The sequence below is a fragment of the Oncorhynchus nerka genome, linkage group LG3, assembly GCF_034236695.1.
Source record: "Oncorhynchus nerka isolate Pitt River linkage group LG3, Oner_Uvic_2.0, whole genome shotgun sequence".
Lineage (NCBI taxonomy): Eukaryota > Metazoa > Chordata > Actinopteri > Salmoniformes > Salmonidae > Oncorhynchus > Oncorhynchus nerka.
In genome coordinates this window covers 59659014-59731102 of record NC_088398.1, presented here as the reverse complement: position 1 = coordinate 59731102, position 72089 = coordinate 59659014, and the positions used below count along the sequence as shown (strand labels likewise).

At 40.5% G+C, this 72089-nt stretch overlaps 1 protein-coding gene across 2 annotated transcripts; it reads left to right on the top strand.

The window, feature by feature from the left end:
* Positions 1-13535: 13535 nt before the first annotated feature.
* On the top strand, positions 13536-55977 carry LOC115126326 (fibrous sheath CABYR-binding protein-like). 2 transcript variants are annotated; one of them, XM_065013966.1, is made up of 10 exons: positions 13536-13815; positions 21062-21412; positions 24715-24747; positions 25585-25635; positions 25790-25876; positions 26466-26486; positions 26612-26629; positions 51941-52057; positions 53418-53471; positions 53568-55977. In XM_065013966.1, exons 1-10 carry the CDS (start codon positions 13755-13757, stop codon positions 53597-53599), a joined length of 825 nt encoding a protein of 274 aa, XP_064870038.1. In that variant the 5' UTR covers positions 13536-13754; the 3' UTR covers positions 53600-55977. The 2 variants fall into 2 exon arrangements, with proteins under 2 accessions (XP_064870038.1, XP_064870032.1); XM_065013960.1 differs by having other exon boundaries at positions 13537-13815; positions 25570-25635.
* Positions 55978-72089: the final 16112 nt, after the last annotated feature.

The following is a 72089-nucleotide window of genomic DNA, read 5'->3' as shown; positions in this document are numbered from 1 at the left end:
CTTTCTGAAAGAATACACTACGGAGGTTTTGTCTGTCTGAAAAGGTTTACTAAGGTCTCCTTGTGTCTCCTACCATTTAAAATAACTGATTTACAGACGTTTGAAACTTTTTCGCATTTGTAATGAAGATTTTGTTGAACACATCTCCCAATGTGCAGACTGGATGGATTACCATCCATTATGAGATACATATAGTCAATCCATGACATACCGCTTGATTAGAGTATTGGTCACGTTAGATACACTACATGGCCAAAAGTATGTGGACACCAGCACGCTAAACATCTCATTCCAAAATCATGGGCCTCAATATGGAGTTGCGAGGACTTGTTTCCATTTAGCCACAAGAGCATTAGTGAGGTCGGGCACTGATGTTGGGCGATTAGGCCTGTCTCGCAGTCGGCATTCCAATTCATCCCAAAGGTGTATAATGGGGTTGTGTTCAGGGCTATGTGCAGGCCAGTCAAGTTCTTCCACACCAATCTTGACAAACCATTTCTGTATGGACCTCGCTTTGTGCACAGAGGCATTGTCATGCTAAAACAGGAAAGGGCCTTCCCCAAAATGTTGCCACAATATTGGAAGCACAGAATCATCCAGAATATAATTGTATGCTGTAGCGTTAAGATTTCCCTTCACTGGAACTAAGGGGCCTAGCCCGAACCATGAAAAACAGTTCCGTACCATTATTCCTCCTCCACCAAACTTTACAGTTGCCACTATGCATTGGGGCAGGTAGAATTTTCCTGGCATCCGCCAAACCCAGATTTGTCTGTCGGACTGCCAGATGGGAAACGTGATTTATTACTCCAGAGAACACATTTCCACTGCTCCCGAGTCCAATGGCAGCGAGCTTTAAGCCACTCAAGCCGATGCTTGGCAATACACATGGTGATCTTAGGCTTGTGTGCAGCTGCTCGGCCATGGAAACCCATTTCATGAAAATCGCAACGAACAAGCTGATGTTACTTCCAGAGGCAGTTTGGAACTCTGTAGTGAGTTTTACAACCAAGGACATATGATTTTTACTCACTACACGCTTCAGCACTCGGCGGTCCCGTTCTGTGAGCTTGTGTGGCCTACCACTTCGTGGTAGCTTTGTTGCTCCTAGACGTTTCCACGTCACAATAACAGCACTTATAGTTGACCAGGGCAGCTCTACCCGGGCAGAAATCTGACAAACTGACTTGTTGGAAAGGTGGCATCCTATGACTTGGCCACATTCAATGTCACTGAGCTCTTCAGTAAGGCCATTCGTCAACCAGTGTTTGTCTATGGAGATTGCATGGTTGTGTACTCGATTTGATATACCTGTCAGCAATGGGTGTGGCTGAAATAGCCAAATCCACTCATTTAAAGGGGTGTCCACATACTTTTGTACATATAGTGTATACAGGCTTTAATAATTAAGCTGACATGAATGTCTAAGTAGCTTTCCTCTCTCTTCTCATGAGTACTGTGGAAAATATTCCCAGAGGAGGAAAGGAGGAGTTGCTCGGCAGGAAAAGGGGGAGGAAGACAGAGAACCTTTTAAAACTCCAGAACAGTAGAAGGATTCTTTTATGGGATGTGTTTGACACGTGTGTGACAGGGGAGTCATTTGGTCTTCAGGTCTGGGACAATTCTCCTGTCAGTCTGCTCTCCATCTGTTTCTCTCTCTCTCATTGTATGTGTGTGTGTGTGTGTGTGTGTGTGTGTGTGTGTGTGTGTGTGTGTGTGTGTGTGTGTGTGTGTGTGTGTGTGTGTATGTGTAAGATAGTGTGTTTCTAGGTTGAGGGGCGCAGTGAATCGACCCATCCTTGTGTGTGTGTAGATCATATGGACCGAGGTTAAGTATGTGTCACACAGGTATTTGACATTATGGAACGGATGTCTTTATATTACTAACACTTTAGGTTATGGTTCCCTTCCTTTATGCAGATGAGCTTCCACATAGACAGTGCTATGACTGGGCATCCACATAGACCAATTTGTTTTTCTCATTTTGTCTGTCATAGTTGAAGTGTACCTATGATGCAAATTACAGGCTTCTCTCATCTTTTTAAGTGGGAGAACTTGCACAATTGGTGGCTGACTAAATACTTTTTTGCCCCACTGTAGACCGTGTTCTGACTGGGCTTCCACATAGACAGTGTTCTGACTGGGCTTCCACATAGACAGTGCTCTGACTGGGCTTCCACATAGACAGTACTCTGTCCGGGCTTCCACATAGACAGTGTTCTGACTGGGCTTCCACATAGACAGTGCTCTGACTGGGCTTCCACATAGACCGTGTTCTGACTGGGCTTACACATAGACAGTGTTCTGACTGGGCTTCCACATAGACAGTGCTCTGACTGGGCTTCCACATAGACAGTGTTCTGACTGGGCTTCCACATAGACAGTGCTCTGACTGGGCTTCCACATAGACAGTGCTCTGTCTGGGCTTCCACATAGACAGTGTTCTGTCTGGGCTTCCACATAGACAGTGCTCTGACTGGGCTTCCACATAGACCGTGTTCTGACTGGGCTTCCACATAGACAGTGTTGTGACTGGGCTTCCACATAGACAGTGCTCTGACTGGGCTTCCACATAGACAGTGCTCTGTCCGGGCTTCCACATAGACAGTGTTCTGACTGGGCTTCCACATAGACAGTGCTCTGTCTGGGCTTCCACATAGACAGTGCTCTGTCCGGGCTTCCACATAGACAGTGTTCTGACTGGGCTTCCACATAGGCTGTGTTCTGACTGGGCTTCCACATAGACAGTGCTCTGACTGGGCTTCCACATAGACAGTACTCTGTCCGGGCTTCCACATAGACAGTGTTCTGACTGGGCTTCCACATAGACAGTGCTCTGACTGGGCTTCCACATAGACCGTGTTCTGACTGGGCTTACACATAGACAGTGTTCTGACTGGGCTTCCACATAGACAGTGCTCTGACTGGGCTTCCACATAGACAGTGTTCTGACTGGGCTTCCACATAGACAGTGCTCTGACTGGGCTTCCACATAGACAGTGCTCTGTCTGGGCTTCCACATAGACAGTGTTCTGTCTGGGCTTCCACATAGACAGTGTTCTGACTGGGCTTCCACATAGACAGTGTTGTGACTGGGCTTCCACATAGACAGTGCTCTGACTGGGCTTCCACATAGACAGTGCTCTGTCCGGGCTTCCACATAGACAGTGTTCTGACTGGGCTTCCACATAGACAGTGCTCTGTCTGGGCTTCCACATAGACAGTGCTCTGTCCGGGCTTCCACATAGACAGTGTTCTGACTGGGCTTCCACATAGGCTGTGTTCTGACTGGGATTCCACATAGACAGTGCTATGACTGGGCATCCACATAGACCAATTTGTTTTTCTCATTTTGTCTGTCATAGTTGAAGTGTACCTATGATGAAAATTACAGGCTTCTCTCATCTTTTTAAGTGGGAGAACTTGCACAATTGGTGGCTGACTAAATACTTTTTTGCCCCACTGTAGACCGTGTTCTGACTGGGCTTCCACATAGACAGTGTTCTGACTGGGCTTCCACATAGACAGTGCTCTGTCCGGGCTTCCACATAGACCGTGTTCTGACTGGGCTTCCACATAGACAGTGTTCTGACTGGGCTTCCACATAGACAGTGTTCTGACTGGGCTTCCACATAGACAGTGCTCTGACTGGGCTTCCACATAGACAGTGCTCTGACTAGGCTTATCCCTGATGTCCTTACACAACTCTCTGGTCTTGGCCATTGTGGAGAGGTTGGAGTCTGTTTGATTGAGTGCGTTGACAGGTGTCTTTTATACAGGTAACAATTTCAAACAGGTGCAGTTAATACAGGTAATGAGTGGAGAACAGGAGGGCTTCTTAAATAAAAACTAACAGGTCTGTGAGAGCCAGAATTCTTACTGGTTGGTAGGTGATCAAATACTTATGTCATGCAATAAAATGCAAATGAATTACTTAAAAATCATACAATGTGATTTTCTGGATTTTTGTTTTAGATTCCGTCTCTCACAGTTGAAGTGTACCTGTGATAAAAATTACAGACCTCTACAGGCTTTGTAAGTAGGAAAACCTGCCAAATCGGCAGTGTACAAATACTTGTTCTCCCCACTGTATATGATAGGCTACTGCATATTACACACGACAGAAAAACATAAATGCACCTAGATGCAGCTAGCTAAACTCAGCAAAAAAATAAACTTCCTCCCACTGTCAACTGCGTTTATTTTTAGCAAACTTAACATGTGTAAATATATGTATGAACATAGGATTCAACAACTGAGACATAAACGGAACAAGTTCCACAGACACGTGACTAACAGAAATTGAATAATGTTTCCCTGAACAAAGGGGGGTCTAAATAAAAAATAACAGTCAGTATCTGGTGTGGCCACCAGCTGCATTAAGTACTGCAGTGCATCTCCTCCTCGTGGACTGCACCAGATTTGCCAGTTCTTGCTGTGAAATGTTACCCCACTCTTCCACCAAGGCTCCTGCAAGTCCCCGGACATTTCTGGGGGGAATGGCCCCAGCCCTCACCCTCCGATCCAACAGGTCCCAAACGTGCTCAATGGGTTTGAGATCCGGGCTCTTCGCTGGCCATGGCAGAACACTGATATTCCTGTCTTGCAGGAAATCATGCACAGAACGAGCAGTATGGCTGGTGGCATTGTCATGCTGGAGGGTCATGTCAGGATGAGCCTGCAAGAAGGGTATCACATGAGGGAGGAGGAAGTCTTCCCTGTAACGCACAGCGTTGTGACACACCACCCAGACCATGATAGACCCTCCACCTCCAAATCGATCCCGCTCCAGAGTACAGGCCATGGTGTAGCGCTCATTCCTTCGACGATAAACACGAATTCGACCATCACCTCTGGTGAGACAAAACCATGACTCGTCAGTGAAGAGCATTTTTTGCCAGTCCTGTCTGTTCCAGCAACGGTGGGTTTGTGCCCATAGGCGACATTGTTGCCGGTGATGTCTGGTGAGGACCTGCCTTACAACAGGCCTACAAGCCTCCAGTCCAGCCTCTCTCTCAGCCTATTGCGAAGAGTCTGAGCACTGATGGAGGGATTGTGTGTTCCTGGTGTAACTTGGGCATTTGTTGTTGCCATCCTGTACCTGTCCCACAGGTGTGATGTTCAGATGTACCGATCCTGTGCAGGTGTTGTAACACGTGGTGTGTCACTGCGAGGACGATCAGCTGTCCATCCTGTCTCCCTGTAGCACTGTCTTAGGCATCTCACAGTACGGACCATTTTTTTGCCCTGGCCACATCTGCAGTCCTCATGCCTCCTTGCAGCATGCCTAAAGCACGTTCACACAGATGAGCAGGGACCCTGGGCATCTGTCACGGCAGATTTCCTCCTCTTCCTCTGAGGAGGTGAAACAAGGATCGGTCCAATATGCAGCGTGGTAGGAGTCCATGGTTTTTAATAAGAAAAACTGAACATGAACACATACAGATTGAGAACCAATCTAGGCAACTATAGACATACAATTTACCTAGACAGGGGCCAGCCCCATAAACATACAAATCCCTAGACAAGACAAAACACATACAACCCCCATGTCACACCCTGACCTAACCAAAATAATAAAGAAAACAAAGATAACTAAGGCCAAGGCGTGACAGTATCCCCCCCCCCAAAGGTGCGGACTCCCAGCCGCACACCTAAACCCATAGGGGAGGGTCTGGGTGGGCATCTGACATGGACCCCACTCCACCATAGTCTTAGTCCGCTTTTGTGGCATCCTAGGAACGGCGAACCTTCGCCGCCTACCTAGGATTGGCAACCCTACTAAATGGCCCCACTGGACTGAGGGGCAACTCCGGACTGAAGGGCAGCTCCGGGCTGACTGGCGGCTCTGGCAGATCCTGGCTGAATAGCGGCTCTGGCAGATCCTGGCTGACTGGCGGCTCTGGCGGATCCTGGCTGACTGGCGGCTCTGGCGGATCCTGGCTGAATGGCAGCTCTGGCGGATCCTGGCTGAATGGCGGCTCTGGGGGATCCTGGCTGAATGGCGGCTCTGGGGGATCCTGGCTGAATGGCGGCTCTGGCGGATCCTGGCTGACTGGCGGCTCTGGCGGATCCTTGTAGACTGGCGGCTCTGGTGGCTCCTTGCAGACTGGCGGCTCTGGCGGCTCCTTGCAGACTGCCGGCTCTGGCAGGTCCATGCAGACTGGCGGCTCTGGCGGCTCCTGGCTGACTGGCGGTTCTGGCGGCTCCATGCAGACTGGCGGCTCTGGCGGCTCCTTGCAGACTGGCGGCTCTGGCGGCTCTAGCAGCTCTGGACAGGCGGGAGACTCTAGCAGCTCTGGACAAGCAGGAGACTCTAGCAGCTCTGGACAGGCGGGAGACTCTAGCAGCTCTGGACAGGTTGGAGACTCTAGCAGCTCTGGACAGGCGGGAGACTCTAGCAGCTCTGGACAGGCGGGAGACTCTAGCAGCTCTGGACAGGCGGGAGACTCTAGCAGCTCTGGACAGGCGAGGCCCATTGTAGGCCTGGTGCTTGGTCCTGTTTTAGTGGGTGATTCTGTCACGGCAGATTTCCTCCTCTTCCTCTGAACAGGTGAAACAAGGCTCGGACCAATATGCAGCATGGTAGGTGTCCATGGTTTTTAATAAGAAAAACTGAACATGAACACATATACAAAACAATAAATGTGAACTAACCGAAACAGTCCCGTGTGGCACAAACACTGACACAGGAAACAATCACCCACAAAATACCCAAAGAATATGGCTGCCTAAATATGGTTCCCAATCAGAGACAACGATAGACAGCTGCCTCTAATTGAGAACCAATCTAGGCAACCATAGACATACAATTTACCTAGACATGAAACAGCCCCATAAACATACAAACCCCTAGACAAGACAAAACACATAAAACCCCCATGTCACACCCTCATACAACCAAAATAATAAAGAAAACAAAGATAACTAAGGCCAGGACGTGACAGCATCTTTCTTTTGGTGTTTTTCAGAGTCAGTAGAAAGGCCTCTTTAGTGTCCTAAGTTTTCATAACTGTGACCTTAATTGCCTACCGTCTGTAAGCTGTTAGCATCTTAACGACTGTTCCACAGGTGCATGTTCATTCATTGTTTATGGTTCATTGAACAAGCATGGGAAACAGTGTTTAAACCCTTTGAAGATCTGTGAAGTTATTTGGATTTTTACAAATGATCTTTGAAAGACAGGGTTCTGAAAAAGGGAGGTTTCTTTTTTTGCTGAGATTATATGCTCTCTTGGGTAAATAAATTAAACTAGCTCCAGTAGGCTTATATTTTTAAGTGTGAATTGTATTACTATATTGTAGTATACTGTATTATATGGACTGGAATTATACACATCATTCAATTCATGATAAAGCAGCAGACAACATGTGATTCTGGTGCAGCACATGCGTACTAGTTACAGTTACAAGTATAGGCTAGCGAATTTGATTACATTTTTTTTATAAAAGAGGGCCTATTTGTACAATGCGTATTTCCCCTAATGTTATTAGCCTACCTCTTCTTCCTCTATCTATTGTTTCTTCATTCCTTCCTCGCTTTCAACAGTTCAATGAAATAAGTGTCATTGTCCTTCTCTTCCTCATTCTAATGACATAATTGAATAATATAGGACTAGAATCAGATGCAGAAGGATTTAATTTCTCTTCACAGAAGATTGATTGAATGGTTATGAGTCTGAATAAATAACTGTTATAACGCACCCCCATCCTCGTTCGCTCTTCTTTCAAACTAACTGTGAGTTCTATTGGCTGCTGTATTTAACATTCAGCAAAAAATAGCTTGCATCCCTCTTTGAATAATCTATTGGTATAAGAAATGCAAAAACAACATAATAATTCAAGCCAGCTATTCTAGTCTAGTTTTTCCGGGAAGGGACTCCTAGAGCCAAGGAGCGCTTTTTACAGATAGGTCAGCAAAGAACAGGTGCTTGCATATTCCGCAAGAGACAGAGGCTATACATTAGAAGCTTATTAAGCATAAACCATCATTAATTAGCTAAATTGAAGGCTAATACTGCATTGAATATATTACCTGAAAGAGGTAGGCTAGAACATCTCTATATGGGGATATATATCAATCTAGAACGGGATTATCTATCTTGGATGCAATTTGAATGGAGTTGATGGAGAGAGAGAAAGACTGAGAGTGCTCCCGTGTGCACTGATTTAAAGCAACGATATTCGAGTGGTAGGCTGTTTCAAAACTCTGCAGCTGCGATTTTAAAAAATAGTATTTTTTACAATTAATTCAGAAATTGACCCCCGAAAGCCAGATGGAGATGGGTAAATTAGACATGCATTCTGTCTTTATATTACTGTAGCATAGGCTATGCTGCTGCAAATGTAGGCCATACCTGTCACAAGAAAAAAAAGTGACTATGCTGAGATGATAGGTCTACATGCATTGTGAACTGCGCTCCATACTGAGATGGGATGTCTGTCTGAGCGTTGATTCATCATGCGGAGGTCGTAGAGAAGCCACATTTAGACATCGCCAATAATTGAACAGTTCCGTTCCACGCCATGCTGTTCAAATAAATAATGTATTACAATTGACCGGTTTCTCGCAATTACTTATCGCCGGAAAAGGGAGTGGTTAAGGGTGGTAATTCCCAGTAAATCTCGGCAACCGGGCTCACGCCATTAACCCCCCGCCCCACAACACACAACACATAAACACACATGGTGTCCTTGATGTGTCCTTCAGCCCCTCATGTTGGATGGTTTATTTGTTTCCACCAGGCAGGAGAGAAGCTGTTATTCTGTCAGTCGGCTTCTACAGGTTCAGCTGGATCTGAACGATGTAGGATTGTTGATCTGTTGATCAGGTGATCCTTTATTTAAGTATAGGGACAAATACAATGGATTTTCTACAGTCACATTAATTTAACAACAGTTAGTTATATTGCACCATCACACTTTATCTTGCGGCTTATCCATTGTTTCCCCTGAACCACAACAGACAAGGTTCGGGTTTTCGACATGGTTACCATTAGGTCAACCGCAGTGGTAACGCAGAGGGATAATGTCATTCACTGAAACTCTCTCTCTCTCTCTCTCTCTCTCTCTCTCTCTCTCTCTCTCTCTCTCTCTCTCTCTCTCTCTCTCATTCTCTCTCCCTCTCTCATTCTCTCTCTCTCTTATTCTCTTTCTCTCTCTCTCGCATTCTCTTTCTCTCTCTCTTCTCTTTCTTTATCTGTCTCTCTCTCTCATACATGCACGCAAAGAGCGCCAAAAGTCAGCTGAAGTCAAGGACGCCTATGCGTAAAAAGCAACATTGACTCGGCATGGCTATGATGATTAGCGGAATAAAGGTCAGAATAAATGGCACACATCGTTATTCTTGGTACAAAGTCTTTGGGTGCAGGGTTGTAAAAGCATATATGACAGTAAATATAAAGCATATATGACATCTTTAGATGTTTTAATTGAGCAGCAGCAGAGGTCACAAACGGACGCGTATCGGCAAAAGAAATACAGTACCAGCGACAAAACGTCAACTGATTGCTGCATGGCACAAGAAGACATGGTATTCTATAGGGGGAAGAATAATCCTGTTTGTTTGATCGTGTTAAATGATAATGCCATTGCCAATGTCAGATCTTAGGCTACGAGATGAACTGAACATGAACTATGAAGCTCACATGCACACCCACACGCGCACGGGCGCACGCACGCACACACACACACACACACACACACACACACACACACACACTGTGATTATAGATCAGTATTGCTAATGCATGTCTTACATCCAAACGCCGGTTCCCGTGCAGCCAACCTCTCCACTCAGACTGGAGAAGATAACATAACATTCCTGTAGGTGATGACATTGTGTCACCTTTTCTGATGGTGATGACACTATGGTCACAGCGACACTACTGTTACTGTTATTGGGGGGAGATTGCATGAATAAGATCCCAAAAACTCTAAATGAAGACAAACGTATGCTCCTCGAATTGGATTGTGATTGGCCTAAAATGATTTTTCTTTCTTGCTCGGTCTCTCACAAAAAGAGGTTCTCAGCCTTAAGACATTTCTGGCAAATAAAGGTTAGGTAAAAACGACCTTTCATAACGGACTGGAGGTGCCATCGGGAACCAGGTTATGCACGGCACTGTTTCTGTTTTTCTCATGATACTGATGCTGTTAGAGGAAACACTTGTTTTGTCACTTGAGCCACACACACACACACACACACACACACACACACACACGCGCGCGCGTAGAGCAGAGGAGGCATGCTGACTTACCAGGGTGACCCTCTGTCAGACGCGTCTCCGTTTTTCGGTGGTGTTCCCGGTGTTAATCAGATCAGATGCCGTGGTCGCAGTCCACGTCTCTACAAATGTACCAGAGGATCACATAGAGGATGAGGAGGATGGCGAAGATGAACAGAGCTACTAGAATAGCCTTGTTCACTGGAGAGAGGAACGACTGCATGACAGCTCATCGGCAGACAGTGTGTGACAGCACACTGTGTGTGTGCGCGCGCGCCTGTGTGTGTGTGTGTGTGTGTGTGTGTGTGTGTGTGTGTGTGTGTGTGTGTGTGTGTGTGTGTGTGTGTGTGTCGGAGTCCGCGCTGAGCGACGCAGTGAAGGACCACGTCTCAATAACACACTTCTCTGATCTCTGTCAGCATCAACTGTTGAGGATGGACGTGTGGACACACTCACTCACACACTCACCTAAATACACACACTCACACATGCAAACAGCTCAGGGCTTCCCTCCAAATGGAACATCAATTCCTGAGGGCTATTAAACCAAACGGTATCACCACGTATGAAATCCACAGTCAACAATACTAATAAATCTTAATAAATAATGAACATAGTGAAGGAGAAAGTCTAAATAATACATCTAATAAAATCCATCAGAACCCAGTTGAATCGGGGGATCTCCAAGTTGCGCGCTGTAGCTGCTTGCTGCGAGTCTCGAGAGAAAAAAGTTGATTATTATTCCTCTCGGTGAGGCGTGTGGTCAACCGGTTAAAGGCGCTCGAGGGCGACCAGCAGGCAGCACATGCTGTGAGGGGCTTGGTAATAATGATAATAATAACACGTCCTGTCTCGACTCGAGGCTATACCACATCATTATCGTGGCTATACATTCTCTCTGTTAGTAGTAAATCTATATGTATTATATCATATTGTATTATAAGAAATCACAGTGAGGATACTTTTTTCATGCCAGCAATATGATTCGTTAATTTGAACATGATTGAGGTTTATTTCATAGAGCTATGTTATTCATTAGTATAGGTCTATATTTCTATATTTATTTGTATCATCATCATCATCTTGGTCATCAACATTAGTCTATTAATTTCATTGGAACAATTCGGATAAGATGGTACCCTAACGGTTAACATGCAACAATTTCAAAGATTGTAAAGAGTTACAGTTCATATAAGGAAATCCGTCAATTTAAATGAATTCATTAGGCCCAAATCTATGGATTTCACATGACTGGGAATCTGTTGGTCACAGATACCTTTAAAAAATGTAGGGCTGTTGATCAGAAAACTTGTCAGTATCTGGTGTGACCACAATTTGCCTCATGCAGTGGGACACATAGAGTTTGTTGATCGGGATGTTGTATTGTGGCCTGTGGAATGTTGCCCCACTCCTCTTCAATGGCTGTGTTAAGTTGCTGGATATTCGAGGGAACTGAAACACGCTATCCTACATCTTGATTCAGAGCATCCCAAACAGCCATTGAAAAGTCTGGTGAGTATGCAGGCTACAGAATAACTGGGACATTTTCAGCTTCCAGGAATTGTGTACAGATCCTTGCAACATGGGGCCGTGCATTATCATGCTGAAACATGAGGTGATGGTGGCGGACGAATGGCACGACAATGGATCTCAGAATCTCACCAGGTATCTCGGTGCTTTCTAATTGCCCTTGATAAAATGCAATTGTGTTCATTGTCCGTTGCTTATACCTGCCCATACCATAACCTCACCACCACCATGGGGCTCTCTGGTCACAACGTTGACAGCAGCAAACCGCTCGCCCACACAACGCGGTCTGCCATTTGCCCCATACAGTTGAAATCAGGATTAATCCACGAAGAGCACACATCTCCAGGGTGCCAGTGGTCGTCGAATGTGAACATTTGCCCACTGAATTCGGTTACGACGCCGAACTGCTGTCTGGTCAAGACCCTGGTGAGGACTGCAAGAACACAGGTGAGCTCCCCAGAAAGGTTTCTGACAGTTTGCGCATAAATGATTTGGTTGTGCAAACCCACAGTTTCATCAGCTGTCTGGGTGGCTGGTCACAGATGATCCTGCAGCTGAAGAATCCGGATGTGGAGGTCCCGGGCTGGCACATGGTCTGCGGTTGTGAGGCTGGTTGGATGTGCTGCCAAATTCTCAAAAACAGCGTTGGAGGCAGCTTATGGTAGAGAAATGAACATTCAGTTATCTGGCAACAGATCTTGTGGACATTCCTGCAGTCAGCATGCCAACTGCACGCTACATAAAAACTTGAGACATCTGTGGTATTGTGTTGTGTGCACATTTTACATGATTTAGATGCACTATTGTAAAGTGGCTGTTCCACTGGATGTCTTAAGGTGAACGCACCAATTTGTAAGTCGCTCTGGATAAGAGCGTCTGCTAAATGACTTAAATGTAAATTTTAGAGTGGCTTTTTATTGTCCCCTGCACAAGGTGCACCTGTGTAATGATAATGCTGTTTAATCAGCTTCTTGATATGCCACACCTGTCAGGTGGATGGATTATCTTGGAAAAGGAGAAATGCTCACTAACAGGGATGTAGACAAATTTGTGCACAACATTTGAGAGAAATAAGCATTTTGTGCATATGGAACATTTCGGTGATCTTTTATTTCAGCGAATGAAACATGAGACCAAAACTTTACATGTGTTTATATTTTTGTTCCATGTACATATGATTTTCTATTTTCTATACATAGAATATATAGAACATCCATATAAATAAAACGCAATGATCAGCATGGTGTCAGTTTGGGCTTCGTTAATGACCATATTATAAGAGCACGCACTAATTCAGCGTATTAATTTATCTCAGTACCATTATGAATTACTAGATGGCGACAATAGACCATCCATTTGCACTGGTCTCGCTCTCATATTGGTATCGTCACTACACAGGTAGGCTACGTAGAGTTGGGCCACTAAACTACAGGTTTGTCTGCGAGTATTTTTCCTGTGTCTATGATTCGGTGTCATATTGTCTGTACTTTTCTCAAAAGTCACTGTACAGTTACAGTTCGATAGTACTTTCTTCCACATGGGCCGAAATGTCATATCTCTACACACAAATAACATGACATCGTATAAAGATTTCAGTCCATACTATGGTTAGTGCAGGCTTATGAAAACAGATTTTCAATTAGTCAATCACCTTCCATTCCCATAGAAATGTACGCGACGCCTTCGCAGCCAGGCACGTGTTCGCAGCGCACGGTGTCTGATGGAACAATACAGTTTATGTCTAGGGTGTGGCTGGGAGAAAGACACGCCCGTTAAAGTTGGTTCCATGCAGTGAAAAAGAAGGTGTAAGAAGATTGCTGCAGCAGAGGAGGCAACATGAAACTATAATCACATCACACATAGCCATGAAACTATAATCAGATCACACACATACCCAGTCTACATTACCAGAAACATAATCATTACTACTTGTATTATTTTCACTATTCAACAGAGAAGTCTAAAACTCCAGCTTTGTAATTCAGCACACTGTGTTCCCATGATGTCATACCTGTGGATTCTACTGCTGGGCAGTTTGGTGATTGGAGCCAAGACACAGGGTAAGAACTTTTACATCCACTAATGTACTTTGGTAAGCACTTTTACAACTCATTTTATGGTGCTTTATGTTTCTGTTTCTACTTAGACAAGTTAGTCAAGTACTCACACCTTGTACACCCACTACTTCTATGACATACATCCTCAATCATTTTCTGTCTATCTCTACCTGAGGCTGATATGCAGAACAAAAATCATGTTGATTAACCTGCTCTGATGTATCATTATAAATCCACACTGTAGGCTGTGTGCCAGATAGCATCATTTTTTCAGCCTGATATGATGTTGGTGTGTAGATATGCTTTATATTGTATGTATATAAGGGAAAGGGGATACGTAGTCAGTTGTACAACTGAATGCATTCAACTGAAATGTGTCTTCCGCATTTAATCGACATCCACGTCCTCAGGAACTACCTTGCTCAGGGGCAGAACGACAGATTTTACCTTGTTAGCTCAGGGATTCAATCCAACAACCTTTTGGTTACTGGCCCAAAGCTTCATAGTCCTATAAGGTGTGGCCTACCGCATGTACAGTATAGTCGTACTGCATGTATCTATAATATGTGTACACTGGTAAACGTGTGTTTAATAAAGCATTTTGTGACAAATGCTGATGTAAAAAGGTATTTATAAAATTCATTTAATTGAGTGTCCTATAGGGTGTGTCCTACTGGACATGTAGTCATGTGGGTTGTGGACAATGTGATCGATCCCTTTACTGTCTCTGTCTGTGTCCATGTTCTGTTCCTTTCTTTCTTTCTTTCTTTCTTTCTTTCTTTCTTCCTTTCTTTCTTCCTTTCTTTCTTTATTCCTCTCTACTCCTGTAGGGTGATTCCATGCCAGCAGATCTGAATATATTTTTGGTATCTTAGATTGTTCTAGCAATTCTCACATGGAAACATTGGGAGGAAAGATATTTGAAATGCTTTTTACATTTGTATCACAAACCATTATTATTATTATTTTAATCATGATGAAAGTGGCCATTTTAGGCCCCTTTTAGACCTATACATACCTCCTGTAAGACCCTATGATCTGTGAACCGTACATGATACAGACAACATCTTGGTGCCATTCTACTACTTATAGTGTGCTCTAAAATATGGAGTGTCTTGATCCTGAAATACAATTTTTCACATTAATTTATTCAACATTAAACATATTAATATTAATATCTCAAAACGACCCTTTTTGATTTAGTTAATTTGAAGACATATTGTTTGGAACAATATACTCTACAAGTACATCACATTTCCAGTGGGCTCTCTGCTAATTCTGATACATGATACATGGTATGATACATTATATGAGCACCACCAACACAGTGAATGGGAAAATGGATTCAAAGGACACTCCCTCCCTGCCGCTGACTTGCTGAATGTGAAATCCTAAAGGAGTGCTGTGATTGGTTAATGACCTATAATCAGTGGCGCAAAGTATTTAAGTACAAATACTTTAAAGGTCTACTTAAGTAGTTTTTTGGGGTATCTGTACTTTACTATTTATATTTTTCACAACTTTATACTTTTACTTCACTACATTTCTAAAGAAAATACTGTGCTTTTTACTCTATGCACCCAAAATACTTGTTACATTTTGAATGCTTAGCAGGACAGAAAATGGCCCAATTTGCACACTTATCAAGGGAACATCCCTGGTCATCCCTACTGCCTCTGATCTGACGGACTCACTAAACACAAATGCTTTGTTTTTAAATGATGTCTGAATGTTTGAGTGTGACCCTGGCTATCCGTAAATAACAAAAAAAACTAGAAAATTGTGACGTCTGGTTTGTTTAATATAAGGAATTTTTAATTATTTTACTTTTGATACTTAAGTATATTTAAATCCAAATACTTTTAGACTTTTACTCAAGTTGTATTTTACTGGGTGACTTTCACTTTTACTTGAGTCATTTTCTATTATTAAGGTATCTTTACTTTAACTCAAGTATGAGAATGTATAACTTTTTCCACCACTGCCTATAATGTTAATTTCTCTGTATAAAATCGGTCATATCAATTAAAATAGCAGAGACCACTCTGGAAATGTGATGTTTTTGAAGAGTATATTGTTATAAGCAAAATCAAAATCATTAATACTCATATTTTTTATTTATGATTTATTTTTGTTAAATATAAGAATGTGAAAATGTATATTTCAGAATCTATACACTCCATATTTGAGAGATCACCATAAGGAGTATAATGACACCAAGATGTTGTCTGTACCATGTATAGTGCAAGGATCATAGGATCACAGGAGTCATGTATAGGTCTAAAAGGGCCTAAAATGGCCACTTCTATCATGGTTGTCTAGAAAATGGTTTGTGATACAAATGTAAAAAGCATGTCAAACATACTTCCTCCCAATTAAGTTTCTATGTGAGAATTGACAGAACAATCTGAGATACCAAACACGTGTCCATGTTCTGTCACCCTTCCTCTATTTCACACATTTTCTCTCTCTTCCCCCACTCTCTCTTTTCTCTCTCTGTCTGTCTCCCTCTACCCCTGTACCCATATATCCTGTACTATCTCTTACCAATAGGCCTGTGTGTTGTCCTTTGACCCATCTCTATTCCACAACTAGCAGGGCTACAGGCATCTGGCTTTAAGAATGATTGTGACCTGGTATTAATGTGATATAAGAGTTATTACAGTCTCATCTGGCCTAAGTCATGTTGGTTAATGTCGTGAAATAATAGTTTATGTTTTCCACAGAGTCTGAGTCCTGGCTGCCACACCTCCTTCCCCTCAGGAGACTCTGATCTGAAGCCAGTTCATTAATGAAAACTTCACATTATACTGTGATCTCATTGTGCCAACATATTGCTGGAACAGCTTTACTGTATATCACACATGAGATACTGTATATCACACATGAGATGAGTTCTGGTCTGTCACAGTGTCATGGTGCTCTAGGCTCTGTTTGGGTGTAGGTGGGTTTGTGTGTACATGATGAATGGGTTGTGTGCGTGTGTGTGTGTGTGTGTGTGTGTGTGTGTGTGTGTGTGTGTGTGTGTGTGTTTGTGCGTATGTATGTCAGTACTAAAGGGCTGGGCGCTGCCTCAGTAACCCAATCCAGCCCAGCTGCAGACTACACCCTACACTCAGAACCAGTCTCAGCCTCTCTCATTCCCCCAGGGTTATGTCTATGTGTGTGTGTGAGTGGGTGGGTGAGTGAGTGAGTGTGTAGGAGTGTGTGTGTATTATTGAGGGTGTGTATGGGTGTGTGTGTGTGAGAGATGATCCCCCACTGTATGTGTGTTTACACCTTTCAAATGCAAACACAGATTAAACAACACACACAAATGCACACACACACAGCTCAGAGCCAGACCAGATGACTTTGTGGCCTTGCCCGAAATCTGTCTTGCCTACTACTTACGAAAATGACATACAGCGTACTAATCGTCCTGCATACTATTTAGAACATACTGTTTAGTAAAAAACAAATTCAGTAAGAAAGGAATAACAGCACACTAGGCTCATCCTGCTGAGAATGTGACATCTAATGCACAGTTATGTTGTTTCCTGCCATTCGTTCATTTTGCTACATTCCGTCCCGTTCTTTGATTATCAGTTGTTGTCAAACACACATGGGTCTGAAAAGACGATTCTCTTCCTCAATAGTGTGCAGAGAATTCTACTAGATGAGAGGCTGAAATTATTGCATTTAAATCATATTCAATTTTTAAAAAATTACATCCTATATTCTATTTTCGCATTCCCAAAATGGCTAATATTTAGAGCGCAAGTACAGGTATTTGGAGATGGCCTTACACCCAGCTCAGAGCCAGACCAGGTCTACACGTAGAGACAGGAGCAGCAGTATATGTTCTAGATCAGTGGTTCCGTAGAATGTTCTAGATCAGTGGTTCTCTGCTGTGAGCCACCTGGATTCTACTGTGACCCTCCAGATACTCAAAACAACTGGTACATCTGAAATGGCAGCCTATTCCCCATAGTGACCTATACTTTTGTCCATTGGGTTCTGTGTGGCCAAAAGTAGTGCATTTATTCCACAGGGTCAGCTGAAACAGGGAAAACAACAACAGGGTCCCTCCACGTCACCACACAATAGAAATACCTGAGAACACAATGTTCTAACTAACTGGAACATATCACCTGTCAACCACCTCATACTGAGTACCTGCTGTTACCAGAGAGGGCAAGGTTACCCACGCATACAGGCATGCAGGCACACACACACACACACACACACACACACACACACACACACACACACACACACACACACACACACACACACACACACACACACACACACACACACACACACACACACACACACACACACACACACAAACACAAACACACACTTAACATGCGTCTCTCGGACTAGCTTCAATGCCATACAAACACTCCTTCCGTGGCCTCCAACTGCTCTTAAACGCTAGTAAAACCAAATGCATGCTTTTCAACCGATCGCTGCCTGCACCCGCTTGCCCGACTAGCATCACCACACTGGATGGTTCCGACCTTGAATATGTGGACACCTATAAGTACCTAGGTGTCTGGCTAGACTGCAAACTCTCCTTCCAGACCCATATCAAACATCTCCAATCGAAAATCAAATCAAGTCGGCTTTCTATTCCGCAACAAAGCCTCCTTCACTCACGCTGCCAAGCTTACCCTAGTAAAACTGACTATCCTACCGATCCTCGACTTCGGCGATGTCATCTACAAAATCGCTTCCAACACTCTTCTCAGCAAACTGGATGCAGTTTATCACAGTGCCATCCGTTTTGTCACTAAAGCACCTTATACTACCCACCACTGCGACTTGTATGCTCTAGTCGGCTGGCCCTCGCTACATATTCGTCGCCAGATCCACTGGCTCCAGGTCATCTACAAGGCCATGCTAGGCAAAGCTCCGCCTTATCTCAGCTCACTGGTCACGATGGCAACACCCATCCGTAGCACGCGCTCCAGCAGGTGTATCTCATTGATCATCCCTAAAGCCAACACCTCATTCGGCCGCCTTTCGTTCCAGTACTCTGCTGCCTGTGATTGGAACGAATTGCAAAAATCGCTGAAGTTGGAGACTTTTATCTCCCTCACCAACTTCAACCATCAGCTATCTGAGCAGCTAACCGATCGCTGCAGCTGTACATAATCTATTGGTAAATAGCCCACCCATCTTCACCTATCTCATCCCCACAGTTTTTATTTTTATTTATTTATATTTCTGCTCTTTTGCACACCAATATCTCTACCTGTACATGATCATCTGATCATTTATCACTCCAGTGTTAATTTGCAATATTGTAATTATTCGCCTACCTCCTCATGCCTTTTGCACACATTGTATATAGACTCCCCTTTTTTCTCTACTGTTATTGACTTGTTAATTGTTTACTCCATGTGTAACTCTGTGTTGTCTGTTCACACTGCTATGCTTTATCTTGGCCAGGTCGCAGTTGCAAATGAGAACCTGTTCTCAACTAGCCTACCTGGTTAAATAAAGGTGAAATAAAAAAATTAAAAATAAAACTCATTAACCATCACTCAAAGCGTAGTGTACTGTACAGTATAGATTCCCTGACATTATAGGTGTCCCAGTGTTTTAAAATGTTTCAGGTTTTTAGCATTATGCCCGGGCTGCGCTGCGTATGTGAAATGGTGCCCATGTTTTGTATTCTCTTTAGGTTCCTATGGGAATGATAAGAGTAATCATTCCTGTACAGTACATAACATAATATTACATTACATTACAGTATATGTTACAGTATGTTGCTGAATGTCAGAGTTGGAGCTGCCCATGTCGTGATTTTCTCTTTTCTGTAGTAAAACTTTCCTTGAGTTGCAGTTTGCCCAGTTTTTATTATAGCACTATGTGTAAGGGAGTTTTAGTGTGTGTTTGTGTGGGGTATACCTGCCTCATCTATCGTTCCAATTGATGAGGAGCAGCCCTCGCGCTGTAATGTTGCGGAACTCTCAAATATGAACATTATGTTCTCTCCCCTCCCTTCTGTTCCAAACTTCCTGTTAACACACACATGTAATACAGGGGAAGCTGTCTTTATTAAAGACACACGCGCACGCACACACACACACACACACACACACACACGCACACGCACACGCACACACACACACACACACGCACACACATAACATGCGTCTCTGGGACTAGGGGAAAGGCATTGGCACTGCGTCAGTCTCAGGATAGGGTCTCTCTCATGTACATTTTTTTTTCACCTTTATTTAACCAGGTAGGCAAGTTGAGAACAAGTTCTCATTTACAATTGCGACCTGGCCAAGATAAAGCAAAGCAGTTCGACAGATACAACGACACAGAGTTACACATGGAGTAAAACAAACATACAGTCAATAATACAGTATAAACAAGTCTATATACAATGTGAGCAAATGAGGTGAGAAGGGAGGTAAAGGCAAAAAAGGCCATGGTGGCAAAGTAAATACAATATAGCAAGTAAAACACTGGAATGGTAGTTTTGCAATGGAAAAATGTGCAAAGTAGAAATAAAAATAATGGGGTGCAAAGGAGCAAAATAAATAAATTAAATACAGTTGGGAAAGAGGTAGTTGTTTACATGAGTCATATAGCTTTAGAAAATGTCTAATATCACATGACAACAGCAACACGTATCATTTTTATGTGGTTCCCCCACACACACGTATGTACAGTATGTTTAAGGTACAGTAGTCTAAAGTCCCTGCCTTTCGTTTCCTGACGAAACTCTCACATACAGGACAGTACACACATAAGATGACAAGCCAGTCTGTCTGCCTTTGTCATTGTTGATGTTGGATTGTGTTTGACTATTGATTCTGTTCTCTAGAACAGGGAAGGGCAACTCCAGTCTCTGAGGGCTGCAGGGTGTTCAGGCTTTTGTTCCAACCCAGCTTGAACACCTTCAACTGATCAGCTATTCAGTGTAGACCAGTTGAATCAGGAGGTGGATCAGAAGCAGGGCTTGAACAAGTCTGCATACACTGTGTCCCTCCTGGACCAGCTGGCCATGCCTGGTTTAGAGAAGTAAGAGGGTTGACGTGAGAAGGTTGTCTGCTGTTTCGCTGTTACACTCTCTGGCACATTGCTGCACCTTACAGACAATAGGGGAATGTCACAGCCCCCTCTGACTGCAACACACACATGCTCATTAGAGTACACCTGTCATATTTATCTGTGATGTCATAAAATGTGATGAGGTACACTGCTGTTGGCTAAAGGAAAAGTCTGTTCCTCTCTCCAGAAGACCCTACTACTGAGCCAGAAGCGAAGGAACCAGAGGCAGAAGCAGCAGAGCCCGAGGCCCCTGCAGAAGAAGTAGCTGCCGAGGAGGCCCTGGTAGCTGAGGAGGCTCCGGCAGAAGAAGAAGCTCCGGCAGAAGAAGAGGAGGAGGCTACAGAGGAGGAGGAAGTTCCAGCCACAGAGGAAAAGGCTCCGACAGTCGAGGATGCTCTGGCAGAAGAAGACGCTCTTGCAGAAGAGGCTCCAGCCACAGAGGAAGAGGAGGCTCCGGCCACAGAGGAAGAGGACGCAGAAGTCATAGACGAACCAGCAGTAAAAGCAGAGGCAGCCCCTGAAGCTGAGGCTGAACCAGGTGAGCCAGACACACACACAAACACACACACACATGCACACACAGCAGGTCAAACACCCCATACACCTACAGTACATTCATGATCTTTGCATATAAGTGTATAGGACCAGTTTCAATTCATTGAGCTGTATAGCTTCGGGTTTGAGTTCTTGGATCCGTTTGTCCTTACTTGTTCGAAAACTGAATTGGAGGGGATGGAGTTACAGGTGAAGTGGGTGGGGAGGGTCAAGTACAATTTAGTTGGCCTTCTGAGGAATCTGATCGACACAGAGTCAACAGCCAGCCACAGTAAAATATTCTGACATTCTAGCCGATGAACTTCTCGTAGGACACTGTACAAGTTCTATTCTAGACAGACAGAAGACAGAATAATTTTAGAATGTGTGTTGGAAGGCCAGAGAAAGTGCTCTGAAAGCAGAGTCTTAAACTGTAAATCCAAACACTTTAACACTGTGATTCTGCCGGTGTGTAGACCTCAAGGCACTATTCTGTAACGCAGTGGTTCCCCAACTTTTTATAGTCCCATACCCCTTCAAACATTCAACCTACATCTGTGTACCCCCTCCAGCACCAGGGTCAGCACACTCTCAAATGTTGTTTTTTGCCATCATTGTAAGCCTGACACACACACACACGATACGATACATTTATTAAACATAAGAATGAGTGTGAGTTTTTGTCACAACCCGGCTTATGGGAAGTGACAAAGAGCTCTTATAGGACCAGGGCACAAATAGTAATATAATAATAATCAATAATTTTGCTCTTTATTTAGCCATTTGCTCTTTATTTAGAACCTTATGTGTTCATCAAAACGTGTGAATAACTCACCACAGGTTAATGGGAAGGGTGTGCTTGAAAGGAAGCACATAACTCTGCAATGTTGGGTTGTATTGGAGAGAGTCTCAGTTTAAATAATTTTCCACACGCAGTCTGTGCCTGTATTTACTTTTCAAGCTAGTGAGGGCCGAGAATCCACTCTCACATAGGTACGTGGTTGCAAAGGGCATCAGTGTCTTAACAGCGCTATTTGCCAAGGCAAGAAACTCTAAGCGCAGCCCAATCCAGAAATCTGGCAGTGGCTTCTGATTAAATTAAATTTTCATAGAACCACTTGTTGCAATTTCGATGAGGTTCTCTTGTTCAGATATCAGTAAGTGGACTGGAGGCAGGGCATGAAAGGGATAATGAATCCAGTTGTTTGTGTCTTCCGTTTCAGGATTGTACTTGCTTAATTGTGCACCTAGCTCACTCAGGTGGTTCGCTAGATCACATTTGACATTGTCCGTAAGCTTGAGTTCATTTGCACACAAAATATCATACGTTGATGGAAAGACCTGTGTGTTTTCCTTGTTAATGCAGACAGACAAGAGGTCCAACTTTTTAATCATAGCCTCAATTTTGTCTCGCACATTGACTATAGTTACGGAGAGTTCCTGTAATCCTAGAATCAGATCATTTAGGCGAGAAAAAACATCACCCAGATAGGCCAGTCGTGTAAGAAACTCGTCATCATGCAAGCGGTCAGACAAGTGAAAATTATGGTCAGTAAAGAAAACTTTAAGCTTGTGTCAATACTTTGCCCCTTGATAACTAGCGATAACTAGCGTATGTTGTAAAAGCCGTACATCGTCGCTGCCCAAATCATTGCATAATGTAGAAAATACACGAGAGTTCAGGGGCCTTGCTTGAACCATTTTCACTGTATTGTCCAAAATGTCTTTCAAGCTGTCAGGCATTCCCTTGGCAGCAAGAGCTTCTTGGTGGATGCTGCAGTGTACCCAAGCGGTGTCGAGAACAACTGCTTACATGCGCATTACCACACCACTATGTCTCCCTGTCATGGCTTTTGCGGCATCAGTACAGATATCAACACATCTTAAACACCAAAGTCCATTTGATGTCACAAAGCTGTCCAGTACTTTAAACATATCCTCTCCTGTTGTCCTGGTTTCCAGTGGTTTGCAAAAGAGGATGTCTTCCTTAATTGACCCCCCATAAACGTAACGGACAAATGCCAGCAGCTGTGCCAGGCCCGCCATGTCTGTTGACTCATCCAACTGTAACATAGAATTCACTGTCTTGTATGCGAAGCAGTAATTGTTTCAAAACATCTCCTGCCATGTCACTGATGCATTGTGAAACAGTGATGTTTGATGAAGGTGTTGTCTGTATAGTTTTTGTTGGCCTTTTCCCCCAGCATTGTCCCAGCCATATCCGTGGCAGCAGGAAGATATAAGTCCTTCACAGTAGCATGGGGCTCACCTGTCCTAGCCACTTGGTAGCTCACCATATAAGACGCTTCTAGCCCCTTGTTAATGGTATCTGTTGCATTTATACATGTCTTACTACTTTTATTTATTTATTTTTCTTTAAAAAAATCAGAATCACATTTTTATTTGGCGTACCCCCCGACGGCATTGCGTGTACCCCCGTACCCCAGTTTGGGAATACATGCACTGACGGATTAAATGTGTACCCCTAACAACATACACACCCACACACCCCTCCTTCTCTCTCCACCCTGGCCTCAGACTAGATGTAACATGGTAAAAGTAAATCTGTGAAGCTTAAATTAGTCTGATATGTTATGTTTGTTATGGTTACATAAGACAGAAGGTTACTTAAGCCAAAAAATCGAAAGGAGGGAGGTTGGTCAGGGAGGATGGGTGGGCGTTTAGCGTAAATGTCTTGCAACCCAAAGGTTGAGTGTTCGAATAACATCACAGACAACTTTAGCATTTTAGCTAATTTGCAACTATTTTAAAAATATTTTACTGCTTTGCCACTACTTAGCATGTTAGCTACCCTTCCCCTAACCCTAACCATAACCTTAACCCTAACCTTAACCCCAGTTCCTAACCTTAACCCCTAATCTTAACCAGACACCTAGCCACCTAGCTAACGTTAGCTACAACAAATTGTAATTTGTAACGTATCAGACGAAATGGATGATAATCTATAGCGGCTGTGTAGTAGTGAGTGATAGATGAAGGTAAAACACAACAACAACACATTAACACCCCTTATCCCTTAACCCTCACCTCTCACCTGACCATATTTACAGTTAGACATTGACATCTGGGCCCAAAAAAACACAAAACTTTTGAAATGGAAAAACTGAAATATAGCATTCTTTGACAAGTTCAGGTAGTACCTGCTCCTTTTTAAAGAGGTTTCCCCCATTTGCTCCAACTGAACAAACAACTCTGGCCTCTCAGACAGTCATAAATCAGCCTGAAGGTGCTGCTCATATTTCTTTGTGTTTATGTCTGTTTCTATGTGTCTGTTTTTTTTTGCAGATGAACTAGATCTGTCTGAAGCTGTTGAACCAGGTAAGAATGGACTGTCAGTACCAAACATTTCCGCTTTCCCCCCTACATTTACAAGACTGCAGTTTTCTGGTGAACCAGTAAAGTTAGTTTACTATAGAAGTAGAGACACAGTTTGACTGTGTTTCAGAAGCTCTGATGTCAGACTTTAGTGAGCTGGTTTTTATTCATTTCAGGTCTAGCTCACCTGCCACTGCTGCTCTTACAGCTAGGCCTACAACCCTGGAGTCACAGATACCACATGTCTATACAGTGTGCAATGCTACTTTAGTCCTGTAGTCCTTTATTCACCTCTCCTCCCGCTTCCCTGACAACACCTGTCTCACCTCCCCTCCCTCTTCCCTGACAACACCTGTCTCACCTCTCCTCCCTCTTCCCTGACAACACCTGTCTCACCTGCCCTCCCTCTTCCCTGACAACACCTGTCTCACCTCTCCTCCCTCTTCCCTGACAACACTTGTCTCACCTCCCCTCCCTCTTCCCTGACAACACCTGTCTCACCTCTCCTCCCTGTCTCTGATAACACCTGTCTCACCTCCCCTCCCTCTTCCCTGACAACACCTGTCTCACCTCTCCTCCCTCTTCCCTGACAACACCTGTCTCACCTCCCCTCCCTCTTCCCTGACAACACCTGTCTCACATCCCCTCCTTCTTCCCCGACAACACCTGTCTCCACTTCCCTCCCTCTTCCCTGACAACACCTGTCTCACCTCTCCTCCCTCTTCCCTGACAACATCTGTCTCACCTCTCCTCCCTTTCCCCTGACAACACCTGTCTCACCTCTCCTCCCTTTCCCCTGACAAAACCTGTCTCACCTCTCCTCAGTCCTTCCTTTTACAGAGGCGGAGCCTGAAACACCAGCAGAGAGCGAGCCCACGGAGGAGAAGACAGGTGAGAGTCTCAACGGCCTGTGTGACTAAGCACGTGTTTTTATGTGTGTGTGTGTGTTTCAGGGGGAAGGGCTAGTTTGGCTTTACACGCCACACTAAAGTTGACACCACATCGTTGATAAATGAAAAGTCATTGTTTTAATGAACTGAAACAGGGGGAGATTTGGATCTGGAGGACGCTGTAGCTGAGAATGAGGAAGACACACCCGCGGGAGGGAAGAGGCGCAGCGGGGGCTCAGTTGGTTAGTATCTTATACTGCTGCTGCTAGGGGCTACAACACATGTGGTATGGAACTGGGCAAGAACAGTTGGCTCCAGCACAGTATAGAACCAGACAAATGTCTGTTAACTGAAACTGACACTTGATATAATAATGGGAACATTTCTACATCATTACGCTTTGTCCGATTGATTACATTCTGATATACAGTTAGATATGGAGCCTCTATGGATGAGTCAGAAAACAGATTTGACAATATATTAACTGCTCAGGGCTCATTGTGGGCTATGACCAATAAAGTGACTAATATAGACTAATGAGTCACATGCAGGAGGTTTATCATGCTCCAACATGCATGGGAACCAGAGACAGAGAGGCCTTCAGGTGCTGCAGTTTACAGACATTTCCAGTCATGAATGACTCACATTCACTATAATCCATATGCAAATATACACTTGGTTAAGTACAGTACGTGTGTGTGTGAGTGTTTGCATGTAGATTTGTCCTTTCCAACCGGTTAGAGCAGAAACTCTATAGCAGTAAATACCTTCAGGGCATCAACTAGATTACCGACTGGATTTGAATAATGCCTCCCCCTTCTCTTTTTCCAGCCCATGCAGCAGAAGCAGAAGGTAAAGGCCTTGCTTCCCCTAATGATATATTATGTCAATAATCGGGGGGTGTACGTGTGTGTTTTATTTGTGTGTGTGTTATGTGAATAATTGTCTGTTTCTTTGATTTTATTTATTCTAATCAGGCACAGCTGAAACTCAAGGTGAGTCCTGCTCCCTCACTCTCTGTCTCTCTCTCCGATGTGTGTGTTCTGGATGTTTCCATACTGTGGAATAGTTTCTAGTTTCCATACTGTGGAATAGTTTCTAGTTTCCATACTGTGGAATAGTTTGGTTTCCATACTGTGGAATAGTTTCTAGTTTCCATACTGTGGAATAGTTTCTAGTTTCCAAACTGTGGAATACTTTCTAGTTTCCATACTGTGGAAAAGTTTCTAGTTTCCATACTGTGGAATAGTTTCTGGTTTCCATACTGTGGAATAGTTTGGTTTCCATACTGTATAATAGTTTCTAGTTTCCATACTGTAGAATAGTTTCTAGTTTCCATACTGTGGAATAGTTTCTAGTTTCCATATTGTAGAATAGGTCCTAGATTCCAAACTGTGGAATAGTTTCTAGTGTCCATACTGTGGAATAGTTTCTAGTTTCCATACTGTAGAGTACTTTCTCATTTGAATACTGTAGAATAGTTTCCAGTTTCTATACTGTGGAATAGTTTGGTTTCCATAATGTGGAATAATTTCTAGTTTCCATACTGTGGAATAGTTTCTAGTTTCCATACTGTGGAATAGTTTCTAGTTTCCATACTGTAGAATAGTTTCTAGTTTCCATACTGTATAATAGTTTCTAGTTTCCATACTGTAGACTAGTTCCTAGTTTCCATACTGTAGAATAGTTTCTAGTTTCCATACTGTAGACTAGTTTCTAGTTTCCATACTGTAGAATAGTTTCTAGTTTCCATACTGTAGAATAGTTTCTAGTTTCCATACTGTAGAATAGTTTCTAGTTTCCATACTGTAGAATAGTTTCTAGTTTCCATACTATGGAATAGTTTCTAGTTTCCATACTGTGGAATAGTTTCTAGTTTCCATACTGTGGAATAGTTTCTAGTTTCCATACTGTAGAGTAGTTTCTAGTTTCCATACTGTGGAATAGTTTCTAGTTTCCTTACTGTGGAATAGTTTCTAGTTTACATACTGTGGAATAGTTTCTAGTTTACATACTGTGGAATAGTTTCTAGTTTCCATACTGTGGAATAGTTTGGTTTCCATACTGTGGAATAGTTTGGTTTTCATACTGTGGAATAGTTTCTAGTTTCCATACAGTGGAATAGTTTCTAGTTTCCATACTGTAGACTAGTTTCTAGTTTCCATACTGTAGACTAGTGTCTAGTTTCCATACTGTAGAATAGTTTCTAGTTTCCATACTGTAGACTAGTTTCTAGTTTCCATACTGTAGAATAGTTTCTAGTTTCCATACTGTAGAATAGTTTCTAGTTTCCATACTGTAGAATAGTTTCTAGTTTCCATACTGTAGAATAGTTTCTAGTTTCCATACTGTGGAATAGTTTCTAGTTTCCATACTGTGGAATAGTTTCTAGTTTCCATACTGTGGAATAGTTTCTAGTTTCCATACTGTAGAGTAGTTTCTAGTTTCCATACTGTGGAATAGTTTCTAGTTTCCTTACTGTGGAATAGTTTCTAGTTTACATACTGTGGAATAGTTTCTAGTTTACATACTGTGGAATAGTTTCTAGTTTCCATACTGTGGAATAGTTTGGTTTCCATACTGTGGAATAGTTTGGTTTTCATACTGTGGAATAGTTTCTAGTTTCCATACAGTGGAATAGATTCTAGTTTCCATACTGTAGAATAGTTTGGTTTCCATACTGTGGAATAGTTTCTAGTTTCCATACTGTGGAATAGTTTCTAGTTTCCATACTGTGGAATAGTTTCTAGTTTCCATACTGTGGAATAGTTTCTAGTTTCCATACTGTGGAATAGTTTCTAGTTTCCATACAGTGGAATAGATTCTAGTTTCCATACTGTAGACTAGTTCCTAGTTTCCATACTGTAGACTAGTTTCTAGTTTCCATACTGTAGAATAGTTTCTAGTTTCCATACTGTAGACTAGTTTCTAGTTTCCATACTGTAGAATAGTTTCTAGTTTCCATACTGTAGAATAGTTTCTAGTTTCCATACTGTAGAATAGTTTCTAGTGTCCATACTGTGGAATAGTTTCTAGTTTCCATACTGTGGAATAGTTTCTAGTTTCCATACTGTGGAATAGTTTCTAGTTTCCATACTGTAGAGTAGTTTCTAGTTTCCATACTGTGGAATAGTTTCTAGTTTCCTTACTGTGGAATAGTTTCTAGTTTACATACTGTTGAATAGTTTCTAGTTTACATACTGTGGAATAGTTTCTAGTTTCCATACTGTGGAATAGTTTGGTTTCCATACTGTGGAATAGTTTGGTTTTCATACTGTGGAATAGTTTCTAGTTTCCATACAGTGGAATAGATTCTAGTTTCCATACTGTAGAATAGTTTGGTTTCCATACTGTGGAATAGTTTCTAGTTTCCATACTGTAGAATAGTTTCTAGTTTCCATACTGTAGACTAGTTTCTAGTTTCCATACTGTAGAATAGTTTCTAGTTTCCATACTGTAGAATAGTTTCTAGTTTCCATACTGTAGAATAGTTTCTAGTTTCCATACTGTAGAATAGTTTCTAGTTTCCATACTGTGGAATAGTTTCTAGTTTCCATACTGTGGAATAGTTTCTAGTTTACATACTGTGGAATAGTTTCTAGTTTACATACTGTGGAATAGTTTCTAGTTTCCATACTGTGGAATAGTTTGGTTTCCATACTGTGGAATAGTTTGGTTTTCATACTGTGGAATAGTTTCTAGTTTCCATACTGTGGAATAGTTTTAGTTTCCATACTGTGGAATAGTTTCTAGTTTCCATACTGTGGAATAGTTTCTAGTTTCCATACTGTAGAGTAGTTTCTAGTTTCCATACTGTGGAATAGTTTCTAGTTTCCTTACTGTGGAATAGTTTCTAGTTTACATACTGTGGAATAGTTTCTAGTTTCCTTACTGTGGAATAGTTTCTAGTTTACATACTGTGGAATAGTTTCTAGTTTACATACTGTGGAATAGTTTCTAGTTTCCATACTGTGGAATAGTTTGGTTTCCATACTGTGGAATAGTTTCTAGTTTCCATACAGTGGAATAGATTCTAGTTTCCATACTGTAGAATAGTTTGGTTTCCATACTGTGGAATAGTTTCTAGTTTCCATACTGTGGAATAGTTTCTAGTTTCCATACTGTGGAATAGTTTCTAGTTTCCATACTGTGGAATAGTTTCTAGTTTCCATACTGTGGAATAGTTTCTAGTTTCCATACAGTGGAATAGATTCTAGTTTCCATACTGTAGACTAGTTCCTAGTTTCCATACTGTAGACTAGTTTCTAGTTTCCATACTGTAGAATAGTTTCTAGTTTCCATACTGTAGACTAGTTTCTAGTTTCCATACTGTAGAATAGTTTCTAGTTTCCATACTGTAGAATAGTTTCTAGTTTCCATACTGTAGAATAGTTTCTAGTTTCCATACTGTGGAATAGTTTCTAGTTTCCATACTGTGGAATAGTTTCTAGTTTCCATACTGTGGAATAGTTTCTAGTTTCCATACTGTAGAGTAGTTTCTAGTTTCCATACTGTGGAATAGTTTCTAGTTTCCTTACTGTGGAATAGTTTCTAGTTTACATACTGTTGAATAGTTTCTAGTTTACATACTGTGGAATAGTTTCTAGTTTCCATACTGTGGAATAGTTTTGGTTTCCATACTGTGGAATAGTTTGGTTTCATACTGTGGAATAGTTTCTAGTTTCCATACAGTGGAATAGATTCTAGTTTCCATACTGTAGAATAGTTTGGTTTCCATACTGTGGAATAGTTTCTAGTTTCCATACTGTGGAATAGTTTCTAGTTTCCATACTGTGGAATAGTTTCTAGTTTCCATACTGTGGAATAGTTTCTAGTTTCCATACTGTGGAATAGTTTCTAGTTTCCATACAGTGGAATAGATTCTAGTTTCCATACTGTAGACTAGTTCCTAGTTTCCATACTGTAGACTAGTTTCTAGTTTCCATACTGTAGAATAGTTTCTAGTTTCCATACTGTAGAATAGTTTCTAGTTTCCATACTGTAGAATAGTTTCTAGTTTCCATACTGTAGAATAGTTTCTAGTTTCCATACTGTAGAATAGTTTCTTGTTTCCATACTGTGGAATAGTTTCTAGTTTCCATACTGTGGAATAGTTTCTAGTTTCCATACTGTGGAATAGTTTCTAGTTTCCATACTGTAGAGTAGTTTCTAGTTTCCATACTGTGGAATAGTTTCTAGTTTCCTTACTGTGGAATAGTTTCTAGTTTACATACTGTGGAATAGTTTCTAGTTTACATACTGTGGAATAGTTTCTAGTTTCCATACTGTGGAATAGTTTGGTTTCCATACTGTGGAATAGTTTGGTTTTCATACTGTGGAATAGTTTCTAGTTTCCATACAGTGGAATAGTTTCTAGTTTCCATACTGTAGACTAGTTTCTAGTTTCCATACTGTAGACTAGTTTCTAGTTTCCATACTGTAGAATAGTTTCTAGTTTCCATACTGTAGACTAGTTTCTAGTTTCCATACTGTAGAATAGTTTCTAGTTTCCATACTGTAGAATAGTTTCTAGTTTCCATACTGTGGAATAGTTTCTGGTTTCCATACTGTGGAATAGTTTGGTTTCCATACTGTATAATAGTTTCTAGTTTCCATACTGTAGAATAGTTTCTAGTTTCCATACTGTGGAATAGTTTCTAGTTTCCATATTGTAGAATAGGTCCTAGATTCCAAACTGTGGAATAGTTTCTAGTGTCCATACTGTGGAATAGTTTCTAGTTTCCATACTGTAGAGTACTTTCTCATTTGAATACTGTAGAATAGTTTCAGTTTCTATACTGTGGAATAGTTTGGTTTCCATAATGTGGAATAATTTTAGTTTCCATACTGTGGAATAGTTTCTAGTTTCCATACTGTGGAATAGTTTCTAGTTTCCATACTGTAGAATAGTTTCTAGTTTCCATACTGTATAATAGTTTCTAGTTTAGACTAGTTTCTAGTTTCCATACTGTAGAATAGTTTCTAGTTTCCATACTGTAGACTAGTTTCTAGTTTCCATACTGTAGAATAGTTTCTAGTTTCCATACTGTAGAATAGTTTCTAGTTTCCATACTGTAGAATAGTTTCTAGTTTCCATACTGTAGAATAGTTTCTAGTTTCCATACTATGGAATAGTTTCTAGTTTCCATACTGTGGAATAGTTTCTAGTTTCCATACTGTGGAATAGTTTCTAGTTTCCATACTGTAGAGTAGTTTCTAGTTTCCATACTGTGGAATAGTTTCTAGTTTCCTTACTGTGGAATAGTTTCTAGTTTACATACTGTGGAATAGTTTCTAGTTTACATACTGTGGAATAGTTTCTAGTTTCCATACTGTGGAATAGTTTGGTTTCCATACTGTGGAATAGTTTGGTTTTCATACTGTGGAATAGTTTCTAGTTTCCATACAGTGGAATAGTTTCTAGTTTCCATACTGTAGACTAGTTTCTAGTTTCCATACTGTAGACTAGTTTCTAGTTTCCATACTGTAGAATAGTTTCTAGTTTCCATACTGTAGACTAGTTTCTAGTTTCCATACTGTAGAATAGTTTCTAGTTTCCATACTGTAGAATAGTTTCTAGTTTCCATACTGTAGAATAGTTTCTGTTTCCATACTGTAGAATAGTTTCTAGTTTCCATACTGTGGAATAGTTTCTAGTTTCCATACTGTGGAATAGTTTCTAGTTTCCATACTGTGGAATAGTTTCTAGTTTCCATACTGTAGAGTAGTTTCTAGTTTCCATACTGTGGAATAGTTTCTAGTTTCCTTACTGTGGAATAGTTTCTAGTTTACATACTGTGGAATAGTTTCTAGTTTACATACTGTGGAATAGTTTCTAGTTTCCATACTGTGGAATAGTTTGGTTTCCATACTGTGGAATAGTTTGGTTTTCATACTGTGGAATAGTTTCTAGTTTCCATACAGTGGAATAGATTCTAGTTTCCATACTGTAGAATAGTTTGGTTTCCATACTGTGGAATAGTTTCTAGTTTCCATACTGTGGAATAGTTTCTAGTTTCCATACTGTGGAATAGTTTCTAGTTTCCATACTGTGGAATAGTTTCTAGTTTCCATACTGTGGAATAGTTTCTAGTTTCCATACAGTGGAATAGATTCTAGTTTCCATACTGTAGACTAGTTCCTAGTTTCCATACTGTAGACTAGTTTCTAGTTTCCATACTGTAGAATAGTTTCTAGTTTCCATACTGTAGACTAGTTTCTAGTTTCCATACTGTAGAATAGTTTCTAGTTTCCATACTGTAGAATAGTTTCTAGTTTCCATACTGTAGAATAGTTTCTAGTGTCCATACTGTGGAATAGTTTCTAGTTTCCATACTGTGGAATAGTTTCTAGTTTCCATACTGTGGAATAGTTTCTAGTTTCCATACTGTAGAGTAGTTTCTAGTTTCCATACTGTGGAATAGTTTCTAGTTTCCTTACTGTGGAATAGTTTCTAGTTTACATACTGTTGAATAGTTTCTAGTTTACATACTGTGGAATAGTTTCTAGTTTCCATACTGTGGAATAGTTTGGTTTCCATACTGTGGAATAGTTTGGTTTTCATACTGTGGAATAGTTTCTAGTTTCCATACAGTGGAATAGATTCTAGTTTCCATACTGTAGAATAGTTTGGTTTCCATACTGTGGAATAGTTTCTAGTTTCCATACTGTAGAATAGTTTCTAGTTTCCATACTGTAGACTAGTTTCTAGTTTCCATACTGTAGAATAGTTTCTAGTTTCCATACTGTAGAATAGTTTCTAGTTTCCATACTGTAGAATAGTTTCTAGTTTCCATACTGTAGAATAGTTTCTAGTTTCCATACTGTGGAATAGTTTCTAGTTTCCTTACTGTGGAATAGTTTCTAGTTTACATACTGTGGAATAGTTTCTAGTTTACATACTGTGGAATAGTTTCTAGTTTCCATACTGTGGAATAGTTTGGTTTCCATACTGTGGAATAGTTTGGTTTTCATACTGTGGAATAGTTTCTAGTTTCCATACTGTGGAATAGTTTCTAGTTTCCATACTGTGGAATAGTTTCTAGTTTCCATACTGTGGAATAGTTTCTAGTTTCCATACTGTAGAGTAGTTTCTAGTTTCCATACTGTGGAATAGTTTCTAGTTTCCTTACTGTGGAATAGTTTCTAGTTTACATACTGTGGAATAGTTTCTAGTTTCCTTACTGTGGAATAGTTTCTAGTTTACATACTGTGGAATAGTTTCTAGTTTACATACTGTGGAATAGTTTCTAGTTTCCATACTGTGGAATAGTTTGGTTTCCATACTGTGGAATAGTTTCTAGTTTCCATACAGTGGAATAGATTCTAGTTTCCATACTGTAGAATAGTTTGGTTTCCATACTGTGGAATAGTTTCTAGTTTCCATACTGTGGAATAGTTTCTAGTTTCCATACTGTGGAATAGTTTCTAGTTTCCATACTGTGGAATAGTTTCTAGTTTCCATACTGTGGAATAGTTTCTAGTTTCCATACAGTGGAATAGATTCTAGTTTCCATACTGTAGACTAGTTCCTAGTTTCCATACTGTAGACTAGTTTCTAGTTTCCATACTGTAGAATAGTTTCTAGTTTCCATACTGTAGACTAGTTTCTAGTTTCCATACTGTAGAATAGTTTCTAGTTTCCATACTGTAGAATAGTTTCTAGTTTCCATACTGTAGAATAGTTTCTAGTTTCCATACTGTGGAATAGTTTCTAGTTTCCATACTGTGGAATAGTTTCTAGTTTCCATACTGTGGAATAGTTTCTAGTTTCCATACTGTAGAGTAGTTTCTAGTTTCCATACTGTGGAATAGTTTCTAGTTTCCATACTGTGGAATAGTTTCTAGTTTACATACTGTTGAATAGTTTCTAGTTTACATACTGTGGAATAGTTTCTAGTTTCCATACTGTGGAATAGTTTGGTTTCCATACTGTGGAATAGTTTGGTTTTCATACTGTGGAATAGTTTCTAGTTTCCATACAGTGGAATAGATTCTAGTTTCCATACTGTAGAATAGTTTGGTTTCCATACTGTGGAATAGTTTCTAGTTTCCATACTGTGGAATAGTTTCTAGTTTCCATACTGTGGAATAGTTTCTAGTTTCCATACTGTGGAATAGTTTCTAGTTTCCATACTGTGGAATAGTTTCTAGTTTCCATACAGTGGAATAGATTCTAGTTTCCATACTGTAGACTAGTTCTAGTTTCCATACTGTAGACTAGTTTCTAGTTTCCATACTGTAGAATAGTTTCTAGTTTCCATACTGTAGAATAGTTTCTAGTTTCCATACTGTAGAATAGTTTCTAGTTTCCATACTGTAGAATAGTTTCTAGTTTCCATACTGTAGAATAGTTTCTTGTTTCCATACTGTGGAATAGTTTCTAGTTTCCATACTGTGGAATAGTTTCTAGTTTCCATACTGTGGAATAGTTTCTAGTTTCCATACTGTAGAGTAGTTTCTAGTTTCCATACTGTGGAATAGTTTCTAGTTTCCTTACTGTGGAATAGTTTCTAGTTTACATACTGTGGAATAGTTTCTAGTTTACATACTGTGGAATAGTTTCTAGTTTCCATACTGTGGAATAGTTTGGTTTCCATACTGTGGAATAGTTTGGTTTTCATACTGTGGAATAGTTTCTAGTTTCCATACAGTGGAATAGTTTCTAGTTTCCATACTGTAGACTAGTTTCTAGTTTCCATACTGTAGACTAGTTTCTAGTTTCCATACTGTAGAATAGTTTCTAGTTTCCATACTGTAGACTAGTTTCTAGTTTCCATACTGTAGAATAGTTTCTAGTTTCCATACTGTAGAATAGTTTCTAGTTTCCATACTGTAGAATAGTTTCTAGTTTCCATACTGTAGAATAGTTTCTAGTTTCCATACTGTGGAATAGTTTCTAGTTTCCATACTGTGGAATAGTTTCTAGTTTCCATACTGTGGAATAGTTTCTAGTTTCCATACTGTAGAGTAGTTTCTAGTTTCCATACTGTGGAATAGTTTCTAGTTTCCTTACTGTGGAATAGTTTGTAGTTTACATACTGTGGAATAGTTTCTAGTTTACATACTGTGGAATAGTTTCTAGTTTCCATACTGTGGAATAGTTTGGTTTCCATACTGTGGAATAGTTTGGTTTTCATACTGTGGAATAGTTTCTAGTTTCCATACAGTGGAATAGATTCTAGTTTCCATACTGTAGAATAGTTTCTAGTTTCCATACTGTAGAATAGTTTCTAGTTTCCATACTGTAGAATAGTTTCTAGTTTCCATACTGTGGAATAGTTTCTAGTTTCCATACTGTGGAATAGTTTCTAGTTTCCATACTGTGGAATAGTTTCTAGTTTCCATACTGTAGAGTAGTTTCTAGTTTCCATACTGTGGAATAGTTTCTAGTTTCCTTACTGTGGAATAGTTTCTAGTTTACATACTGTGGAATAGTTTCTAGTTTACATACTGTGGAATAGTTTCTAGTTTCCATACTGTGGAATAGTTTGGTTTCCATACTGTGGAATAGTTTCTAGTTTCCATACAGTGGAATAGTTTCTAGTTTCCATACTGTAGACTAGTTTCTAGTTTCCATACTGTAGACTAGTTTCTAGTTTCCATACTGTAGAATAGTTTCTAGTTTCCATACTGTAGACTAGTTTCTAGTTTCCATACTGTAGAATAGTTTCTAGCTTCCATACTGTAGAATAGTTTCTAGTTTCCATACTGTAGAATAGTTTCTAGTTTCCATACTGTGGAATAGTTTCTAGTTTCCATACTGTGGAATAGTTTCTAGTTTCCATACTGTGGAATAGTTTCTAGTTTCCATACTGTAGAGTAGTTTCTAGTTTCCATACTGTGGAATAGTTTCTAGTTTCCTTACTGTGGAATAGTTTCTAGTTTACATACTGTGGAATAGTTTCTAGTTTACATACTGTGGAATAGTTTCTAGTTTCCATACAGTGGAATAGTTTCTAGTTTCCATACTGTAGACTAGTTTCTAGTTTCCATACTGTAGAATAGTTTCTAGCTTCCATACTGTAGAATAGTTTCTAGTTTCTATACTGTAGAATAGTTTCTAGTTTCCATACTGTGGAATAGTTTCTAGTTTCCATACTGTGGAATAGTTTCTAGTTTCCATACTGTGGAATAGTTTCTAGTTTCCATACTGTAGAGTAGTTTCTAGTTTCCATACTGTGGAATAGTTTCTAGTTTCCTTACTGTGGAATAGTTTCTAGTTTACATACTGTGGAATAGTTTCTAGTTTACATACTGTGGAATAGTTTCTAGTTTCCATACTGTGGAATAGTTTGGTTTCCATACTGTGGAATAGTTTGGTTTTCATACTGTGGAATAGTTTCTAGTTTCCATACAGTGGAATAGATTCTAGTTTCCATACTGTGGAATAGTTTGGTTTTCATACTGTGGAATAGTTTCTAGTTTCCATACAGTGGAATAGATTCTAGTTTCCATACTGTAGAATAGTTTCTAGTTTCCATACTGTGGAATAGTTTCTAGTTTCCATACTGTGGAATAGTTTCTAGTTTCCATACTGTGGAATAGTTTCTAGTTTCCATACAGTGGAATAGATTCTAGTTTCCATACTGTAGAATAGTTTGGTTTCCATACTGTGGTATAGTTTCTAGTTTCCATACTGTGGAATAGTTTCTAGTTTCCTTACTGTGGAATAGTTTCTAGTTTACATACTGTGGAATAGTTTCTAGTTTCCATACAGTGGAATAGTTTCTAGTTTCCATACTGTAGACTAGTTTCTAGTTTCCATACAGTGGAATAGTTTCTAGTTTCCATACTGTAGACTAGTTTCTAGTTTCCATACTGTAGACTAGTTTCTAGTTTCCATACTGTAGAATAGTTTCTAGTTTCCATACTGTAGAATAGTTTCTAGTTTCCATACTGTAGAATAGTTTCTAGTTTCCATACTGTGGAATAGTTTCTAGTTTCCATACTGTGGAATAGTTTCTAGTTTCCATACTGTGGAATAGTTTCTAGTTTCCATACTGTAGAGTAGTTTCTAGTTTCCATACTGTGGAATAGTTTCTAGTTTCCTTACTGTGGAATAGTTTCAGGTTTACATACTGTGGAATAGTTTCTAGTTTACATACTGTGGAATAGTTTCTAGTTTCCATACTGTGGAATAGTTTGGTTTCCATACTGTGGAATAGTTTGGTTTTCATACTGTGGAATAGTTTCTAGTTTCCATACAGTGGAATAGATTCTAGTTTCCATACTGTAGAATAGTTTGGTTTCCATACTGTGGAATAGTTTCTAGTTTCCATACTGTGGAATAGTTTCTAGTTTCCAGACTGTGGAATAGTTTCTAGTTTCCATACTGTGGAATAGTTTCTAGTTTCCATACTGTGGAATAGTTTCTAGTTTCCATACAGTGGAATAGATTCTAGTTTCCATACTGTAGAATAGTTTGGTTTCCATACTGTGGAATAGTTTCTAGTTTCCATACTGTGGAATAGTTTCTACTTTCCATACTGTAGAGTAGTTTCTAGTTTCCATACTGTGGAATAGTTTCTAGTTTCCATACTGTGGAATAGTTTCTAGTTTCCATACTGTAGAGTAGTTTCTAGTTTCCATACTGTGGAATAGTTTCTAGTTTCCATACTGTGGAATAGTTTCTAGTTTCCATACTGTGGAATAGTTTCTAGTTTCCATACTGTAGAATAGTTTCTAGTTTCCATACTGTGGAATAGTTTCTAGTTTCCATACTGTAGAATAGTTTCTAGTTTCCATACTGTAGACTAGTTTCTAGTTTCCATACTGTATAATAGTTTCTAGTTTCCATACTGTAGAATAGTTTCTAGTTTCCATACTGTAGAATAGTTTCTAGTTTCCATACTGTAGAATAGTTTCTAGTTTCCATACCTTATTATAGTTTCTAGTTTCCATACTGTAGAATAGTTTCTCGTTTCCATACTGTAGACTAGTTTCTAGTTTCCATACTGTAGAATAGTTTCTAGTTTCCATACTGTAGACTAGTTTCTAGTTTCCATACTGTAGACTAGTTTCTAGTTTCCATACTGTAGACTAGTTCCTAGTTTCCATACTGTAGAATAGTTTCTAGTTTCCATACTGTAGACTAGTTTCTAGTTTCCATACTGTAGAATAGTTTCTAGTTTCCATACTGTAGAATAGTTTCTAGTTTCCATACTGTAGAATAGTTTCTAGTTTCCATACTGTAGAATAGTTTCTAGTTTCCATACTATGGAATAGTTTCTAGTTTCCATACTGTGGAATAGTTTCTAGTTTCCATACTGTGGAATAGTTTCTAGTTTCCATACTGTAGAGTAGTTTCTAGTTTCCATACTGTGGAATAGTTTCTAGTTTCCTTACTGTGGAATAGTTTCTAGTTTACATACTGTGGAATAGTTTCTAGTTTACATACTGTGGAATAGTTTCTAGTTTCCATACTGTGGAATAGTTTGGTTTCCATACTGTGGAATAGTTTGGTTTTCATACTGTGGAATAGTTTCTAGTTTCCAAACAGTGGAATAGTTTCTAGTTTCCATACTGTAGACTAGTTTCTAGTTTCCATACTGTAGACTAGTGTCTAGTTTCCATACTGTAGAATAGTTTCTAGTTTCCATACTGTAGAGTAGTTTCTAGTTTCCATACTGTGGAATAGTTTCTAGTTTCCATACTGTGGAATAGTTTCTAGTTTCCATACTGTAGAGTAGTTTCTAGTTTCCATACTGTGGAATAGTTTCTAGTTTCCTTACTGTGGAATAGTTTCTAGTTTACATACTGTGGAATAGTTTCTAGTTTACATACTGTGGAATAGTTTCTAGTTTCCATACTGTGGAATAGTTTGTTTTCCATACTGTGGAATAGTTTGGTTTTCATACTGTGGAATAGTTTCTAGTTTCCATACAGTGGAATAGTTTCTAGTTTCCATACTGTAGACTAGTTTCTAGTTTCCATACTGTAGACTAGTTTCTAGTTTCCATACTGTAGAATAGTTTATAGTTTCCATACTGTAGACTAGTTTCTAGTTTCCATACTGTAGAATAGTTTCTAGTTTCCATACTGTAGAATAGTTTCTAGTTTCCATACTGTAGAATAGTTTCTAGTTTCCATACTGTAGAATAGTTTCTAGTTTCCATACTGTGGAATAGTTTCTAGTTTCCATACTGTGGAATAGTTTCTAGTTTCCTTACTGTGGAATAGTTTCTAGTTTACATACTGTGGAATAGTTTCTAGTTTCCATACTGTGGAATAGTTTGGTTTCCATACTGTGGAATAATTTCTAGTTTCCATACTGTGGAATAGTTTCTAGTTTCCATACTGTGGAATAGTTTCTAGTTTCCATACTGTAGAGTAGTTTCTAGTTTCCATACTGTGGAATAGTTTCTAGTTTCCTTACTGTGGAATAGTTTCTAGTTTACATACTGTGGAATAGTTTCTAGTTTCCATACAGTGGAATAGTTTCTAGTTTCCATACTGTAGACTAGTTTCTAGTTTCCATACAGTGGAATAGTTTCTAGTTTCCATACTGTAGACTAGTTTCTAGTTTCCATACTGTAGACTAGTTTCTAGTTTCCATACTGTAGAATAGTTTCTAGTTTCCATACTGTAGAATAGTTTCTAGTTTCCATACTGTAGAATAGTTTCTAGTTTCCATACTGTAGAATAGTTTCTAGTTTCCATACTGTGGAATAGTTTCTAGTTTCCATACTGTGGAATAGTTTCTAGTTTCCATACTGTGGAATAGTTTCTAGTTTCCATACTGTAGAGTAGTTTCTAGTTTCCATACTGTGGAATAGTTTCTAGTTTACATACTGTGGAATAGTTTCTAGTTTCCATACTGTGGAATAGTTTGGTTTCCATACTGTGGAATAGTTTGGTTTTCATACTGTGGAATAGTTTCTAGTTTCCATACAGTGGAATATATTCTAGTTTCCATACTGTAGAATAGTTTGGTTACTGTAGACTAGTTTCTCCATACTGTGGAATAGTTTCTAGTTTCCATACTGTGGAATAGTTTCTAGTTTCCATACTGTGGAATAGTTTCTAGTTTCCATACTGTGGAATAGTTTCTAGTTTCCATACTGTGGAATAGTTTCTAGTTTCCATACAGTGGAATATATTCTAGTTTTCTAGTTTCCATAGTTTCTGTAGAATAGTTTCTAGTTTCCATACTGTAGAATAGTTTCTAGTTTCCATACTGTGGAATAGTTTCTAGTTTCCATACTGTGGAATAGTTTCTAGTTTCCATACTGTAGAGTAGTTTCTAGTTTCCATACTGTGGAATAGTTTCTAGTTTCCATACTGTGGAATAGTTTCTAGTTTCCATACTGTAGAGTAGTTTCTAGTTTCCATACTGTGGAATAGTTTCTAGTTTCCATACTGTGGAATAGTTTCTAGTTTCCATACTGTGGAATAGTTTCTAGTTTCCATACTGTGGAATAGTTTCTAGTTTCCATACTGTGGAATAGTTTCTAGTTTCCATACTGTAGAATAGTTTCTAGTTTCCATACTGTAGACTAGTTTCTAGTTTCCATACTGTATAATAGTTTCTAGTTTCCATACATAGTTTCTAGTTTCCATACTGTAGAATAGTTTCTAGTTTCCATACTGTAGAATAGTTTCTAGTTTCCATACATAGTTTCTAGTTTCCATACTGTAGAATAGTTTCTAGTTTCCATACTGTATTATAGTTTCTAGTTTCCATACTGTAGAATAGTTTCTAGTTTCCATACTGTAGACTAGTTTCTAGTTTCCATACTGTAGAATAGTTTCTAGTTTCCATACTGTAGACTAGTTTCTAGTTTCCATACTGTAGAATAGTTTCTAGTTTCCATACTGTAGACTAGTTTCTAGTTTCCATACTGTAGAATAGTTTCTAGTTTCCATACTGTAGAATAGTTTCTAGTTTCCATACTGTAGAATAGTTTCTAGTTTCCATACTGTAGAATAGTTTCTAGTTTCCATACTATGGAATAGTTTCTAGTTTCCATACTGTGGAATAGTTTCTAGTTTCCATACTGTGGAATAGTTTCTAGTTTCCATACTGTAGAGTAGTTTCTAGTTTCCATACTGTGGAATAGTTTCTAGTTTCCTTACTGTGGAATAGTTTCTAGTTTACATACTGTGGAATAGTTTCTAGTTTACATACTGTGGAATAGTTTCTAGTTTCCATACTGTGGAATAGTTTGGTTTCCATACTGTGGAATAGTTTGGTTTTCATACTGTGGAATAGTTTCTAGTTTCCATACAGTGGAATAGTTTCTAGTTTCCATACTGTAGACTAGTTTCTAGTTTCCATACTGTAGACTAGTGTCTAGTTTCCATACTGTAGAATAGTTTCTAGTTTCCATACTGTAGAGTAGTTTCTAGTTTCCATACTGTGGAATAGTTTCTAGTTTCCATACTGTGGAATAGTTTCTAGTTTCCATACTGTAGAGTAGTTTCTAGTTTCCATACTGTGGAATAGTTTCTAGTTTCCTTACTGTGGAATAGTTTCTAGTTTACATACTGTGGAATAGTTTCTAGTTTACATACTGTGGAATAGTTTCTAGTTTCCATACTGTGGAATAGTTTGGTTTCCATACTGTGGAATAGTTTGGTTTTCATACTGTGGAATAGTTTCTACTTTCCATACAGTGGAATAGTTTCTAGTTTCCATACTGTAGACTAGTTTCTAGTTTCCATACTGTAGACTAGTTTCTAGTTTCCATACTGTAGAATAGTTTATAGTTTCCATACTGTAGACTAGTTTCTAGTTTCCATACTGTAGAATAGTTTCTAGTTTCCATACTGTAGAATAGTTTCTAGTTTCCATACTGTAGAATAGTTTCTAGTTTCCATACTGTAGAATAGTTTCTAGTTTCCATACTGTGGAATAGTTTCTAGTTTCCTTACTGTGGAATAGTTTCTAGTTTCCTTACTGTGGAATAGTTTCTAGTTTACATACTGTGGAATAGTTTCTAGTTTACATACTGTGGAATAGTTTCTAGTTTCCATACTGTGGAATAGTTTGGTTTCCATACTGTGGAATAGTTTCTAGTTTCCATACTGTGGAATAGTTTCTAGTTTCCATACTGTGGAATAGTTTCTAGTTTCCATACTGTAGAGTAGTTTCTAGTTTCCATACTGTGGAATAGTTTCTAGTTTCCTTACTGTGGAATAGTTTCTAGTTTACATACTGTGGAATAGTTTCTAGTTTCCATACAGTGGAATAGTTTCTAGTTTCCATACTGTAGACTAGTTTCTAGTTTCCATACAGTGGAATAGTTTCTAGTTTCCATACTGTAGACTAGTTTCTAGTTTCCATACTGTAGACTAGTTTCTAGTTTCCATACTGTAGAATAGTTTCTAGTTTCCATACTGTAGAATAGTTTCTAGTTTCCATACTGTAGAATAGTTTCTAGTTTCCATACTGTAGAATAGTTTCTAGTTTCCATACTGTGGAATAGTTTCTAGTTTCCATACTGTGGAATAGTTTCTAGTTTCCATACTGTGGAATAGTTTCTAGTTTCCATACTGTAGAGTAGTTTCTAGTTTCCATACTGTGGAATAGTTTCTAGTTTCCATACTGTGGAATAGTTTGGTTTTCATACTGTGGAATAGTTTCTAGTTTCCATACAGTGGAATATATTCTAGTTTCCATACTGTAGAATAGTTTGGTTTCCATACTGTGGAATAGTTTCTAGTTTCCATACTGTGGAATAGTTTCTAGTTTCCATACTGTGGAATAGTTTCTAGTTTCCATACTGTGGAATAGTTTCTAGTTTCCATACTGTGGAATAGTTTCTAGTTTCCATACAGTGGAATAGATTCTAGTTTCCATACTGTAGAATAGTTTGGTTTCCATACTGTGGAATAGTTTCTAGTTTCCATACTGTGGAATAGTTTCTAGTTTCCATACTGTAGAGTAGTTTCTAGTTTCCATACTGTGGAATAGTTTCTAGTTTCCATACTGTGGAATAGTTTATAGTTTCCATACTGTAGAGTAGTTTCTAGTTTCCATACTGTGGAATAGTTTCTAGTTTCCATACTGTGGAATAGTTTCTAGTTTCCATACTGTGGAATAGTTTCTAGTTTCCATACTGTAGAATAGTTTCTAGTTTCCATACTGTGGAATAGTTTCTAGTTTCCATACTGTAGACTAGTTTCTAGTTTCCATACTGTAGACTAGTTTCTAGTTTCCATACTGTATAATAGTTTCTAGTTTCCATACTGTAGAATAGTTTCTAGTTTCCATACTGTATTATAGTTTCTAGTTTCCATACTGTAGAATAGTTTCTCGTTTCCATACTGTAGACTAGTTTCTAGTTTCCATACTGTAGAATAGTTTCTAGTTTCCATACTGTAGACTAGTTTCTAGTTTCCATACTGTAGACTAGTTTCTAGTTTCCATACTGTAGACTAGTTTCTAGTTGCCATACTGTAGACTAGTTTCTAGTTTCCATACTGTAGAATAGTTTCTAGTTTCCATACTGTAGACTAGTTTCTAGTTTCCATACTGTAGAATAGTTTCTTGTTTCCATACTGTAGAATAGTTTCTAGTTTCGATACTGTAGAATAGTTTGTTTTCCATACTGTGATATGCGGGGCTCAGTGTCTTAACAGTCCCTCTTGTCTCAGAGAGTTCTCTCCCCCACATTTCATTTCCATTGTGTATGTGTGAATGTGTGTGTCTGCGTGCATGTGTGTGTGTGTGTGTGTGTGTGTGTGTGTGTGTGTGTGTGTGTGCGTGTGTGATAGCCAAGGTTATTATAATTTTGTGGGGGGTTTTCTATCCGTTTTTTAAACATTATTTCAAATTCTGTTTAGTTTCAGTTATTTTTCAGATCTGATTGCTAGTTTTTATTTAGTTTTAGTTTTATACATGATTTAAATTTGTTTTTTTATATTATTTAGTTTTGGTTTTAGTGTTCGTGTTAGAGACAGAAACATGCTTGCACTTTTAGGAAAAAGATTATATCTAGAGCCTAAAAGGGTTCTTTACGGTCCCCATAGGAGAGCCCTTCCATGTAGAACCCTCAGAGGGTTCAACATGGAACCCAAAAGGGTTCTACCTGGCACCAAAAGAGGTTCTCCTATGGGGATAGACAAAGAATCGTTTTGGAACCTTTTTTCCACAAGTGTGGGAGTCTAGGAGCCATTCGTGTTGTATAGTTTTTGGGGGTTATGCCACTTCTTGCAACTGGGGGCAGTAATACATAAGTTAATGGGTCAGGCTATAGGTTAGGTTAAAAACAAAATAGCTTAAATACAAAAAATATATTTATACCAAACAAAAATATAAATGCCACATGTAAGGTTTTGGTCCCATGTTTCACGAGCTGAAATTAAAGATCCTAGACATTTTCCATGCACACAAAACGCTTATTTCTCTCAAATTTGTGCACTAATTTGTTTACATTCCTGTTCGTGAGCATTTCTCCTTTGCTGAGATAATCCACCCACCTGACAGGTGTGGCACATCAAGAAGCTGATTAAACAGCATGATCATTACACAGGTGCACCTATTGCTGGGGATAATAAAAGGCCACTCAAAAATATGCAGTTTTGTAGCACAACACAATGCAATTGGCATGCTGACTGCAGGAATGTCCACCAGAGCTGTTGCCAGAGAACTGAAAGTTAATTTCTACCATAAGCCGCCTCCAACGTCGTTTTAGAGAATTTGGCAGTACATCCAACCGGCCTCACAACCGCAGACCATGTGTATGGGCAAGGAGTTTGCTGATGTCAACGTTGTGAACAGTGTGCCCCATGGTGGAGGTGGGGTTATGGTATGGGCAAGCATAAGCTACAGACAACAAACAAAATGGCATTTTATCGATGGCAATTTGAATGCACAGAGCTATCGTGAGGAGATCCCGAGGCCCGTTGTCGTGCCATTCATCTGCCGCCATCACATCATGTTTCAGCATGATAATGCACAGCCCCATGTCGCAACGATCTGTCTCATTGTGCATATCTAGACTCTTGTTCCTGTAAATACAAATGTGAATCTGCAAGAAAATCATATTTAAATGTATATCAAACCATTTATTTTTTTGATGTCACGCATTATAGAAATACATATATACTGTTATAAATAAAACAAATAAATATCTATTAGAAAAGTGTAATAATGGTCAACGTTCAGAATCAAATTAATGTAATGAAAAAACAACAACATTAAAGTAATAATAATATTTAAAAAATATATATATATATAAGAGAAAAATGAAAAATATTGTTGGTATTTATATAGTCTATACACTATAATTATAATATATGGAGAAGATAGTACATTTGATATTTCCTCCCCTAACTTGTGGCAAGCTGTGACATATCGTGCTGCCAACTCTATCACCACATACCTTTGCACCAAAAGTAAAGAAAGTGTTTGATTGTTGTTTGATTGTTCTGTCCAATTTTTTGACATTTTCATTATGAATTTGGGGGAAAAGGACTCTCTAGGTAATCTATATTTGGGACAGAAGATTAGAAAGTGTTCTTCTATCTCTCCTGACCCACAGTTATGACATACTGTAGTCAGTATTCTCTGGCTAGCCATGTTTTTGGATGGCATCCTGTTTCAATTGCCAGGCTATCATCACTAATTCTGTATTTGGTTTATGTTTTTCTTTGTTTGGGGTCTTTTACACGTGTTAAGTATTCTGCTTAAGTGAAGTCTTTCTCTGAACTTCAACCTCACTTTGCCAATAGTCGATGTATGCATTGTTATTATTCACTTCCAGCTGTTTAAGTTTTGCCCTTGGGGACAGATGATTTGTGTTCATGTCGATCTTGTGTATTTGGGCCAGTTTTGTTAACGTGCCCCTCTTTGGGCAAAGACTGTTGACTATAAATGCTCTGTACTTGCATGAACCTTCCAAGTTCTGCTCTGCACTCATGGTTTGTGGAATCTCTTTGTACATTTCGGATGTTTTAGCAACATTCTTTCTGTGGATTTTCTGTGGGTGTTTTGTCCCATGATGTATCTCTCTCTCTCTCTCTCTCTTTATATCTCCCTCCCCCTCTCTCTCAAATTTAATTCAATTTAAGGGCTTTATTGGAATGGGAAACATGTTTACAAAGCAAGTGAAATAGATAATAAACAAAAGTGAAATAACACTTCTTTTTTTTACAGTCAACATTACACTCACAAAAGTTCCAAAATAATAAAGACATTTCAAATGTTATATTATGAGCAAATAGTTCAAATACAAAAGGGAAAATAAATAAACATAAATATAGGTTCTATTTACAATGGTGTTTGTTCTTCACTGGTTGCCCTTTTTTGTGGCAACAGGTCACACATCTTGCTGCTGTGATGGCACACTGTTGTATTTTACCCAATAGATATGGGAGTTGATCAAAATTGGGTTTGTGGGTCTGTTTGTGTTTGTGAACAGAGCCCCAGGACCATTTTGCTGGGCCCAGGTCTGACAGGGCCCAGGTCTGACAGAATCTGTGCAAAAGATCTAGGTGCTGCTGTAGGCCCTCCTTGGTTAGTGACAGAAGCACCCGATCATCAGCAAACAGTAAACATTTGACATTTGATTCTAACAGCGTGAGGCCGGGTGCTGCACTGTTCTAGTGCCCTCGCCAATTAGTTGATATATATGTTGAAGAGGCTGGAGCTTAAGCTGCATCCCTGTCTAATGTCGTATGTTTTTCCCCCAACACCACTTTCCATCAATTTGTATAGCAGACCCTCATGCCCAATTGAGTCAAAAGCTTTTTTGAAATCAACAAAGCATGAGAAGACTTTGTCTTTGCTTTGTTTTGTTTCTTTGTCAATTAGGGTGTGCAGGGCGAATACATGGTCTGTTGTACGTTAGTTTGGTAAAAAGCCAATTTGGCATTTGCTCAGTACATTGTTTTCACAGAGGAAATGTCTGAGTCTGCTGTTAATGATAATGCTGAGGATTTTCCCAAGGTTGCTGTTGATGCCTAGGTAGTTATTGGGGTCAAATTTGTCTCCACTTTTGTGGATTGGGGTCATCAGTTCTTGATTCCAAGTATTGGGGAAGATGCCAGAGCTGAGGATGATGTTACATAGTTTAAGTATAGACAATTGGAATTTGTGGCCTGTATATTTTATCATTTCATTTAGGATACCATCAATACCACATGTATTTTTCGGTTGGAGGGTTTATATTTTGTCAAGTTCAACAAGCTTATTAAAACAAGCGAACACTGAAACAAAACAATAAGCGACACGTGAAATAACCAACCGAAACAGTTCCGTGTTGAACACACAGACACAGAAAATAAACACCCACAAAACACAAGTGGGAAAAGGCTACCTAAGTATGATTCTCAATCAGAGACAACTAACGACACCTGCCTCGGATTGAGAACCATACCAGACCAAACGCAAGAACACAACATAGAAAACAGAACATAGACAAACCCACCCAACTCACGCCCTGACCATACTAAAACAAAGACATAACAAAGGAACTAAGGTCAGAACATGACAGTCTGTGTTTATATGGGGCGGCATGGTAGGGGAGTTATGGTAGCCTAGTGGTTAGAGCGTTGGACTAGTAACGGGAAGGTTGCAAGTTCAAACCCCCGAGCTGACAAGGTACAAATCTGTCATTTTGCCCCTGAACAGACAGTTAACCCACTGTTCCTAGGCTGTCATTGAAAATAAGAATTTGTTCTTAACTGACTTGCCTAGTTAAATAAAGTTAAAATAAAATTGTTTTAGTGATTCACCGTAGCGAAGGAGTAGACTCAGGTTTTCTGGGTCTCTATGTTTTTGGTTGGATAGGTTTCTCAATTTCTTTCTTAGGTTTCTGCATTCTTTATCAAACCATTTGTCATTGTTGTTCATTTTCTTACTTGACATGTTTTTATTTGATAGGGAAGCTGAGAGGTCAAATATACTGTTTAGATGAAGTTTACACTTTCACTATTACAGTGAAATGTTTTATCCAGGAAGTTGTCTAAAAGGGATTGAATTTGTTGTTGCCTAATTGTTTTTTGGTAGGTTTCCACACTGCTTTCCTTCCCTTTATAGCATTTCTTAATATTATTCCGTTCCTTTGGCTTTGATGCCTCATGATTGAGTATTGCTCTGTTCAAGTCTGTGATTTTGCTGTGATCTGACAGGAGTGTCAGTGGGCTGACTGTGAATGCTCTGAGAGACTCTGGGTTGAGGTTAGTGATAAAGTAGTCTGCAGTACAGTCGTGGCCAAAAGTTTTGAGAATGACACAAATATACATTTTCACAAAATGTGCTGCTTCAGTGTCTTTAGATATTTTTGCCAGATGTTACTATGTAATACTGAAGTATAATACAAGCATTTCATAAGTGTCAAAGGCTTTTATTGACAATTACATGAAGTTGATGCAAAGAGTCAATATTTGCAGTGTTGACCCTTCTTTTTCAAGACCTCTGCATTTACCCTGGCATGCTGTCAATAATCTTCTGGGCCACATCCTGACTGATGGCAGCCCATTCCTGCATAATCAATGCTTGGAGTTTGTCCGAATTTGTGGGTTTTTGTTTGTCCACCCGCCTATCGAGGATTGACCACAAATTCTCAATGGGATTAAGGTCTGGGGAGTTTCCTGGCCATGGACCCAAAATATTGATGTTTTGTTCCTGAGCCACATAGTTATCACTTTTGCCTTATGTCATGCTGTTCCTGAATGGTTGGGAGAAGTTGCTCTCGGAGGATGTGTTGGTACCATTCTTTATTCATGGCTGTGTTCTTAGGCAAAATTGTGAGTGAGCCCACTCCCTTGGCTGAGAAGCAACCCCACACATGACTGGTCTCAGGATGCTTTACTGTTGGCATGACACAGGACTGATGGTAGCACTCACCTTGTCTTCTCCGGACAAGCTTTTTTCCGGATGCCCCAAACAATCAGAAAAGGATTCATCAGAGAAAATGACTTTACCCCACTCCAGCTGAATCAACTTTAGGAGACGGTCCTGGCGCTTGCTGGACTTTCTTGGGCGCCCTGAAGCCTTCTTCACAACAATTGAACCGCTCTCCTTGAAGTTCTTGATGATCCAATAAATGGTTGATTTAGATGCAATCTTACTGCCGGCAATATCCTTGCCTGTGAAGCCCTTTTTGTGCAAAGCAATGATGACAACATGTGTTTCCTTGCAGGTAACCATGTTTGACAGAGGAAGAACAATGATTCCAAGCACCATCCTCCTTTTGAAGCTTCCAGTCTGTTATTCAAACTCAATCAGCATGACAGAGTGATCTCCAGCCCTGTCCTCGTCAACACTCACACCTGTGTTAACAAGATAATCACTGACATGATGTCAGCTGGTCCTTTTGTGGCAGGGCTGAAATGCAGTGGAAATGTTTTTGGGGATTCAGTTCATTTTCATTATTTGCAATTCATCTGATCACTCTTCATAACATTCTGGAGTATATGCAAATTGCCATCATACAAACTGAGGCAGCAAACTTTGTGACAATTAATATTTGTGTCATTCTGAAAACTTTTGGCCATGACTGTACTACTGTTAAGAGATGAGTTATAGGTGTACCTACTGTAGGAGTCCCCTCGAAGCCTACCATTGACTATGTACATACCCAGCGTCCGACAGAGCTGCAAGAGTTGGGACCCTTTGTTGTTGGTTATGTTGTCGTAGTTGTGCCTAGGGGGGCATATGGGTGAGGGAATGCTGTCACCTCCAGGTAGGTGTTTGTCCCTTGTGTGTTGGGGGTGTCAGGTTCTTGTCCGGTTCTTGTCCAGTTCTGGCATTTAGGTCACCACAGACTAGTACATGTCCCTGGGCCTGGAAATTATTGACTTCCCCCTCCAGGATGGAGAAGCTGTCTTCATTAAAGTATGAGGATTCTAGTTGGGGGATATAGGTAGCACACAGGAAGACATTTTTCTCTGTTGAGATCATTTCCTTTTGAATTTGTAAAATGTTCCTGTTTTGATTCATTTAATAGAGTGAGTTAGTTCTGCTCCATACCAAATTAACATACCCCCTGAGTCCCTTCCCTGTTTTACACCTGGTAGTTTGGTGGCTGGGACTACCAGCTCTTTTAACCTAGAGGGCAACCAGTGGATCCATCTCCTCTATACCATATTTATTGTAGGATGACAATGTCTGTATTTCTATACAATGTCTGTATTTCTATATATATTTCTTTATTCCAGGATGAGATAATGAAGGCTTTGTGTTCCATAAAGTGTCCAATGTTGTTAGTCGTGTGGTTTGGCCTCAGACCATTGGTTTGGTCTAGTGCTCTCTTTCTCTCTCTCTCTGTCTGTATTACAGGGTGGTGACTGATACAGCTCCAGGCTCTATATGAACCCTAGTATTAAAAGTCCAATAGAAAAGAGAGGCAGTTTTCCCACTTAATGATTAAGCTATGTTCATCCATACACAGATACAAGCCATGTAGGTCTACACACAACACATTAAACCTGAAAGTACACTACAGTGCAGTTTTTGTTGCTGTCCCTGCACATCAAACATAATATGAAAATTCATAAATTACTCTTATAAATAAATACATTGGATAAATAAACATGTTTTTACGTGTGTACAAAAAGGGTTCCAACAGGGTCCTTCGGCTGTCATCATAAGATAACCCTTTTTGGTTCCAGTTAGAACTCTTCTGGGGTCTATGTAGAACCCTCTGGGAAACGTGTGGTATCTCTACTGTGTGGTTGGTTGGTATTTACTTGACAGTGGTATTCATTCAGTCATCTACAGGTTGATTTGCAGGTGCATTGGGAGATTCAAAAGAAAATAAACTTCCTCACAGCTTACTCTCAAAGAATCCCTTGTTTATTGCACTAATGTATTGGGGAAAGTGGAAAAGTGATACTTAGCAAGTGAAGTGTGAGGGGGGGGGGGGGGGGGGTTCTATTCATTTGTACTATGGTTGTTATTTCTTGTATGTAGTGACTCGGTTGTGATAGTAAACTGTCGTGTTACATTGTCTTATGTAGAAGAAGTCAGATTGACGTGGTGACAGAGTTAACAGCTGTTGACATAGTGAGTTAATAGCTGTATCTGCTGACAGTTGTGTGGAAGGTAACGTATTGTAATTATTGGATATATGTTTCAGAATAATCTCTGCTGTAGCTGGTGTTACAGACACACACCTCACACACACTCGTCACACACACTCAGCACATGTCATAGGGAACGCCACTGCTCTGGACACAAGCAGAGCCCAACAGTGTATATACATATGGTTATGGATGCAACAGCATCACGCTGCATCTTTGTTGCGAAATACAGTATTGCATATCTACTGTGAAAATACTGTATATAACCACCTAACAGAACCTTTCAACAAGCTGCATTATAAGAAGTGTTATAACCACTTTTGTCTCTATAGGGTCTAGCTCTGGCTCGGTGGTGGGCATTCTGTGTGCTATCGGCGTGGCGATCGTTGGAGCTGCCACCGGATACTTCACCTATCACAAGAAGAAGCTCTGTTTCAAGAACAGTGGAGGTGAGATATACCATCAACTACATACTGTCTGCTGCTGTAGCTGGCCTGTTCCACGGAAAGAGTACCTTTGATATTTTAAGTAAAATTGTGCAGCAATATTTATTCAATGAAGTGCCCTTTGATATAGACCACATGGAAAATTCAATAAATCTGATTTTCTATATAAATAAAGACTTGCTTAAGTGCCAAAATTCATAATTTTAACATATCCCTCTGTGACTTCTAGAAAGATTTTAATCCACTGAATCCAAACATTTCTCAATGTTTTCACCAGTATTGTAAAGCCCTAGTCATTTTTTTGCTTTGACAGAGTCATTTCTGAAGATGATTATTTATGTCATGTGATTAGTGATTAATTTAATAGTCAGATTATTCTATCCCTCATTTTAAGGTCTACCCTGTTACATGAACTGAACTCTCTTTTTAATATGGTGAAACTATTCATAATTATTATGTGTTTTTTACATCTAATAGTCAAATCCTAGTGTAAAAGCAGGTGAGCTGGTTCTACTCTTTTTGGCCATGTGGTAGAAAACTGAACGGGTCGAGCATAACACTTCAACTCTGTTACCCATAGATAGACAGGCTAGAAATGTTTTAACAATTCAGACCTGGACTCACTAAGAATCAGAGTGTAAAAGCGATAGCCAACATAACGATAACCACATAGTTGATGTTTTGTTGGTGGTGGAACTGCATTGGAGCTGTCAAATTGGTGAGCAGCTACTTTTGTGATCATAGTCTCGAAGACACACGCACCCAATGGCATTAGAAGTTCAGAACGAGAAAGTGTAGGCTATATAGAAATAAATTCAAAATCATTAAACAAAATAAGATAAGAGCGTCTGCTAAATGACTTAAATGTAAATGTAATTAGGATTTCTTTCGGCCTTCCAGTGTTCAAACTTGTAAACAAGGCTGCATGGGATTTCTCTTAATGCGACTTCGTGCAGCCAATAGCAGTGTCTGCTTTAGGTATAATGCCGGGATCCGCTTGTGGATTTGACAGTGCTCACGCAGTTCCACCTCCAACACCGTCAAAATATCAGCTATGAGAATTTCGGCTAAAGCAGATCTGATCAAATCGGGCCCTAAAAATGTTGGTGAGCTTGAATTCAATTGCCTCTCCCTGTTGCACACAACCAGCTTCCTTTCCCCCTGTCATAAAAAGGGATTATGGCTGATTTAAGATGAAATTGTCAACCCTGTTATTTTAATTGTCACTTTATAGGCACTTACTATCTTCTTTTTTAAATTTAACCTCTTGAAATGGGAAAACATTTTTTCTCACCAAGATACACTACCTAATGACACAGCTACATTGAGAGAAATAGTAATGAATTCCCTGTCTCTCCATCAGGGGATGTAGAGAGTGCCCGTAAGGAGGAGGCTGAGACCCAGTCGAATCCCCAGGGTACGTAGTATCTTAATAAGTCAAACACATCAACCACCTGTCTGCCGGTGTTGTGATTGTCCGTTGTTAACCCAGCGTGTCCTTTTCTGGTTGCAGTTCTCAGCAACTTGCTGACTAAATCCTCCTAGATCATCTGAGATTCCAATGGAGAAGAACCAGAAACAGCAGTTTACCATAACACACACGCACACACTCATACACAGATCCATACCAATCTTTAGGCCTTAAACTGATTATAGTTGTAAAACTGTGAGATAGTGGTTTGGAGGTTATTAACTTTCAGCACCACGTTAGAGTGAGACCAATCAGTAGTATCTCAGTGTCTTCTAAAGATCACATTTGTAATCTGTTAAAAAAGGGGTGATATTTTCCATCCACTTAACAGCACCGAGACAATGTAGGCCTATTTCTCTGTATACAAGTACTGGGAAGTTCACCTGGGTTCCTGTCATTTTAGCTAACATTCCACTCCTTGCCACTCCTGTCATTTGCCAAAGAGACTGGGTTATCGACGTTCCTAAAGTTCAAAATGCAAACCGGATTTACAATTACATTGTGATTGGAGGATAATTGTGACGGTTATCGAATCAGGATCAAATCCTCTGATCTTCTCAAGCTCATAATGATAGAATGTTCATATTTGAAGATTGGCGAAAGACAATGAATACAAGGAGTGGCATGTAATTGGCTGAACAGCAACCAGGCTACAGTTCCCAGATTATTTAGGATAAAATGGACCCTCCATTATTTGAAATGTTACCGTTGTTTGGTTCTTTACAATGATTGAGGGTTTGATTTAATCCGTATTGCTGAAGATCCATGATATAATGCTGATCTTCAGTGCTACAGATTGAATCAAGCCCTTACTGTGTGTGCTGTAGCCAACTCTTCTAGCCTGGTTTCATACTGTAGCCAACTCTTCTAGCCTGGTTTCATACTGTAGCCAACTCTTCTAACCTGGTTTCATACTGTAGCCAACTCTTCTAGCCTGGTTTCATACTGTAGCCAACTCTTCTAGCCTGGTTTCATACTGTAGCCAACTCTTACATTTTAGTCAGTTATCAGATGCTCTTACCTAGGGTAATTTACAGGAGCAATTAGGGTTATGTGCCTTGCTCAAAGACACATTGAGAGACTTTTCACCTAGTCAGCTCACCTAGTCAGGGATTTGAACCAGAGACCAATCAGTTAGTGGCCCAATGCTCCTAACCGCTAGGCTACCTGCCACCTCTGGCTACTATTCTTCTAGTCTGGTTTCATACTGTATGTGCTGTAGTCAACTCTTCTAGCCTTCTCCCATAATTAATGTAGCCAACTTCTCTATCATTGTCAAGCCATACATGTTTTGTGTGACAATGAAGGACCTCTGAGAGGAGTTGGCAAAAGCACCAAAAGACTGGAACACCAGGCTAGTAGTGTTGTTCTGTGAGAGCTGGTTAGAGGAAGCTATGTGAGAGCTGGTTAGAGGAAGCTATGTGAGAGCTGGTTAGAGGAAGCTATGTGAGAGCTGGTTAGAGGAAGCTATGTGAAAGCTGGTTAGAGGAAGCTATGTGAGAGCTGGTACGAGGACCGAAGATATCACCCCTGTTGTGTGTTTGCTGGGTATTTGAGGGGCTTGGGGACCTTGTCTAAAATACAACAACGTATGAGAACATTTAGCTCTATTGAAATGTTCAAATAGTATGTGTTACAATATAATGCTGTACTGCTCTGTAAGTGCCTTACATTAGATGTTTCACCTGGGAAGCCTTTTTACGATTCTATCTCACTACTAAGGCCAGTCTGAAATGGCTCCCTACTCTCTCTATAGTGGAATACTTTTGAAGCCCTGCTATAAAGGAATTAGGGAACCATTTCAGACACAGCTCTAGACTCAGGCACGGGTCTCCAACTGCCCACCCAGCAGCCTTCCAGGACCAGAGTTGGAGAACCCAGTGCCTGCTTAACGCCACAGGGTTCACCCAAACAGTACAGTGCTGGCCAGCATATTTTCTTTTCACATTATTCTTTCCAACATGGGTCCAGCAACTATGGGAGATGTGTAACTGGGCAAGCCCAGTACAGCTTGGTTTGGCGTAGTAGTATGAAAAGGGTATACGACTGTATGCAGTATAACCCTGGGCAGGAGTCAGCCTGGGAGGAGCTCACCACTGAACACACAGTAAGAATGTTCCAGTTCACAGTAAAAGACTGTGAGACTCTTGGAGAAGCAATTTCTGATTAGCCTGGTCTCATGATCTGTGTGTGCTTTAGCCAACTAACTCCTCTGAATATCATTGTCTTGACAATACTTCTTTTGGAGAATAACTTTCCTCTCCAAAAGAGTTTTATGGTAAGTGTAATGATGATACGGTGGTACACAGAGTACTCCACTCTTATATTTAATGAATCTGTCTTTGTTGTCGTGTGTTTGAGAATTGTGTGATTTTAATCCTTTAGCACATATTTCTTTTTGAATTGTGTAAATAATGCTGGAGATAGAAATAAAGAAGCTGTCCAGGGGGAACTATGTGTCATGTGTCTGTTGTGTGTGATGGGTGTGACAAACAGTGTCTTGTGGCATGCAGGTGACCAGGATTGAAACCCAGTCAGTAACATATGGATCAGTGCTGCTAGAGACACAGCTGCCTGTATGAATCAGACATGAAGACATGACCAGAACAGCTTGATATGCCAGGTATTCATCATCATAGGGCGGCCACACACACACACACACACACACACACACACACACACACACACACACACACACACACACACACAGAGAGAGAGAGAGAGAGAGAGAGAGCAGTGTGTAGACTTGGTAGTGATCGATAGTGACAGGCCCATAAAGCAAGGCCTGGGGCGTCAGGTTCATTACTGCAGGTATATGTGGGAACCTGCTGGGAAATTCTTCTCAACACACATATCATCATGGCATCCATAAACCATCACTAGCTAATTAGATCAGCAAGTAAGGGCTTGGTTTTGTTGAATATTTGATTGGAAGTTAAAAGGATTGCTTCACAAGAGACTATTAAACTTCAGTAGTTCAAAGCAAGACAAGTGATAGTAATGAATATTGAAAAGTCTAGTACCTAGGCTATTGTATTGAAGTGAGCCAAGACATAAATGTATTAAAGCTGAATGTCAGAATGCGCTGTTGGCTTGACTCACATGCATTTAAATACATATTATGTGTGTTGAACATGGATATTTATATTCAGCTTTCCTATCCTAACTTATCCTCAACTCTAATCCATCTGTTGCACCTGGCATTGACCTCGGTGCTGGAGGAAGGTCTTCTCTAGAACTGATAAGATTCCCTATTCTACATGACATGTGTGTCTGTGAAGGAGTGCCAAACTACATATTCTGTGAAGGATGCCCAACACTTCCCTGGTTTTGATGCTAATGATTCCCTTGGTTTGATCAATCAAGGGGGGCCTCTAGTGGCACAGATTTGGTATTGCATACACTTTGATATTTCTATAGGTAGTCGAGCAACTGCCCCTGTAGTTTTATAAGCAATTGAGCACCCACAGCTGCGCATTTAATACCAACATATTAGCTCATATGCCTGTAACTACGGTAAAAGGGGGAAGTAGAGTTGTAAAGTAGTGTTTAGATTTTGGAACATGAATCAACGCGTTATTGTGGTTCAGAATTAAGTAAGAAATGGTGATGTGGCAGACAGTATGACTCTCAATGATCCCAATAGCACTGGCTGTTATTTTACTGTATGGTTTGACCTTCTCAACCAGTGGTCACCAACCATTCCTAGTCGATCACCAAACATTTCTGTAAAAAACCTGGATCCAGCAGCACTAGCTATGGGAAGGCAACGTTTTCCGATTTTGAACCATTTCTTGTGTCTGAATTAGTGATGGGTCGTTCGGGAACGTGTCGGCTCTAAGAGCTGGCTCTTGTTGGTGAACGTTGGGAGCCGACTCGCATATCAGAAGAGCCGAATCTATTTATACAAATATAAACAAATTAACAAATGCATAATCAAAATATTTAAATGAATAGAATTAACTAATTCAAAGAATGAAAAAATAAATAAAATAATGCTCATGTGCACACACATTCGTTCTGACTGTCTGCTCAGACTAACAGCCTCACCTGTTGTTCCTGTCAATCAGACACGCAGTGTCAACCAATGAACCAAAGATGCGTGAGGGAGGGCCGAGCCAACTCACTCACAGTCACACACTTAGCAGCCGAGGAGATAGAGGAAGGACAGCTGTGAAAACAACAGCTTGAAAATGAGGGAAAGCAGAGTAGCATTTGGATGCATTTTAATAATGTAGACAATGTTAGAGCACAGTGTAGAATTTGTCAAAACAAAATCTCATATAAAGCCGGTTCTACGCACAACCTACACCGGCATATGCGAACTGTGCACCCAACTGTGAAGCTAGCTGTAGCGGAGCTTCGAGAATCTAGCGGGTCTGCTAGTGATAGTGGTGGAGCCAGGTAACCATTCAGTCAAGTAGGCCTACTCCGCGACCCACAGCAATGCAGTCTTCTATGGACCAGTCTATGTCTGTAGCAAAATAAGGCCAAATTGATATTGCATTGGATAAAATGATTGCCACCGATTTCCAGCCATTTTCGATCGCGGAGGACAGAGGTTTTAGAAATTATAGCAATAGTCTAAATCCAACGTACACTATTCCAAGCAGGAAAACCCTTTCAAAATTACTTATTCCACAACTGTATGAGAGCACACAGGCTTTAGTGCGGGAAAGAGTTCAAAAAGCTACTGCAGTTTGCCTTACCACTGACTGCTGGACATCAAGGGTAACCACTTACATGTCACTTAATTGAAGATTTTCCGATGTCTAGCTGTCTTCTGGACTGCTTTGAGTTCAGCGACAGACACACCTCAGATAACTTAGCAGAGGAACTGTTGAGAGTGGTCAGAGAATGGCAAGTAGATTAAAAAGTTGTCTGTTGTGTTAGCGATAATGCAGCTAACATAACCAAAGCCAGGAACATTTTAAAATGGACCCTACATCCATGTCTTGCCCACACACTCACAACCTGATTGTATGAGATGCTCTGAAGGCGATGAAGCCCGCTGTGGACAAAGTGAAAGCAGCTGTGGAATACTTCCACAGGAGCACAGTAGGTGCTGAAAAACTAAAGTCTACACAACACCAGATGGGGATGCCTGAGCTGAGGCCTAAACAAGACTGAACTACAAGGTGGAATTCAACATTTTATATGTTGAAGCGGTTTCTTGAGTCAGGATGCCATCATCTCCTCTACCCTGGTCATTGTCAATGCACCTGTTGATGCTCTGACCCAAGAGGAATGGGAGGTGATGGAGGAGGTGTGCAGAGTCCTGGAACCCTTTGAGCAGATCACTGTGGAGAGAGGTACAGTAAGCAGTTATTACTACATCATTATTTCATCCAGTATTATATATGTATATGTTTGGATGCTGTTTGACGAGAGAGCAACTGGGGATGCAGCACGAAGGAATCCCTCAGCAGATGTCATAATGGAGGTCCGATCCTATTTGGAGGAGCCCCTCTGGTCTGCAGATCCTCTGAGCTGGTGGAAGAACAAGACCTCTGTCTACCCACGGCTTACTAAAGTCATGACAGGGAGACTCTACATAGTGGCCACATCCGTTCCCTCTGGGAGGGTCTTCTCGAAGACGAGACAAATAATTACTGAGAGAAGAAACCGCATCAGCCCCTCGAAAGTGAGGCAGCTCGCAATTCTGAATGCAAATCTCTCATAAAAGCAAAATATGGTCAGCATTTCTGTGTGCTGCTGGTTATAACATGGCAATAAAGAAGAGAGAGAAAAGAGGGACCAGTTTAATGTTTTAAGTGGGATGCTGCAGTTTTGCACAGTGTTATTTATTTTTCTTTGATATGGTGCAATATTCTGTTATTATGTTGCTCAGATTGTATTAGTTTTGAATTGTTACATTCATGTTCACTTTGTTTATATACATTAAAAAAGTTACACTTTAAATGCACATGTGTAATAGCATCCTTCTTTTTTACGTTTATTTTAATTTCTGGGATGCTGCAGTTTTGCAAATTGTTATTTATTTTTCTTTGATATGGTGCAATATTCTATTATGCTGTTCAGATTGTATTAGTTTTGAATGGTTAGATTTATATGCACTTTGTACATTAAAAAGTTATACTATAAATGCAAATGTTTAACAGCATTTTTTTTTCATAACAAACCAATGCATGTTTAAGTACATTGTGGTTAAGGTAGAGTATTATTTCATGTAATAATTTAATTAGAATTGTTTTAACACCCATCATAGTCAAACTATCGCAAACTGTTTGACTTGAAAAAATACAAAACATATTTTTTTTACAGAGCCGTTTGGGAGCCAAAAAAAGACGTCTCTTGAGTGAGTCGGCTCACTGAAAAGAGCCGGAATGCCCATCACTAGTCTGAATGTAAAATTCTACCTACACGGCAGGCCCGGGGTGCAAATCAAGTGCAAATCAAGTATTGTCTACCGCTGGCTAATCAGGTAGCTCAGACCACCGTGTCTGCACAGTTTCCTCACACCACAGACTTTAAAAAGAAGCTTCCAACGCACAGCAAAGTTGATAAAGTGAGAATTCAAAACTATTAAAAATGTGACGAGAGAGACTCAACGAATACAGCATAGAGCTGCTGTTTTTATTGGTAACTTACCATGGTTAAGTTGTTGTTCCACACTGTCAACACTTTGTTCAACACTTTGTTCAACACTTTTATAAGCAATAAAATGTGCATGTTTCAATAAACTTGCTTTGTTATTATTTGCGGCTCGTCTTTTTTAATATTGAGGAATATTTCACTTTCTCTCGTCATAGGAGTAACAGCATGAATTGGTGCATGAGACGGAAATAATTAATTGTGAGTCAGTGGCGACCTAGTCATTCAGGGCAGGTGGTTCAGCATGCATGTTTTGCATGTTATTTTGGCATTCATTCGTGTCAGGTATCCGTTTGCAAACAATGTAAAAACAAATTTATTGAGTGAATAAAGCTGCATACAAACATGGTCTCTGTCTTGCTTTCTTGAGTAAAGCAGCTCCAACATGCAGGTGTTTCAGCCTGCTTTCTGTGGTGGAGGGGCAGCTAGTGGAAAATACAGAGCGTAGGCGTTGGTAATCTTCTCCCGTGATTGGCTCAGTGTTCTGTCACTCATGGGGACCCTACATCACTGCAGAATCTACAGGGAGAGCTAGGCAGTTCAAACCCCCTTGGGTCCTGTCCTAGATATACATTATAAGTGCCCATCCAAGAAGGCTCAAGGTCATTGGCCACAGATAAAATCACATCAAATCATGTTATATCTACAGTAGCTTTGATTGGACTGATCATGTCAACATCATACTTTCAAAATCTTAGCTAGCAAGTTAGACAAGCAGTCACCGTCATTAATCATATCGACAATCTACTGGTACTCTTCATATGAAGAGAAATTATAGATAAAAACGTATCGGTGCTCATTGGCCATTGGACATAAACATTACACAACAAGTCGGAAATCACAAATTCAACAATGAGTGGTTTGGAAAGAATCAGTGGCTAACTGAAAGCGTTGCAAATCATTCATTATTTTGATTCCCTACCTGCTATTCAGTGGAGAGGGTGTGTGGTCCATGTCTGGATTTAAGGATTTAAAACGTCTGTCTGAAAGGGACAGATAAGGATAAACATTCAAACGCAACACCATGGGCTAGAAAAGGTTGAACACATTGGCCATGCTGTCCATCCAGCATGACTTCTGCTGCGTTCAAAACAACTGGAAACTCAGACCTCAGTGAGTTCAAGACAACTGGGAACTCGTAAAAAATGAGCTCAGACTGGGAGAATATGTTTTGAACAGTCATCCAACTTGGAATTCCAAGTTGGGAACTCTGGCCTCTTTCTAGAGTACCGACCAAAAGATCAGTGAAGTCACTATTCAACCTTGTTTTTTCAGAGTTCCTAGTTGTCTTGAAAGCACCATAAATCCTGAGAATGACAGACTTTGATGACAATATTTGCCCACAAGAAGGACTGTCGTGCCACCTTCCTATTCAAGTGAACACAGCACAACAATGGTGAGTCCAACAATGTCTTGTATGCTGCTGCATAAATGATGTAATATGCCAGGTAGATATGTATTGCTTACTGTAGCTAAGAAAGTAATGCTAAGTGTATGTTGTGTAGTAAGCTGTTAGTAGCCCATGTGTCACACCCTAACAATTTGGTCCCTTTCCCCCTCAGAACATAGCTTACTGTTCTGACTTGATGGTGCACATGTAGCCTATAGCCTGTTTTAAAGAAATGTCATCATCAAATATTGTAAGAGCTTTCTTTGTGTGCTTATATGCCCCCTTTATTTATCCTACGGTTCTGACTTGGTGTACAGGGAGAATACTGTAAGAACGGCCCATGTTCTGAATTCTGTCACTGTACATTTCAAAAGTGCTGAACAAATAGTTATGTTGACTACGTCCATCTTAGCTCGCTCATTAATGTCTTAACAAGCGCATTTGCAAAAAAGCACTGTCGTTGCACCAATGTACCTAACCATAAACATCAATGCCTTTCTTTAAAATCAATACACAAGTATATATCTTTAAACCTGCATATTTAGTGCATATTGCCTGCTAACATGAATTTCTTATAATTAGGGAAATTGTGTCATTTCATGCTTACCGGGGGGCTAGTGACGCCTCTGATTGGAGCTTTCTCCGGTTATCACTCTTTCTTTCACCCCTCTATCCTGTTCATTTTTCTCATATGGATTTTACCCTATTACAAACAGTGTCGGTATACAACAAGTTATTGCACACTTATACCATTTAATAATATACCATTGGAAAGCTTAGATGCACAGCTATCAATCAGACACATTTTCTGAATGTCCATGTCAGCAGAACTTTGACTTTTGATATCTAGGGTACATATCAGAATTACCTGTATAAATTGCTTTAAAAAGGAAACCCTGATACATTTCAACTTTGTTTGACATTAAAATGTTGGACACTTAGCCATAGAATTCCATGTAGTGGCACAACTATGTTTTTAGATTGCAACAGCTAATACAGTTTAAAAAAATAAATATTTGTAGATACATGGCTATCACAGGATTCACACATTAACCACACAGAAGCCTTTTTTCAATATGCCCTCAAAACAACTCAATGTGGTCTTATGCCAAGCGTCAGCTGGAAGGGGACGCCATTGGACTCCAGAGCAGTGGAAACCCGTTCTCTGGAGTGATGAATCACGCTTCACCATCTGGTAGTCCGACAGACAAATCTGGTTTTGGCCGATTCCAGAAGAACACTACCTGCACCAATGCGTAGTGCCAACTGTAAAGTTTGGTGGATGAGGAATAATGGTCTGGGGCTGTTTTTCATAGTTCGGGCTAGGCCCCTTAGTTGCAGTGAAGGGGAATCTTAACTCCACAGCATACAATGACATTCTAGACAATTCTGTGCGTCCAACTTTGTGGCAAAGGTTTGGGGAAGGCCCTTTCCTGTTTCAGCATGACAATGCCCTGGTGCACAAAGTGAGGTCCATACAGAAATGGTTTGTTAAGATTGGTGTAGAAGAACTTGACTGACCTGCACAGAGCCCTGACCTCAACCCCATCAAACACCTTTGGAATGAACTGGAACGCCAACTGTGAGCCAGGCCTAATCGCCCTAACCACCCAAGGCTGAAAAACAGCCAAAAAACGTGCTGGAACACTAGCGCACGGCCATATCAAATATCATATTGAAACGAACCATCGCAGAGCCTTTTCTGACTGGAGTGATCCTTATTATTCCATTTTCCCTAAATATTTTACCACTAAAATCTGTTCTTAGACGAAACTGAAAAATAAAAACTTGTGTAGAAAGTAAACGTCGCCAACTTGATGATGCCAATTGTACTTATGTCTGTGTAATGAGAAAGTAGGAAACAAATGGCAACTTCTGACTATTTCTGGTATAGCAATAGATGGCAGCAGAGTACACTGCCCAAACTGATATCGTTAGAAAGAGATGATCCTGATTAAAATGGTGTCCGACTTCAAAAAATCGAAATATATACATTGTGAGATATTTGGCGAAATAGAGCAACTTGCCTCCACATAGGAAAACAATGGGGGGCGCTCAGAGTTCCAAGGGCAAAAGGTATTTCTGGACTAGCGATAGATGACAACAGAGTGCGCTGCCCAGCCTTGCATGATTAGAAAGAGGAGATTCTCACGATTAAAATGATGTCCGACTTGAAAAAAAATATATATACAAATTGTGAGATATTTGACAGAAATAATAGATAGACAGAAATGTCTGTGTATACTTTTTCCATAGGGAAACAACAGGACACTGTTATTTCTGACGTTTTAAATGCTATATTTTGATAACAACTGCGTACGCTGCCCAGCCTTACATTACAAAGAGGAGATTCTCCTGATTAAAGTGGAGTCTGACTTGAAAGAAAAAAATAAAATAAATTTTGAGACATAAACAGACATACCACTATTTCCCCTATAGGAAACAATGGGACGACCTCAGAGTTAAAACATTTTCTTTTGCCGTTTTAACTACCAGCAATTGGTCACATCCTTGTACGCTGGCCAAACTTACACCATTAGAATGAATCGGTTATCCCAATTAAAATGATGTAGAACTTCAAATCATCAAAATGATCACGTTTCAGGGAAGACCCAGATGCAGACAGTGTCGAAGTAACAAAAGGTTATTACTAGAACAGGGGGCAGGCAAAAGACCGGTAAAGGGCAGGCTGTCTCATATCGGAGTCCAAAAGGTACAAAACGGCAGGCAGGGTCAAGTTAGGCAGAGGTCAATAATCCAGTGTGAAGTGACAAGGTACAAACGGCAGGCAGGCTCAGGGTCAGGGCAGGCAGAATGGTCAAAACCGGGAAAACTAGAGAACAGGAACTAGAAACAGACAGGAGCAAGGGGAAAACCCCTGGTAGGCTTGACCAACTAAACAAACTGGCAACAGACAAACAGAGAACACAGGTATAAATACACTGAGGATAATGGGGAAGATGGGCAACACCTGGAGGGGGGTGGAGACAAGCACGTTTCAGATCAGGGTGTGACAAAAATACATATATTGAAATATTTGGCAAAATAGACAAAATGCTCAGCAAAGCAAAGGCACTTTTGAGAGTTACCAGATTTATTTAAAAGCTAATTTTCAGTGTCTGTGTAACGGCTGTCTTCTGGCGAGGAGGAGTAGTAAGGATCTGAGAACCAATGCGCAGCGTGGTACGTATTCATGCTCTTTATTAAAACAAGCGAACACTGAAACAAAACAATAAACGACACGTGAAATAACCAACCGAAACAGTTCCGTGTTGAACACACAGACACAGAAAATAAACACCCACAAAACACAAGTGGGAAAAGGCTACCTAAGTGCGATTCTCAATCAGAGACAACTAACGACACCTGCCTCGGATTGAGAACCATACCAGGCCAAACGCAAAACACTAAGGAACTAAGGTCAGAACATGACAGTCTGTGTTTATATGGGGCGGCATGGTAGGGGAGGCATGGTAGCCTAGTGGTTAGAGCGTTGGACTAGTAACCAGAAGGTTGCAAGTTCAAACCCCCGAGCTGACAAGGTAAATATCTGTCGTTCTTCCCCTGAACAGGCAGTTAACCCACTGTTCCTAGGCCATCATTGAAAATAAGAATTTGTTCTTAACTGACTTGTTTAGTTAAACATTTTTAAAAAAGGAATATGTTAAGGGGCTGTTACATCTAAAGAAATAAACATTTTAAAATAATTAACGAAATGTATGGTTTATGTCAGTTTCATTATGATACAAATTAACTAGTAATTATTACTTTAGTAAGGATATACACTTAGTAAGTGTAACATATACACTAGGAGTCATGAAGCAGGTGCAGAGTTTAATAATGAGAACAAGCAGATAAACAAAACAGGAGATGTGTACTGAACGTGAACAAAATGCCTGAAAACTGCCTGAAGACTGAGGCTACTGAGGGCTAAATAAAGGGGAAGTAATCAAGGTACTGATAAAGTCCAGGTGTGCATAACGATGGGGAACAGGTGTGTGTAATGATGGTTGCCAGGTGTGCGTCATGTGGGTTGCCAGGACCGGTGACGTCAAGCACAGAAGAGAGGGAACGGGAGTAGGCATGACAGTACCCCCCCCCCAAACGCCGGCCAGGAGGATGGCCACGAGGGCGAGGTGCGGGCCGGTCCTGGATGTCATCTGCCGGAACCCAACAGCGTTCCTCTGGGCCGTATCCCTCCCAGTCCCCAGGTACTGATGTCGACCCCCATAACTTTGGGAGTCCAGTAGGGACCTGACGGCATAGGCAGTGGACCCATCGATGTCCAGGGGAGGGGTGTTGCGGGGGACGGCATCAGCAAGGGGACCCGGAAACACCGGCCTGAGGAGGGAAACATGAAAAGAGGGTGAGATCCGGTAGTTGGTGGGGTTGTAAACTTTAAGTTACCTCATTAACCCTCCAGAGGACCTTGAAGGGCTCACAAACCGGGGACTCAGCTTCCGGCAGGGCAGGCGGAGTGGGAGGTTCCTTGTAGAGAGCCAGACGCAATCACCAGGATGGAACATGGGAGCCTCACTGTGGTGGCAGTCCTCCTGATCGTTCTGATGGCGGAAAGTGCGCTGGAGCCTCATGTGGGTGTCATTCCACACCTCCTCTGTGTATTGGAACCCCTCGTCCACTGCAGGGACCTCGGTCTGGCTCGGAATCCAAGGAGCCAGGGCCGGCTGATATCCCAGGACACACAGCAAGGGAGTCAGCCCGGTGGAGGAGTGACGAAGTAAGTTCAGGGCGTATTCCTCCCAGGGAAGGAACCGGGCCCACTCCTCCTTCCGGTCCTAGCAGTGACTCTTTAGGAACCTCACCAGCTTCTGGTTGGTCCTCGCCACCTGCACATTAGACTGAAGCCGGTACCTGGATGTGAGGCTGACTGTGGCCCCTAGCTTCTCCATAATGACTTTCCAGACCGTGACGTGAATTGGGGACCATGGTCGGAAACAATGTCCTCCGGAAGGTCATAGTGCCGGAAGACCTGCTGGAATAGTGCCTCAGCCATCTGGAGAGCAGTAGGTAGACCAGAGAGAGGGATAAAATGGCAGGATTTAGAGAATCTGTCAACAACCAAAATGGTGATAAAACCTTAAGAAAGGGGAGATCTGTTACAAAGTCTATGGACAGATGTGACCAAGGCCGCTGAGGCTTGGGAAGTAGTTTCACTGCTGGAGGGTGCCAGAGGAGTTTGGATTGGATACATATGGTGCATGAGTTGACATAGTGGGCGACGTCCTGCACCAAGGTCAGCCACCAGTATTTATCGGAAAGGGATTGGATAGTGCGAGTGATACCTGGGTGTCCAGCGGCGAGGGGTGTGTATGCCCAGGTCAACAGCTGATCCCTCACCCCCTTGGGGATATAGGTGCGCTCTGGAGGGCAGGTAGCAGGAGCGGGTTCCTTCTCCAGAGCCTGTTGAATGTCCACATCCTAGTCCCAACACACGGGGCCAACAATTTGTGAGGGCAGATTGATAGACTGGAGGGAACTCACAGGACCCTCCACCAATGTGGAACCACAGGGTGCTGGAAAGCAGGTCCTTCGGCATTCTAGAGAGATAACACTAGAGGGACAGCCAGCCAGTGAAATGGGAACCAGAAAGGGTTTGGTGGAAAACGGTGATAATGGAATATTCACACCTATCCTGGGAGACGGAAGGTCACGGGCCGCCCCTCTGCTCTAGTAGACCTCGTGTTGGGACCAGACACCAGACACCGCTGAAGCTGGTGCCCCTCCTGGCCGCAATAGGGACAGAGCCCCAGCTGTCTCCGGCGACGGAGTGGAGAGGTGTGTGGCCTCTAACCTCCATGGGTTCAGACTCTGCTTCAGGACAGTCAAAGGAGGGAGGTGAGTGGTGAGGTGGACACCGGCACTCCCAAAGAAGGTTATCCAGACGGATGGCCATCGCGATGAAAGTGTCCAAGGATATGTTGTCATCCCGACTCTGTCTGGACCTCCTGGCGCAGTCCACTGCGGAATAGAGTGTGGAGCGCCGGGGAATTAATCAAGGGGAAGTAATCAAGGGGAAGTCCAGGTGTGCATAACGATGGGAAATAGATGTGCGTAATGATGGTTGTCAGGTGTGCGTAACATGAGATGCCAGGACTGGTGGTTAGTAGACGGGTGACGTTGAGTGCAGGAGAGAGGGAACAGTAGGCAGGAGAGAGGGAACAGGAGTAGGCGTGACAGGAAGGATATGCACTTTATTCAGTACTGCTGTAATTGCTAAATCATTCCAATAGATGGCAGCACAAGGTCACATGACGTTTTTGAAGATTCGTTTTCACCCTGGCTACACCATTTCCTCACAGGAAAACTCCCGCATGTGCTTTTCTTCTGTCCCATAACACACTTCTAACACAAGAGGAGGACTGAAAAAGCATTTAAAAGATTACTATGAATTAATATAATGTTTATTATGAACTGTTGTTTTCATGTTTTGAAATGATGCTTGATTACTATTTCAACATTAATTCACTGTGTTTTCCTAGTACATTCATTGTCAATTCATCAACCAGCATGACTTCTCCGCAAGTAGCCAACTCAACAAGCCCTCCCACAAACTGGTGCTGTCAGCAGCAGCGAGCACTCTGAGGGCATGTTGAGGTCATTTGCTAACCCCAGGGTTGCATGATTTCTTGGCGGGCACTGTCATATATTAACATATTTCATTATGCATGCATACTAACTAAGGTTGAGGTTAGCGCATCTGACGAGTACTTATTTAAAAAAAAAATATGGCTCTCCCAAAAGCAACGCAGGACTCATTTAAATGGAGTTGATGGAGAGAGAGAAAGACTGCGAGAGTGCTCGCACGTGCACTGATTTATGTTTGTATTTAACCTTTATTTTATCAGGGCATCATACTGAGACCAAGGTCTCTTTTACAGATGAGCACTGAAAATGTGAAAGCAACGACATTTCAGTGAGGCTGTTTTAAAACTCTGCAACTGCAAATAAATGTTAAAAAATACAATTAGAAAACAAGGTGACTCCCGAAAGCCAGATGGAGATGGGTCAATTAGACGTGCATTCTGTCTTTATATTACTGTAGCATAGGCTATGCTGCAGCAAATGTAGGCCTACCTGTCACAAGAGAAAAAGTGACCATGATGAGATGACAGGTCTACATGCATTGTGAACTGCGCTCCATACTGAGATGGGATGTCTGTCCCCACCCTGAGCGTTAATTCATCATGCAGAGGTCGTAGAGAAGCCACATTTAGACACATAATTAAACAGTTCCATTTCACGCCATGCTGTTCATATAAATAGGGGTAAAGGGAGTGGTTAGTTGTGGTAAAGGGAGTGGTTAGTTGTGGTAAAGGGAGTGGCTAGTTGTGGTAAAGGGAGTGGCTAGTTGTGGTAAAGGGAGTGGTTAGTTGTGGTAAAGGGAGTGGCTAGTTGTGGTAAAGGGAGTGGTTAGTTGTGGTAAAGGGAGTGGCTAGTTGTGGTAAAGGGAGTGGTTAGTTGTGGTAAAGGGAGTGGCTAGTTGTGGTAAAGGGAGTGGCTAGTTGTGGTAAATCTTGGTACAATCTCGGATACACCATTGGACAAGTAGGAAAGACTCACACACACTAACAAACTTCTGAGTACATGTAATGTAGGTAAATGGCACCTGCATGTGAACTGTGAGCATCGAGGGGACCACCTACATCTAAACTGGTCTAACACACTCTTCCATGGCAGAGAAATGTGAAGAGAAATATTAAGAAAAGAGAAATGTGAAGGGAAATATGAAGATATGTGAATGGATCAACTGCCTTTAAAATTATAATATTTTTCAGACTATCATTTTGCAATTATGTCTGGACAGTTGTACATGTCTATATAAAATATGATAAAAATGAGCTGAAAGATAATGTATCTGTTTTGATATCTGAACCAATCCTGTCAGTTACTGCTCTTCACCACAGGCTGGAAAACACATTCCTTTCTGCTGCAGTATATGTATGCTGTCTCCTGTTCTATCTAGTTCAACTGCATCAATGTTGACGCTGTGCTGGATTAGCTCCCAGCGGTCTGGGACACTCAATTGAATCACAGTTACTTTGCTAGTACAGGCCAGGATTACTGACTCGTTTGTGGTAAATTTGAGCAGAGAGCTGTTCTGAGTGTGGTAGGCGGCTCATAGTACCACCAGGTGGCACTGCAGCCATAAGTATAAGAGACAGACAGCCCCATAGACGTAAGTACAATGTGCAGGCTGTACAATACACCCAGGGTCAGTAGGATTAATATTTCATCTGTGGTACTGTGGACCCACTGAATTCAAACCGATCAAGGTTCTGTGTTGCTTATAAAAGTGATGGATGCAGGCCAAATTATTTGTTCTGTACTGTCAATTACCCAGAAGAGAACTGATGGGCACTGGACTGGAGGGCTGGAATGTGTGGAAGCAGTAAAAATACTCCACTAAACTGAAACTCAATTCTGTCTGGATTCATTTTCATGACCTGGGAACATGAGCTGAACATGGATAAAACAGTAATGAACTTTAATGAACTTTACATTTAAAAAAATTAAAATGCCAACTGTCACTGACCCAAACCCAGTCACTGTCGTATTCTGCTCCAATAACTCAATAACTGGCCTACCTGGTCAGATATAGATATTTTTTCATTTCACCTTCATTTAACCAGGTAGGCCAGTTGAGAACAAGTTCTCATTTACAACTGCAAACTGGTAAAGCCAAGGTAAAGCAAACAAACAACACAAACAACAACACAGAGTTACACATGGAATTAACAAACATACAGTCAATAACACAATAGAAAAGTATATGTACAGTGTCTATATATAGTGCACAGTGTAGTTTTGGCATCAAGACCAAAATGAGCATTTAGCAAGATGTTCTTCTGACAGGATTAAAAACTTCATCTCTCTTCTGTTAATTCTTCAAGGTATTATCTGTTCTGTATTCAATGGTTATTTCCGGATAATATTTCCGGGTTCTTTAAGTGATATACATCACACTGGCATGAATAGCTCTCTACATCAGTCATGGGCCATGACTGCTATTCTCTGAACAGACAAGACATCAGTCACTGTGAACCTATACTAGAAGACATGGGTAGAGTTAAGAGAGTGTAGGCTTCCTGTAGAGTCTACCTCTCTGTTATGAGAATTTTGTTGTCAATGTTCATAAACTTCAATTAATCTACTCAGTCTGCAACCCAGAGTTTGTAAGATTCTGGTTGAATGAAACAGACAAGAGTCCAAGCTTACAAAAGTCAAAGTGTTTATTCACGAGAACGTTTTAACATAAAAAATGCAAACCCAGTCTTTATAACACGCACAAACACATTCAAATCTTAAGCTACGCCTTGGTTAGACAGTCAGTGTTTTTCCACTACACAGATACATTGTTTAATCTGCAATATGTTTCATAATTTTCTGCAAGCCTAACAGTTTCTCCCCTCTACGGGTGGAGACAGAATGTCCTGTAAGGACCACAGTATTACAACTTGTCTGTCGATAGCTCCTCTTATCATTTGTTTCACACTTGCACCCTACTTACATACTGAAAAGGAACAAAAGGTCCTTGTTCTAATTCTGGCTAAAACTACACACATCATCAGATTAAAGTTTTATGATTCTAATAAATGTCATTCAATTATATGGTTTTAGAGTGGAATTATTTAATCATTTTCTTTAGATATATAAATTATTTTATCAATCCACCCTTAATGACTAAATAATACACACTGATATATCAAACACTATATGGAAACATAAATGTTATATAATAATTAGCCAAACCAATACCTGTATTTACATTCAATACTCATCAATGACTGTCCTGGGCCTACATCCAATTATGACCCTTCTTATCAGGATTTTCATCATAATTTTCATGAAAGGAACGGTCTGTCTAAACATTGAAAATAGTCTCATCTAACATTGGCTCGTCGTGGTTAAAAGAAACAAAGCCATCTCCTAGGCCTGGAGACCTGTATTCGTCATCCCACTGGTCGGAGCTCGGAATCGGTCCGTATCTCACCATTTGTTGCGTCATCGATCTCTCTAGAGTCCTGGTGATCAAACCTCTCACACATGGGACCAAACAGCATCCACACAAAAACCAACACACTCATACAGGTGAAAGTTGCCCACAACACAGTGATTATGACATTTCCCAAACATACTGTCAAACCAATTTGTTAGAGAATTATCGTGAGCTAATGTGCTTAAACCAGCCAGGGCCTTGGTCACTGATCCGTCTGGAGCTGTGTTATTAAAAAATAAACGTACAGCAACGAACCCCTATCATTCTACATACCCTGCCCTTTTCTGCCAATAACATATCGAGAGCCAGTCTATTTATCAGGTCATGAGGGAGGTGGCGCATAATTGGTCAGAGAACCCCTTTACTGCATCCCCAGTTTCATTCATGAATCTATGTTAATTATAATAGATGTAATTAATCCAATCCACATTTTTATTTATTGTCAAACACCAAAATAAGGTAGTGGTAAAGCCTTCACCTATTTGATTCTTCTGAAACTTCCCTGAGGATGCCAATAGCATCCATCTAGGCTCCCATCCTG

Coding starts and splice junctions, on each gene's coding strand:
- LOC115126326 (XM_065013960.1), top strand. CDS start 13,755: ATGATGTCATACCTGTGGATTCTACTGCTGGGCAGTTTGGTGATTGGA. Junction 24,748..25,569: donor GTCTGAAGCTGTTGAACCAG/GTAAGAATGGAC, acceptor ACCTCTCCTCAG/TCCTTCCTTTTACAGAGGCG. Junction 25,877..26,465: donor GCGCAGCGGGGGCTCAGTTG/GTTAGTATCTTA, acceptor CTCTTTTTCCAG/CCCATGCAGCAGAAGCAGAA.